Source organism: Ambystoma mexicanum, chromosome 13 (genome assembly GCF_040938575.1).
Source record: "Ambystoma mexicanum isolate Mex_15411 chromosome 13, UKY_AmexF1_1, whole genome shotgun sequence".
Taxonomy (NCBI): Eukaryota; Metazoa; Chordata; class Amphibia; order Caudata; family Ambystomatidae; genus Ambystoma; species Ambystoma mexicanum.
This window is the reverse complement of record NC_090938.1, coordinates 765,266,722-765,338,810: the sequence shown is the minus strand read 5'-3', so window position 1 is coordinate 765,338,810 and position 72,089 is coordinate 765,266,722. Positions and strand designations below refer to the sequence as shown.

Genomic DNA, 72,089 nt, shown 5'->3' with positions numbered 1-72,089 from the left:
GTTGCAGAAGAAAAACAGGTAGAAAGGCGATGTTAGAAAAACTTGAGGGAGCCAAGTTAGTTTAGAAAACATTGTTAAAATATGCCATAGAAGGAGCAGTATTGATGAGTGGAGAGGATTGGGAATGCAGCAAGCAGTGGGTACATCGCAGGCGAATAAAACAGCGCCGAATGGACCAAGAAGGGAATGGGTCTGTGCCACAAGGCAAAGGAATGGGAAATAGAGAAAGAGGCCTTTCGCAGAAAAGCCAAGATAGTTTTCAGTTTTTAGAAATATGCAGAATGATAATCAGAATGCACAAGGATCATTTAACCAAGGATATATACAAAATGGCCAATTCTCAAGAGGGGTGAACAGTTTATCTTTTGGTATATAGCTCAGGGAAGGGTTTGCCCAGGATCAGACATTGTATCAGACATGAGCACTGAGAATGCAACTGGAACAGCAGCCTAAAGCAAGTGTAAAATGAATTCACTACAGGGGCAATAGCAGCGAGCCCCCATGCAGATTCAGCAATATAGAAACATAAGACAGGTATTGACACCCAGGATAGGAGGGTCGACTGTTGTAGGAGGAAATCCTTTTACAGGAACAGGGGTATACGTGCACCCACAATAAGGCAGCTCACAGGACGACTTGATGTGTTCAGAATTATCAGTGACACTAGGCCCCAAGAGGAGCCGAGGATTAATTTGACAGTAGGAGGCAAAATCTTTGCTCTATTGGTAGACACTGGGACTGCACATCCATGAATGAAGGAGGAAAGGTGCTCAATGGTGGGAATAGCCGTGAGTTTAGTTTAGTTTATTATTTGTATGGCGCGCCATGCCCTGGAGCATCAGGGCGCAAACAGACAAGGATATGCTCAACTTGGTTACAGTTACATAAGAATAATACGAGGGGGCAGAAATATGCTGAGCTTGGTTACAGATATGCTCAGCTAGTTGCACGTACATGAAATAAGCAGATAGTATAGGCATCGACAGTGTTACAGTAAGCAATTATGTACAAGGAGCGATCAAGGAACAGGGGAGCGGGGAGCAATCTCCTGCGTAGTCAAGGTCGCGAAATATGAATTATATACAGTTATGTACAGTATGGCATATAGGGTCACGCGAGTTAACTTAGTTGGCTGTCCTTGGCTCTTAACCACCTAGTAAGGTTCAGTCTAAAGTTTGCGAAGGGCTGGGGTTCTCTGATGTCATGAGGGAGGGAGTTCCATAACTGCGCAGCCTTAACCGGGAAGCTATTTCCTCCTATGGTGGAAAGTTTGAAGCGCGGAACTTGGAGGCAATTGGCGTTGGCTGATCTAGTAGGTCTGGAAGAGGTTCTTTTGCGTAATCTGTCCATGAGGTAGGGTGGAGCTTTGTTGTTAAGGCATTTGTGGGTGAGGGAGGCGATTTTGAGATGAATTTTGTCTGCGGTGGAGAGCCATTTGTATTCTCTTCTTATAGAGGATATATGCTTGTTTCTATTCATTTTGAGTGCTGCTCTCAAAGCATTATTCTGAAGGACTTGAATTTTGTGGATGGTCTGTTTATTTGCCCCAATGTAGAGTCCATTACAATAGTCTAATTTGGAAAGTATCAAGGCTCTGGCAAGTGTAATGCAACTATCTGTGGAGAGGAATTGTTTGCTCGCTCTGATAAGTTTGCATGTGTATGCAGTGGCAGAAGCTAAGGAGTTAACTTGTTTGGTAAAGTTCAAGGTGGCGTCTAGGTAGAATCCAAGGGTTTTCACTTCGTTAGCTACTTTTATGTTGTTCCCGTCGATAATGAAGTTGTCATAATCGGGGCTAAGTTTGGATATGTAGGAGGTGGTGCCTAGGATGATAAGCTCAGTTTTATCATCGTTCAGGCATAAGCCGTGTGTGGCTTTCCATGCCTGAACGATGCTATATATTCTGTTCACTAGGGCCAGGTCCTTGGCGTAGTCTCCCGAGAGTGGGAGGAGGATCTGGGTATCGTCTGCGTAGTTGGTGTAGGCGATACCCAGATGATCCATTTCATCGAAGAGGGGCTTCGTGAAGACATTGTAGAGGGTGGGTGACACACAAGACCCTTGTGGTACATCGCAAGTTATGGGAATAGGATCTGCTGAGGCTGATGGAGCGAAGACTCTCATGGTCCGGTTACTTAGGAATTACTTAATCCAGATTATGGCTTCTTTAGAGAAGTGGGCTGCAGAGTCCAGGTGACTACAGAGGACTGTGTGGTCCACTAAGTCGAATGCTGCTGATAGGTCCAGAAGGAGAAGTAGGGCAGCTTGGCCATTATCTCTGCATTCGTCTATTTGGGCCTTAAGGTCTATTAGCGCTGTCTCGGTCCCATGTTGTGGGCGGAATCCTGATTGACGGGTACCAAGTAAGTGGTTAGACTCTAGGAAGTTTTGTATTTGCATGTAAGCCACTTTATCTAGAATTTTTAGAAGAAAGGGCACAGTCGTGATGGGCCTGAAATTGGTAGGAATGGCAGGATCAAGGGTTTGTTTCTATAGTAATGGCAGTACCCAAGATTCTTTTAAGTTGTTTGGGACTGAGCCTGAGGTAAAGGATGAGTTGATTAGTTTAGTTATAAATGGTGCTAATTCTCTTGCAGCATCCTTGATGAGTTGTGCTGGGCATTGGTCGCCTTTGCAATTGGACGGTTTAAGTCCCAGGATGACCTTTTCTACCTCTATGGTCGATACCTTAGAAAAGCAGAATCGGGCTTCAATATTAGGCTGTGGAGGTGGCGCTGCGCTCTGAGGGATGTGGGGCGTTAGCGATGCCTTCTTGATGGCAATTTTGGTTTGTAGATTTGCTACTTTATTTGTTAGAGCATGTTGTATGCTCGAGCACCATTTTTTATCCTTAGTGCAGTTTTCTTGGGGTACAACGGGCGTTTCCAGTTCTTTCAGAATGCTGAACAGTTCTTTGACACTGGATTTTGAATTAGATATTCTAGTATTGTAGGTTTCTTGTTTGGCTAATAGTATTTCTTTCTTGTATTGGGAGGAGGCTTTGGAGAGGTTGAGCTTGTTATTGACTGATGGGGAGAGTCTCCATATAGTTTCAAGTTTTCTTTTAGCCAGCCTGAGATTTTTTAAATGGGGAGTGAACCATGAATTGAGGTGTTTTTTAGGTTTGCCATTTCTAAGCTTGAGCGGGGCTATGTGATCAAGGGCTGAGGTCATGGCTACATTGTAATGTTCAACTAACAGATTTGGGTCCATACTGTCTGGTAGTGAATTCAATTTAGGTGTTATAACAGGCATCAGATTTTCCGCTGTCATTAGTTTTTTGTTTCTCGTGGGCAGGGGTGGGGCAGGTGAGGACAGGGCAGTAGCCCGGCTAGTTGTCACTGTGAATAATATCAGGTGGTGGTCAGTCCAGATCTGTGGTATAGAGTCCGTAATATTTACTTCGCAATTATGTTCTGCTATCCAATCAAGGATACGACCTTTGTTATGGGTAGGTAATTCCACTTTTTGGGAGAATCCTAGCTCTTTCAAGGTCAGAGCAATCGCTGTAGATTGGGTATCCTTGTTGTCATTGTAACCTAGTTTAAAGTCGCCTAGCACTATTGTTTGGGATGTATTTTTTAGGTTATTGAACAGGGCTGTTGAGATGTCCTCGGCAAATGTTCCGATGGGACCTGGGGGTCTATAGATGAGGATGATGTTTAGGGTTTGGGAGTTGGCGATGGCTATTTTGACCGTGAGGCATTCACAGGATGGTATAGTGGTAGTGGTGATGATCCTCATGTCCAGGCTAGTTTTAGCTATGATTGCTAGACCTCCACCTCGGGAGGTGAGTCTGTCCGCTCGCAGAATTGTATAGTTATCTGGGACTGCTAGTGATAGGGCAGGGCCTGCCGCATCATGTAGCCAGGATTCTGAGATGGCCAGGAAGTCTAGGTTGTCTGTAAGAATGATATCTGATATCTCTGTAGCGTGTGCGACTAGCGACCTGGTGTTTATAAGCGCACCTTTGAGATAAGGATTATGGTCGGTGTAGTGGCTACCTTTGGTTGTCCGTTTGGTGTCGTTTATTCTAGGTCTGTTGGGCTTGGACTGTTTCTTGGTGGGTTCTGCAATACCCTTCAAGGGTAACTGTGTTTTGTTTAGAAGTTTAAGTAGTTTGACTTTCTTGGCTGGTGGCTCATGTAGTTTGGACAGGCGAGCGCGTAGTCTCAGGTTTCTGTCTGCAATATTGCATGACCTATGTAAGATGGTGTTCTCTGGATAAAGGGTCATCTTAGGTCCAGTATTGGGTTGTTGTATGTTGAGCATGAAAGGGTGGGTAAGAGGGGTGGAATATGACGTGGCGCAGGACCTAGGAATGTGAGCTTTGGTGCTCAGAGTAAGTGATTGTACTCCTAGTGTGGTGAAGAAGGCGATATACAAGGGTAGCCAGGGTGGCCTGTAGGCAGGACTCAAGGTGTACATGCTAGGTGGCTGAGTAGAGGCCAGTTGGGTTCAGTGGTGGTTAGAGAGTGGCTAAGACTCTGTAGGCTAGATGCAGGTATCAGGCTAGGTACAAATTCAATAGCAGTTTGAAGTGGCCAAAGACAGGCAGGCTAGATGCAAGTATCAGGCTAGGTACACATTCAATAGCAGTTTGAAGTGGCCAAAGACGGGCAGGCTAGATGCAAGTATCAGGCTAGGTACAAATTCAATAGCAGTTTGAAGTAGCCAAAGACAGGGAGGCTAGATGCAGGTGTCAGGCTAGGTACGAATTCAATAGCAGTTTGAGGTGATCAAAGTCAGGCAGGCTAGATGCAGGTAACAGGCTAGGTACGAATTCAATAGCAGTTTGAGGTGATGTAGTGATACACGAAATTGCAACCTTGCCAATCAGGGCTTTAGATGACAGCATTAGCCGCTGAAAGCCAATAGTGTATTCAAGGTATGTGCTAAAAATGCTGACAGTAGTCTGTTGTAGCACTTCCATTATGCAGTAGTGAGCTACAAGGAATATGCAGGCCTAGTATGAAATAGGTCACATTATGCATTGTTGATAGACAGGCAGGGAGAGGGCCCCTAGCTCTGTAGCTAATAGGTATTTTTGGAGTGTTTGGAACATCATGGCACCTATATAGCGCTTAGATAGCCAGTCTTAAGCGCTATAAACACTAAGCTATGAGTGCATGCCTTTTAGAGCTTGCAGATGGGGTTAATACATCCCTGCTTCCCTTAGAATATTCAGCCTCACTAACGGTAGCCCTGGCTCCAAGCTAATCTTCCTTTTCTCTGGGAAGGCACTGATAAGACATTCCAGTGTTCGCAGATGGGGCCAGGGAGGGGCTCAGACGGAGCAGTGGAAATTAACAGAGCTGGGTTTTTTCCATGAGCCAGCCTATACTTTGCACAGGGAAAGTTCTGGAACTATGCGTCATGGTGACTGACAGCACGAGATTATAAAATATCCATGCACACATGACTCGGTGGGAGATCGTCCTGTGGACTTGATTCGTGTACAGTCAAGTGCCCGGAATTGGCTCTGACGGTGTCCTTCAGCATTGTTTTTCTATGAAAAGCCAAGGTCTCCCAGTGCTGATTAAAGGGTCGTAAGACTGTGTTTCTCTAGGTTTCTCTATATTTCTCTATGTTTATCTAAATTCCATGTTTCACTATATTTTGCATTGCTCTAAATTTTATGCTTTGTAATATTCTTTAACTTGAATCCCAAATGTATATGAAATTCACTGCTTAGAATAAATATGCTAAAACTTAATGAAGGTGTCATTTTGTCACTAGCATGAGATCACTGCTCAGCACAATAGAACCTGTATTTTGGGCTGAATTGGGTATTTTTGCTCTCAAAGGGCTGGCCCCGAGGAAGATTTTGCCCATATCAAGACAGGTGATCAAAGACAGGCAGGCTAGATGCAAGTATCAGGCTAGGTACAAATTCAATAGCAGTTTGAAGTGGCCAAAGACAGGGAGGCTAGATGCAGGTGTCAGGCTAGGTACAAATTCAATAGCAGTTTGAAGTGGCCAAAGACAGGCAGGCTAGATGCAGGTAACAGGCTAGGTACAACAACAATAGCAGTATAACATGGCCCAAAAAAACCTCAGTTGGGCGCAGTGTCAGATCGCATGACATAGATGGCTTAGGGCCAATTAATGGGTTCAATGTGAGCAGCAATGACCAAAGGCAGGCTCATATTGACAGACATTACATTAATAATCAATGGTATACCGTCTGGTAGTCAGAAGTAAAGTGGCATGTATTGGGAAATATTAACGGATAGTTCGTGCTCTTGAGAAGTAGCTGGGAGATATGGTCACTGCGAGTGGCTGTGTGATGATGCAAAGTGTAGGGCGTAGGTAGACTGTACCTTAGTTTTTTGACTTGGCATCAGGTCCGGTTGTGCAGGGGTTCGTGCAAGAGGCAAGATCAGGCAAGGACAGGCAAAGACAGGAAGTTGCCTTTGTTCCTGCTTGCCTTCATTCCGGATGCCGGCTCACGCCTCCCGGCTCCGGATTGGCTGGATAAAGATGAAATAGGCCAATCAGGGGGTTAGTGGGCAGGCAGGCTGGAGGTGCAGAACAAAGTAAAGGCCATCAGGGAACTAGGTTGCCATCTTGGAATGGCCGCGACGTGCATTACACAGGTGCATGCAATGTGGAATTGCCTTTTAAGGCAGTGAGTGATCAGGGTTTTTGGAGCTATGGGTTGAGTTCCTTTTTATTGATGAATTATCAGTTGCTATGGGAGAGTGTGACATGACTGAACCTGTGTTATTTGTGACAGGCATCAGTCAATATTTTGGGAAAGGATTGGATGACAAACCTTAACATGATGATTTTATTTTATTAATCAAGAAATAGTGTGTTCCACTCTTGGAATACACCATTTAAAACGCAGATGAATTTATATTTGCATTAAACAGGGCAAGTGGATCTGTGAGATGTACCAGTTGAGTTGGAGGGTTTTCTATTTGTGAGAAGAACAGTCTATTAACATGGCTATCTGGCCTAAGTTGAGAAAATGGTGAGAATACCTGTGTGAATGAGGGACAGGCAGCCAGGAGTGGAACTTAAGTAAAACATTTATTCAGGATACAGGAATAAAAAAAAACAGAAAGTTCAAGAATGCTTCTTCTTTTTCTTGGAATATGGATGTGGCTTCTCGACCTTGCAGCTAGTCCTCGTAAGCCCACAGTGTCTCAGGCACAGCTCTCTCTCTCTCGAAGTCCTAGAAGAGAATGGCAAAAAGACACCCAGTCCATCATTTGTTTTTACCTTATATAGGGGTTGGGGACTAGGTAACCAATCAGCACGGATTTGGCTTGGTTCTCTATAAATATCCCCATAAACCCTGCCCCCTTTCTCTTGGTTTGAAGGAGGGTTGCCTGCCCGGCCCACCAAGTCCGGGTCCCCACGAGGAACCCCCGTCTTGAAGAGGTCTGGCAACCTCAAGGTCTCTGTGACGCTTTCTGAAGGTGAGTGTTGGCGGTGAATACGGAAGCGAGTTTCTGCCTTCCATGTCACTGGGTACGGTCTCGACCTTGTGGTGAAAGGAACCGCGTGGAAAGCCGGCTTTTGCCTGTGAAGGCATTCGGCTAGCCACGATCCATGCTGCACTCGGAGCGGCACCCCACCTCGGTAAGCGGGGTCAACCGTAGTCCTTTCGTCTACGTCTTTCTTAATGCTGTCTTTCGAGGTCTCAAGACTGTTAACTATCTGGACTGTGTTCTCCTGACCTCGTAAATGGGCTGGTTGGTACCCCCTCTCAGGTGGTCTTCCTTCGACCGGGTGCTCTCTCTCCTGTGGTCCCTCCTCTCGCCTCTTCCCTTTCATGTCGTCCATATCCCTCCGATCACATACTCCCCCCGAGGAATCGAGCCGCTCGGGCCGATCAAGGCCCCTGGAGATATAGTCCGGAACCACCTGGAAGGATGCGGCCTTGTGTAACGTTTTAAAGTTATATTCTTGTAGAGTGAGGAACCATCTTAGCACACGCTGATTCGAATCTTTCTGTATGGCCAACCATTGTAAAGGCGCATGGTCAGTAAATACAGTAAATGTTTGACCCAGGAGATAGTATCTCAGAGATTCGATTGCCCACTTGATTGCTAAACACTCTTTTTCTACCGTTGAGTACGGCTCTTCGTGGGGAAGCAGTTTACGGCTGATAAAGGCGATTGGATACAGATCCTCTTCTGTTCCTTGTGAGAGCACCGCTCCTAAACCAGAACCAGACGCATCAGTCTGGAGGAAGAATTCTTTATTGAAGTCCAGACAGCATAGGACAGGTAGGGCTGAGATTGAATTCTTCAGATGGTTAAATGCCCTGACTGCGTCAGGATCGGAACAGACGTCCTTCTTATAGGTGCTTTTCAAGGCCTCTGTAAGAGGAGCTGCCACTGAGGAAAACATGGGTATAAATCTTCTGTAGTAACCCACAAACCCCAAATAAGCCCGTATTTGTTTGCGATTGCCAAGCATGGGTAATTTCTGAATGGCTTCCACTTTGTCAAGTTGGGGCCAGATCTTTCCCATGCCTACTAAATGACCTAGGTAACGTGTCTGTTGGGCCCCGATGGTTGTTTTCCTTGGGTTGATTTTCAGTCCGGCCCTCTCCAGTTCATTTATAACTCTTCCAAGATGTTCAAGATGTTCCTTCCAGCTCTTGCTGAACACTATAATATCGTCTAAGTAGGCTGAGGTGTATTCCTTGTGTGACATCAGTACTTGGTTCATCAATGCTTGGAACGTAGCAGGAGCCCCATGGAGACCAAATGGTAAAACTGTGAACTGGTACAACCCTGACGGGGTAGAGAAAGCAGTTTTAATCTTATCTTCTTCCCGTAAGGGTATCTGCCAGTATCCCTTAGTAAGGTCTATGGTGGTTAGGTACTGGGCGGCTCAAAGTCGTTCTAGTAACTCGTCTATCCGAGGCATGGGATAAGCCTGATAGGTTGAGATCTCATTAAGTTTCCGATAGTCCATACAAAATCGAGTTGTGCCATCAGGTTTGGGCACCAGGACTATCGGGGAAGACCAATGACTTGTCGATCTTTCGATTATTCCCAGTTTCAGCATTTCTTCGACTTCAGCTTGTACCAGTGCTCTTTTAGCCTCAGGAGGTCGGTAGGGTCCTAACCGGACGAACTGGTTCGGTAGGGTCTCAATTCGGTGTTCTACTAGTGGAGTTCTGCCTGGAAAGAATGAAAAGACCTCTCTTAGAGGAGTAAGGACTTCTAGGAGTTCCGTTTTTTCTTTTGCCGACAGGTTCGATCCCCATTGCACTGCCTGCAGGGCGGATACCTCAGAACTACTGTCTGCTGTATCTGGACATATTACATTCATTCCGCTTGGAGCTGTGCTTGGTTCTTTCCAAGCTTTCAGTAGGTTGATGTGATAGTTCTTGGTTTTCTCTTTTCGGTCTGGTTGTTCTATCAAGTAGTTGACCGGCCCGAGTACATCCAATACAGTATAGGGACCCCCACATTGGGCCAGCATTTTATTGTAAGACGTGGGCAATAGTACTAGTACTTTGTCGCCTTTCTGGAAGGACCTTACTCGGGTGTTGCGGTTGTAATATTTTTCTTGTGTCTGTTGTGGCCGGCTCAGGTTCTCCCTAGCCAGCTCTCTCATGTGTGTTAGAGTATCCCGAAGATTAATCACATAATCTGTGAGTGGGGTTTCTTCCTCTTGGTTTTCCCATTCGTTGCATGCTAGATCAAGTACTGTTCGGGGTTTGTGACCAAACAATAACTCGAAAGGGGAGAACCCGGTGGACGATTGTGGGGTATCACTTAACACCATGAGTACCCAGGGTAATACCCAGTCCCAGTTAGTGCCCATGGGCTCAATTGCCTTTTTTAACATTTGTTTGATAGTCTTGTTATAACGTTCTACAAACCCATCCGTCTGTGGATGATAGACGGTGGTACGGATCTGTTTTATGTTCAGCTGTTGGCAGACCCTTCGCATTACCCCGGATATGAAATTCCACCCCTGGTCAGTCAGTATCTCGTCTGGGAGTCCCACTCGACAAAAGAAAGGGACTAACAAATTACAGACCTGTGTGGCACTTGTTCCCTTCATGGGGAAAGCCTCGGGGTATTGTGTTGCGTAGTCTACGATGACTAAGAGGTACTGATATCCGTGGCTGTTGGGTTCTAATGGTCCCACTATGTCCATTCCTATCCGGGAAAATGGCTCTTTTATCAAAGGTAACGGTTGTAGCGGGGCCTTCGGTGGTAACTGGGGATTGGTTTTCTGGCAAACCTCACATTCCTCACAATCCTTGGTCACATCCCGGAACACCCCGGGCCAATAAAACCTTTTCAGCACCTTGTCTTGCGTTTTTTCCCTCGCCAAATGTCCTCCTGTGGTAGCGTCATGTGCTAGCTTCAGAACGGTGGGTCTGAAGCTTTGGGGTACCAACAGTTGTTCCAGTTCCCGATCAGCCCTGTCCTTGGTTATCTGATATATCAATCCTTTCGATGATTTAAACCAAGGATATTCTGTTCCCTTCTCTGGGTATTCAATGGCCTGGTTCCAAGCAGTTTTTAGGGTAGGATCTAAGGCCAGTTCACCTTGAAATGTAGGTTGTTTGTAATCGGGTAACCAATCTATGACCCCCGCAAACTTCTTTTCTTTTTTCCATTTCATCTTTTCCCGTCTTATTTCGCTTCGGCTTTTCTTGGGGGGTTTTGGGATGGGAGGCCTTATGTCCATCCGGGAAAAAGGAGCTGTTTGCAACCACTCTGTGTCCCTTAAACATTCGGGGAAAGAGGAGAGATCAGTTCCCAGGAGAACCGGGGTTGGCAGGTGGGGCATGATGGCAACCTTCATTCTGGACTCCACCCCTTTTACTTCTATGTTAACTACCTTAGAAGGATAGGAAACAGTGTCGCCATGCACGCATTTTATAGGTATTGGAATATCCAGCCCGACCTTCTCCCCACTTACTTCCGGTCTGACTGCGGTCTGTTCGCTTCCGCTGTCCAGCAGAGCCTTCTGGGTAGTTCCGTCCACCCGGACATCTAGCAAATACGGTTCACAACTCCTCCGGTATTCCCTTCCTTGAACGAATCCGATTTCCATGGGCTCCGCTGGTTTAGGTTTCTTTGGACAAAACCTCGCTATATGGCCCCATTCACCACAATCAAAGCATTGGGGTTGTCTGGACACGGTAGGCCATGTTATGTTTTTGGCTTCCCCTCGTGCCGGCCTTTGATCAACTGTTCCTTGTGGTTTCATCGCTGCGGTTCTGGGAAAGAGGTCAACTATGGATGCTCTGACTGAACCTGCTTTCTGAAAGGCTGAACCGATATCGATAGCTTCGGTCAGTGTGGGCCGGTGGTGTTGCCTCACCCATCTCTGCATCGCTGAGGGGAGTGCCTCTGTGAACTGTTCTAGCTTAATTTTGTCCACCATCTCCTGAATGCTGCTGCTGGATGGCTTCAGCCATTTTTCTGTCAAGTCGTGGATTCGATAATACAGCTGACGAGGTGTCTCCCCCGTCTTTAGTTTAGCATCCCACAGGCGGATCCGGTATGACTCATCATCCATTCCCATACGTTCAAGTATGGCTCTCTTGATGTCTGAGTATGCAGTGTCCCCCGCTGGGTTGGCCGCTTGGTATGCTCCTTGCATGCTGCCAGTCAGTAAGGGTGCAATGAAGTGACCCCACTTCTCCATGGGCCATTGTGCATTGCGTGCCACTCTTTCGAAATTGGTGAAGAAGTAACAAGGGACTTCACCGGGTTGGTATTTTTGTAACACAACTGTAGGAGCCATCAGATTGCCTCTACTGGTTACCACAGCCTCTGTCATTTTCTTTAGTGCATCTTGGTTTGCTGCATGCACCTGAAGGGTTTGTTGGATGGTTTGCCGGTCAGTCTGCGCCTGATGTGACTGGACCTGTATGATCTGTTGAAGTTGCTGCTGTCCTTCTGCCAGGGTTTTAATGATTCCTTCCATGACGTGCTGTGACATCCCACCGCTGCCACCACTTTTGTGAATGAGGGACAGGCAGCCAGGAGTGGAACTTAAGTAAAACCTTTATTCAGGATACAGGAATTAAAAAAAAACAGAAAGTTCAAGAATGCTTCTTCTTTTTCTTGGAATATGGATGTGGCTTCTCGACCTTGCAGCTAGTCCTCGTAAGCCCACAGCGTCTCAGGCACAGCTCTCTCTCTCTCTCGAAGTCCTAGAAGAGAATGGCAAAAAGACACCCAGTCCCTCATTTGTTTTTACCTTATATAGGGGTTGGGGCCTAGGTAACCAATCAGCACGGATTTGGCTTGGTTCTCTATAAATATCCCCATAAACCCGCCCCCTTTCTCTTGGTTTGAAGGAGGGTTGCCTGCCCGGCCCGCCAAGTTCGGGTCCCCGCCAGGAACCCCCGTCCTGAAGAGGTCTGGCAACCTCAAGGTCTCTGTGACGCTTTCTGAAGGTGAGTGTTGGCGGTGAATACGGAAGCGAGTTTCTGCCTTCCATGTCACTGGGTACGGTCTCGACCTTGTGGTGAAAGGAACCGCGTGGAAAGCCGGCTTCTGCCTGTGAAGGCGTTCGGCTAGCCACGGTCCATGCTGCACTCGGAGCGGAACCCCGCCTCGGTAAGCGGGGTCAACCGTAGTCCTTTCGTCTACGTCTTTCTTAATGCTGTATTTCGAGGTCTCAAGACTGTTAACTATCTGGACTGTGTTCTCCCAACCTCGTAAATGGGCTGGTTGGTACCCCCTCTCAGGTGGTCTTCCTTCGACCGGGTGCTCTCTCTCCTGTGGTCCCTCCTCTCGCCTCTTCCCTTTCATGTCGTCCATATCCCTCCGATCACAACCTGATTAATTTTTGTTTGGAGCACAGATATCTAAGGACAAAGAGGGGGGATATACTATCCCTATGGAATTAAAAGCTGCCATAGTGCGAAAGAAAAAGGCAATGCTCAAGGGAATGAACAACGAGAGTAGACAATGGAGGACAGTGAAAGTTCTCAAAGAAGGGTCTAGGTTGATTGACGTCACTGATGGCGACATATTTAGACAGAACTCAAAAGATGATGTAGTCGAGAGAGGGGCGCCCGCTACCTTTGCAAAGCTGTGTTTTTTAGGATCACCACATGCTGGATAAAAATAGAGAGAAGTGGAAATCCTACAGCAAATGATAAAAATGCAGCAGCGCTCAGTATATTTTCAGGAAGACTTGGAGAGAGTACCAAGTGTCCTGTGAACCATAGGCCCTTATGATATGGGTCTATTAAAGGAAAAAGGGGAAAAAAATAAAACCTATACACATGAATGGGATTATAAATATTAGACATGGGAGGGTTTGTGTTGTAATTAGACTAATTATTGTAAGATCATCATAAATAGATAGGGATACAAGCACAGAAGTAAGAAGTTCAAAATTAAGAGAGTGATGACAATTTAGGGAAGTGAAATACATAAATAAATAAATAAATAATGAATGAATGAATGGATATTAATGCAGCGAAAAGTACAATGGATGGGGCTGGTTATAATGGAGTAGTGTAGTGTATTTTTATAAAAATGAAATATGATTAGTGAAAGGCCAAAGGGGTATGGATGGCCAAAATGTATCTGATAATATGAGATGATTTTTAATAGAACTTTATCAAAGAACATATGTGAGTAGAGGAATGTCTACATGGCCTTAGCATAGTATAGCAAAGTAATGAGAAGAAACATGATATTGTGACAAAGGTAGGTATTAATGAACAAGTAGAAAATGAAGAGGTGAGTACCAAGTTCACACAGCAAGTGTGTGGAATGAATTATTGAACGTTTTGGGAGTAAGAGGACCCATGTGAGTACAGAGGAAAGGCAATAAGGGATACCGTCTTTCAAATAAATAGCATTTTCCCAAGATAGGTGCAAACAGGTGTGAGCATAGAATAGCATATATATGTATATATATAAGTATGGCCATATCTAAATGACAAGAAGGAAAAAGGCTTTGGATAGAAGGTGGAGTAACCTTTTTTGTAAATTTGGAAATAAAGAAATGCCAAAGGGTATGTTTGGCAAATGTATATAAATATTTAGGATAGGCAAAACAATGTATTTCTCATATGTCACACTTGCATACATTTAATAGGAACAGTACTGTATTCCAAATAACAGGGGTAGGCAAGACTAGTGTAGGTGGAGTGGCACGCGGCAAGCGTCGAAATATGTCAATTATGTCTCAACAGAATAAAGGCACCACAAAGAAAGAAGAAGACCGCTGTTCCACACTAGCGGAAAGTACAGAGAAAATGTTCAGCATGGTAGAAATACCTAAAAAGAAAGACAGGTCTGATTACTACATAAATGATAGATCTTTTTTTATGTGCACCAACGTACCTTTGGGGACAGAAAAGGTAAGCCTACATTTCACTGGGCTGAGAGTGTCAGGAAATGACCACAGTAAATATTTTTTTGATTGAAAAGAAGGAGCAATGGTCTACGCTACGAAAATACATGACCACTTGACAGTACCAACATGACTTTGCCTCGATTTCAGTTTTCTACAGAGAGCAAGAACCCATACCAGCGTTGTCTTCTTCCGCTACGGATGCACCAAGAGGACAGAAGAGGAACGATTAAAGAAGGACACATTCCTTTTTGAAACACTTTTATTTTTAAATGTCTGAATTTGTTATGTTGTCTGTTTGTCGTTTGTTATTTTTTGACTTTCTGGTTTGAGAATGTCGACATAGAGGAAAAGTTTCCTATAAGCACGCTATGCAGTTTTTGAACAGAAAAGCCCATGAAAAATAGGGCAATGCCAGACAAAGGCAGGTGTATATATTGTATAACCTCAGATCATAGCCAAATCCCGGTGTCAGCCAGTATATATTTAGTATATAATGACAAACAAAATGTGCAAAAAGAGAGTGAGGAGTGTATTCTAGTGTATTAGATAAAGAGTAAATGCAGTGGATATTGTTTAGGAGGCAGGGATGTTTGAAAGAAACACACAAGTAGTTTTTTAAGGGTTGGGTTTGAGGAGGAAGTACTGACGATAAAGATGCACTTATTTTTCGAAAGAAACTCATTCAGTTTTATATTACAGATGGACGGGAGAGACCTGCACATCAGTAGAGTGGCGGCAACCGATAATGCAAGCATAGAGAAAGAAAATTGAGGGACCCAGCCAGCTGCCCGTTGCAGTTATTTCTTTTCCAAATGTTTTCCTACAAAGCTTCCCCATCCTTGTGTTCCCCCAAAACCATGGAATGCCCCCCCATTGACTATCTGACATCAAATAAACAGACTAAGAGTCCAAGTACTCTGCAATGCAAAAAACAATGGACTACTGGCCTATGCGTTTAAAGGGCCTTGAGAATTTGCTGCAAAGTAGCTTAAAAAGATGAATGCAAAATGGACTTACCACGAAGACAGTCCATGCATGAAGAATAAACTGAAATAAGAGGAATCGGGTGGAAGATGTGTCAATGAAAGAAAAATGAAAGGAAAATAAACATTGAAATATGTATGAAGAGAAGGCGGGGAGCAAGGAAATGTCGTGGGGGGTGAGGAAGGAAAAATTGTGCAGTAAAATCACACATGAGCAATTTAAGAAATGCGTTGGTGGGTTCCCACAATGAATGATTTTCTCGATTCTTGTGGTGGCCAAAATCGCCTGCTGTATATAATATATTCATATTTAATTGGGTAATGGGGATGGGACCCAGGTAGGTGCAATCAGAGGTATTCTTTAAGGATACATACATAAGATTCAGAAAGGAAGATACACATATGTTTTTAGACTAGGAGAATGCAATATGATTAAAATGATTGTTGATTCTGTAGAAATGTTTTTATGATACCTCCCATGTTGAGACAAATCATCTCACTGAGGGGGGTGACTGCGACAGGGATGCATAGGTACACTGAATATGGGTGAGGGTGGACATTGGGTGTAGTGGTTGTGTATTGAATAGTTGTCTAAATGCAGAAAAGAGGGGGGAATGTCGAGCAGGTCCTAGACCCCTCCCCCAATCAAAATGAATACAGGTAGCATGCCAGGGTGACCAATGGTTCCAGTATTGCAAAAATCTGAATTATAGCGCTTTTTGAAGACAAAAAGTACATATAGGGCGAAATATATTTTTAGGGACAGAATAACCCAGGAGATGGAGGGTGTCTCCGGTATTACATGTACATCAAAATGTAGTCTGAAAACTGAATAGAAAATGAGTTATGTATAAAAGTAGATTGGTTCACTGTTTGGTAGCTAAGATGGATGCCGAATACAAAATGGCTTCAGTTCCAGGTGTCAAAGGGCTGATTCATCTCTGATCTAGAATATTCTTTGGCAGACGGCTGGGTAGTGTATATTTAGAAATTCTTGGTAGGAAAAGCACAGTATAGCCTGCCAAGTGAGGTTGGCAGGTCTCGACAATCAGATATGGGGCTGCTTTTGGCAAGCATCTAAGGATTTATAATGAGGTCCGGCTGAGTCTCAGGCAAACGTATCAGATCATGTGTCAGTCAAACCGTAATGTTACATCAGCCTCCGAAGTGTATAAAAGTAAGATGATTTCAGCAGCTCAGTGCTGCTGCTTCTGATGTCTTTGAATCTGTATCAAAGATGATTTTAGAACAGCCCAGACGTCCGTCTCCCTACTTATCCTGTCTCCACTGCCTGAGTCTACAGATGTCAAATGCCCACATAGGGCAGACAGACCTCTTGTTCAATGCTATGTATTTCTGCTGCCTTGACAATACTGGACCGGTCTTGTACTATTTATTATGTATGAATGCCATGATCCCCCGGGGTCTGGGCATTGTCAGAAATGTCAAAATTAAAATTAAATAAATAAATATATTACTTAACGCCATATGGCACAACGTCACACACAACACATAACATTGGACACCAGCATAGTACAGAGTAACCCATCACAGCACAGGGCAGCATACCATGCCATTATATGATCTACATAACACAATGCACAATTACACACCCACACACAAGGCAGCATGGCATAACATACCATTATATGATCTACATAACACAATGCACAATTACACACCCACACACAGGACAGCATAGCATACCATACCATTATGTGATCTACATAACACAATGCACAGTTACACACCCACAAACAAGGCATCATGGCATAACATACCAGTATGTGATCTACATAACACAATGCACATTTACACACCCACACACAGGGCAGCATAGCATAAAATACACACCACATAACATGAGCTAGAATCACAATGTGGGGTACAACACAGCATAGCATAGTAAATGCGTAACGGGTGCCCTTTTAATCTAAAAACTACTGGACACAGAATTGTGATGAAGATGTTGTGAGGTTTATTTGAGTCATGTGACAACCGTACTATACATTACAAAGTGATTTAACATAACCAACGTAGATCACAATTGTCTGCAGTCTTGCGAACTACAGGGGGCGTTGAAGAAGGTGGGGCCCCCTCTAAGCAGAGACACAGTCATTCGTGCCAGGGTAATACAAGAAGCTGTCCCCTTGGGTTTGTCTCCTTACCCCGGCTCTCGTGCATTCTCAGTGGAGGTGAGTGGGCCCCAGCAGGGCAGACTGCGGATCACTGGACATGGGTCTGCCTGAAGGCAGGCTGCACATCCTTGGATATTTACAGACAACCCTTCACAATCAGTTCCCCAGCAGAAGTGTGGGGTGGTCGGCTAGTGATGGCAGTAGCTACCGCCCGGTATCCTGGATTCCCAGCCGAAGTCTGAAATTTGGCATATCAATGGACTTTCTGCTTGCTTGATGGCATATCTATTGGCACCAATGTTTGGTCTACCTTCCATCCAATTTTCACGCACCAGTGGGACTTGGCATATCGGTTTCAAATATACCTGTACCCAAGAGTAACAGAGCCTTTGGGATTCCCGTCCGACAGACCTAGGGAAGGGGAAGAGGGTGCCTGCCAGCTGGCATGAGAAACATGTGCCCCTAAAAGATGGGCATTGAGTAATTTAATAGCGCTATTGGCTACGGCAAACCATTTGTGGAAATCCCTGCCATCCCATCATAAATAAAGGTTTGACATGCAAATTCGTGCCCAATAATGGCAAGCAGATATGGCATTGGAAACTTGATCTCTGTGGACCTGGGATCGAATCAGGGCAATGCCATACTACCCCTTTGTCCAATCAGCTGTGGCACCCTGTCAGTAAGGACTTGACACAAAGGCTTCATGCACCCATGCCGTAACCTTTGCCAGGGGCTTATCCGATAAATGTGCATGCCGGGGAGGTGGGGTTTATAACAACAAAAGCAAAGTAACATGATGTGGGACAGCTCCAATCTAATTTTGATTTTCAATCATAATAAGAGCTAAGGTTGGGGAGGGTGTGGAGATCCACCTACAAGAGTGAGAGAACCACTTGTAGGCTTGTCGGTCATCTTGGGGGAAGGACAGCTATCTTGGATCAGCAGTGATCAGAGTGGCCTGGCCCTGTTGAAAACTGGAATGGGTCTATTGATGACGTTCCCAAAGTTCACTGGGATTCAGCTACTTGGCGGCAGGGGAAGAAGAGGGTGGAAAATGAGTTTTGGTATTTCCAATCTCATGGCGAACTGAAGAGTTGATTCACACTCGATGCAACAGAAACGAAAATGCTGGTCCACCTTTGCCATTGGTGGGTTTCCAGTGGAATTTGACAGGTATATCATTTATGAGACAGCAAACAGCCAATGCCACCCCCAGGTGCACGGTTCGAACCCAGAGTATAATTGTGAGCACTTGCCACAGCTTCTGTGAGTCCTGGAAGATCTGGGTCCTACACATTCCTTGATCCATGGCATTGGGACTTGAGAGCTACACCTTGAAAGAGTTGGTGTCCATTATACGGCGCCCCCGTAGGCCCTAGAGATGTTTGGTGAACCAGACCACTGCCATGGCAGGTGCCAGCGGGAGAGCAAGTTGGGCGGAGGAGGCGGAGTTGCAGAGGTTGTTGGTGCAGCAGGCCGTGGTGTAGTTGAATTTGAAGATGTTGTCTTTAACATTGCTCACATCGGTGCAGTTGTCACGGCATTCTAGCGTCTTAAACAGATGAATGCTTCCTGAGACAAACAAAAGAGAAAATAAACCGGATTCATGTTTGCTGTTAAGGAAAGTCCCTTTGAATCAGTGCATGCTAATGTCGAGAGGAAACTGAGGCCGGGACATGTTGTGGTATAGCACATTGTACAGCCATGAGGCAGCAGTATCGGGAGAGCTTTGGTTGGTGTCAAGGAGTGTGGAGCCTATGAGGCTGCAGAGGGGTGGAGCTCTGCTTGATATCAGTCAGTGAGGGCCCCTAGAGGCTGCAGTGGTGGGAGTGCCCAGCTTGTTGTCACTCACTGTGAGGCACATGAGGCTGTTGCAATGTGAGGGGTTATCTTGCTCTTTGTGAGTACGGCCCCCGAGACTCAGAGGTGGGTCAGCTCTGTGTGAGGGAGGAGGTTCGGAGGAATTTGTTACTGGTGGGAGCTCAGCATGGTGTCAGTAATTGGGAGGCCTGTGACCCTGAGGGACCGGGGAAAGACCGGCATGGTGTCAGTGAGTGTGGGCTCAAGAGGTTGCAGCACCAGCTGAGCTCAGAATAGCGCAGGTGAGTGTTGCCAGATAAGATCTGACGATCTAGTAATGTGCAGAGGGTACAAATCATGACCCCCAGAGCACCTGGTGCGCTGCAATACCCTGCATAGCATGGATAACGGGGTATCCCATAGCACACTCTAGAGTGGGTGTGACCTTCAATTTGTCCCAGCAACATGTGTAGATCTGAGCTCTCCCAGCACCCTCCAACCCTACCAGTTTCTTTTTGCGGGTCCAGGTGGTGTCTTGAAGTCTGCACCCTTCACAAACCCATGCTATGCTCTCATGATAATCATTTGCATACATCAATCCCTCTCCCCGGCGTACTTGAGGTCAAGGTGGCAGTGACACTCATACAGTAGAGTTTGAGGAACTGTAAACATTACAGTTACTCAAGCATGCAACACACCCACAGGAAAGTAAAGGGAGCACTTCGTGGCATAGCCCCCAGTGGCACTTACCTGAGGTAACGGTGGTGGTTGCGCACTTTGAAGAGCAGGCTACCGTGCCCCAGTCTTTAAAACAGAAGGACAGCGCCTTGAAGGCGCAGGTGTTGCAGCTGAGTCCTCTAACTGGAAATAAAAAGGAGAGAGCCATGAAGATGTGAGTGCCCACCAACACACCACGCCCTCAACTCCCCACATCTCCGAGTGACTTGTCCCCAATGGGCCAGCAGATTATTATAACTGTTCTTTTATAACGCGCTTAATACCGGAGACCAGTTTCTAAGCGCGAGACTGTGATTCAAACCTGTGTTGCTATATGTTGTCTTGCTTCCAAGACAAACATGTTGCCCCTGAGCTATCCTCCCGGCCTACATTGATCTATGCTTAGATGAGTAGGAACATTATGTTTCTATGAAGCCATACATACCAAATCTGTTTAAAACACTTTATGTACAGTGCCCACTGAGCCGGGGCCATGCGGGGATGACCCCAGACAGCTTCCATTTGTAAGAGGGGACTGGGCCGATTGATCCAGGACACTGTTCACTCCCCGGGCTTCCCTTTTACAAGTCTGGTGCTTTACTCCTATCCGATTACAGTTAACCAAGGCTGCAACTCCCAGAATGCAATAATTCGTCTGTTAAACTGAAGCACAGCACTTGAAAAGATGTGTCATGGTGGCATGCAGTGATCAGGCCACCCCCTGCATTACCCCTGATCTTGAGGATGGGGGAGTCCTTCCTACAATTGGAAAACTATCCAGTGTTAATGAGTCCTTCAAGATGGCTGCCTGGTGTTCTCCTGTCGCAAGTACTCTGACTCTATGACAAGGAACCATCCCTCTGTGTTCTAAATCAGCGCCCCCTAGCGAGTCCCAGGGAACCTCCAATCGACGTTTGAGTATTTCTCCATCCGGGGTGGATATTCTAAAACCACAGAAAAAACGTAAGCAGTCGGAAGGGAAACCTGAATGCCACCAACCATCCATCCCCTTGCATAGCACCAGCTGCTGGGCAATTGGGGAATTCTGAGACACTGGTATGTGGGACAAGGGCAATAGTAACGTCAATGAGGCACCCGACGGCAGATATTGGGCAAGGGGGAAATCTAACATACCCCCGATTCATGGAACTGCGCAAAGTGTATTTTTGCAGTGCAAAGTGAACTTTCCACTGACTTTTCCTTGCAAAAATACACTTTGCACAGTTCCATGAATCAGGGTTTGTGTACGCAGTGCAAAGTCACTTTTCGGCAGTGCAAACAATGCCATGCTCCCTGCAGTTTGGGGACAGGGTTTGGTGGGAAATGCCCCTTCTTTGGGGCACAGGGGTTTGGTGGGATATGCTCCTTCTTTGGGGGACAGGGGTTTGGTGGGACATGCCCCTTCTTTGGGGGACAGGGGTTTGGTGGGACATACTCCTTTGTGGGACAGGGGTTTGGTGGGACATGCCCCTTCTTTGGGGGACAGGGGTTTGGTGGGACATGCCCCTTCTTTGGGGGACAGGGGTTTGGTGGGACATGCCCCTTCTTTGGGGGACAGGGGTTTGATGCGACATGCCCCTTCTTTGGGGGACAGGGGTTTGGTGGGACATGCCCCTTCTTTGGGGGACAGGGGTTTGATGCGACATGCCCCTTCTTTGGGGGACAGGGGTTTGGTGGGACATGCCCCTTCTTTGGGGGACAGGGGTTTGGTGGGACATGCCCCTTCTTTGGGGGACAGGGGTTTGATGCGACATGCCCCTTCTTTGGGGGACAGGGGTTTGGTGGGACATGCTCCTTCTTTGGGGGACAGGGGTTTGGTGGGACATGCCCCTTCTTCGGGGGACAGGGGTTTGGTGGGACATGCTCCTTCTTCAGGTGACAGGGGTTTGGTGGGACATGCCACTTCTTCGGGGACAGGGGTTTGGTGGGACATGCCCCTTCTTTGGGGGACAGGGGTTTGGTGGGACATGCCCCTTCTTTGGGGGACAGGGGTTTGGTGGGACATGCCCCTTCTTTGGGGGACAGGGGTTTGGTGGGACATGCCCCTTCTTCGGGGGACAGGGGTTTGGTGGGACATGCCCCTTCTTCGGGGGACAGGGGTTTGGTGGGACATGCCCCTTCTTCGAGGGACAGGGGTTTGGTGGGACATGCCCCTTCTTCGGGGGACAGGGGTTTGGTGGGACATGCCCCTTCTTCGGGGGACAGGGGTTTGATGTGACATGCCCCTTCTTCGGGGGACAGGGGTTTGGTGGGACATGCCCCTTCTTCGGGGGACAAGGGTTTGGTGGGACATGCCCCTTCTTCGGGGGACAGGGGTTTGGTGGGACATGCCCCTTCTTCGGGGGACAGGGGTTTGATGCGACATGCCCCTTCTTTGGGGGACAGGGGTTTGGTGGGACATGCCCCTTCTTTGGGGGACAGGGGTTTGGTGGGACATGCCCCTTCTTTGGGGGACAGGGGTTTGATGCGACATGCCCCTTCTTTGGGGGACAGGGGTTTGGTGGGACATGCCCCTTCTTTGGGGGACAGGGGTTTGGTGGGACATGCTCCTTCTTTGGGGGACAGGGGTTTAGTGGGACATGCCCCTTCTTTGGGGGACAGGGGTTTGGTGGGACATGCCACTTCTTTGGGGGACAAGGGTCCCTTCTTTGGGGGACAGGGGTTTGATGCGACATGCCCCTTCTTTGGGGGACAGGTGTTTGGTGGGACATGCCCCTTCTTTGGGGGACAGGGGTTTGGTGGGACATGCCCCTTCTTTGGGGGACAAGGGTCCCTTCTTTGGGGGACAGGGGTTTGATGCGACATGCCCCTTCTTTGGGGGACAGGGGTTTGGTGGGACATGCCCCTTCTTTGGGGGACAGGGGTTTGGTGGGACATGCTCCTTCTTTGGGGGACAGGGGTTTGGTGGGACATGCTCCTTCTTTGGGGGACAGGGGTTTGGTGGGACATGCCCCTTCTTTGGGGGACAGGGGTTTAATGCGACATGCCCCTTCTTTGGGGGACAGGGGTTTGGTGGGACATGCCCCTTCTTTGGGGGACAGGGGTTTGGTGGGACATGCCCCTTCTTTGGGGGACAGGGGTTTGATTCGACATGCCCCTTCTTTGGGGGACAAGGGTTTGGTGGGACATGCCCCTTCTTTGGGGGACAGGGGTTTGGTGGGACATGCCCCTTCTTTGGGGGACAGGGGTTTGGTGGGACATGCCCCTTCTTTGGGGGACAGGGGTTTGGTGGGACATGCTCCTTCTTTGGGGGACAGGGGTTTGGTGGGACATGCCCCTTCTTTGGGGGACAAGGGTTTGATGCGACATGCCCCTTCTTTGGGGGACAGGGGTTTGGTGGGACATGCTCCTTCTTTGGGGGCAGGGGTTTGGTGGGACATGCCCCTTCTTTGGGGGACAGGGGTTTGGTGGGACATGCCCCTTCTTTGGGGACAGCGGTTTGGTGGGACATGCTCCTTCTTTGGGGGACAGGGGTTTGGTGGGACATGCCCCTTCTTTGTCTATAGCACTGCACCGTGTATGGAGGATATTTGTAAATGCGATGTTCCTTCAGAATGATGCATAGATTGAAGATTTGTATAGGACTGACTTATAATTATTTCATTGGAATTGTTTGTTTCTATTGCTTTCTTTTCTTCTGCTGTTTGATAGGTGTGAAAAGCTTTTGCTGAACATGCCCAAATCAACAACAAAAAAATTATAATTGTATTTTACTACTAATCTGCTAAAACCTGAGATGGCATCTATGTTCTCAGTCCTTCGAGTGGGATTTGAAATCCAGGGGGGGCTCTAACGCCTTGTGAGGCAATATTGAGTGGCGGGGCCTAAAGCGGTTCTGGCTCACACACAAATCCCATATAGCTAATATACTACTAAAGAGGTGAGGCCTATGCACTTAAAGGAATGTCCTAGCAGACCCTTTCATACGAACAATGAAAGGAAATAAATTCTACTAAATTTAAATATATATATATATATATATATATATATATATATATATATATATATATATATATATATATATATATCACGTATGATGGATATGACGCCTCTGGGCTTTGGCGAGTTAGAAATAGATAAATAAATAAAAAATATGCTACAAAAATGTTGACCAAAATGAACCTAGTCAAGTATGAAAGAACAAATCAAACCAGAGTAGGCCAGCCTGCCTTCCAGCCTCACAGTTCCTTTGCAAGAAATCCCCGATTCTTACCGGCTAATTATAATCAATGTAATGGACATTCTTTGATACAATCGTTTGTAACAATCAAACAATGCACTCTCTTATAATTGTCCTTATGTATTTGAAAACAAACGAACTCCTAAGGTCTTTAACTGATATTGTGATTTTAAACATTGCTTATAGTGGCATCTACTGGCGAAGAGCAGTATTGCCACCAATCGTATTTATTACCATTACCCCCTCCCCCTATTTTGGCAGATTGCATGAGGAATTTGATGACAAAAACAAGTGATTCTGATGGCCCAGAAACCCTCATTTATTAAGCAATATTCCCCGAGCGGCAGGGGCATTACTGAGTCAGGTAACGCCCCGGGGCCCATAGTTATAGGCCCTTGCTTCGCTCAGGCCTTAACAAAGGCCCTGGGGCATTACCTGACTCGGTAATGCCCCCGCCGCGAGGGGCATATTGCTATTAATAACCCGGCCTGCAAGATCTGCATGACCGGGGCACTAAAAGCTGTTTTTTCTGTCCCGAAATGAAACAACCAAGAAAATGGCCACCAGGAAAGGGAAAACGGAGTCCGTTTCCCTTTCCATGGTGGCCATCGGGAACAGACGCGCTGGGAACAGAAGTGTTCCCAGCGTGTCTGCTCCCGAAAGACGGTAAAGAAGAAGGTAAAGGTAAGTAGAGGTGGAGGTGGGGGTGGGGGAGGGAAAAGAAATAAATAAAAAAGGCGCACCAGAATCCCCAGCAGGGAACGATGGTAGCCTCCAGTCGTGTGGAGGCGCAGAGCGGGGATGGCCCCACTTCGAGCCTCCACATGGCTGCCACGCCGCCCGCTGTGGACAAAGGAGGCAAATGGTAAGTGGGGTGTGGAGGGCAGGGAGGTGAGAGGAAAGGGGGGAAAAAAAAAACCTTACCTGAGTTCCCGGCTGGGGGCGAGGGCAGCTTCTCAGCCCTCAGCCGTGGGGAGGCTCGGTGAGGGGATGGCCCCACTTCAAGCCTCCTCATTGGCCGAGGTGCTACCACGCCCCTTGCTGTGGCCAAGGCAGATGGAATCCCGGATGAGAATTGAGGGATTCTCAGCCTGGTAACGACCCGGCGAGAGCCAATCAGAATGTGTGTTGCATTCTACTTGACTCTCGCCGAGTACTAATAGTTATAATGAAGATATCTTATGCATGTTAGATCAGCTTGCCCCTTTAAAAGCCAAAACTGTCAGAGACTCGCCAAACCATCAGAAATGGTTCTCTCCACCCTTAGCAGACCTCAAAGCTAGTAAAAGGCAGGCAGAGCAAGTATGGCGGAAAGGAAATTCTTTGGAAAATCTGACAGCTTAGAAACTCAAATGTGGACCCCTTGCTCACTGTTCTCAGAGAGGCACAGCTCCACCTCACTGATGAGGTTCAACCAGACAGAAACGCGTGTCTGGGGTTGCCGTTGGTACTCTTGTTCAGAGAAGAATTTCCTAGCATTTTGGTGCTGGACTGCCCATGTGGGCAGGACAAAGACTGATATGTTTGGGATATTTCTGCTCTGTGAAAGATAGTGAGCTAAAGACTCTGGGTAAGGATCTCATAACCAGGACGAATGTCTGGCAGAGGTCCTACCAGGATCCTCCTTGTTATTAGCTCAGAAACTCAAAGACAGAGATTATAAAACGAAGATTGTAGAGGCAAAGAAAAGTTTCTACCAGTATCAAATCAATCTCGCCGGGGATCAAAGGAGCTTTTCTGACTCTTTGAGTCTTGGGAAAAACCTGCTGTCACTAGTCCCTCTGTTAAACCTACAACTGATGATTGCAATAGAGCGCAGAAAGCTTTTGCTGATAAACTGGAAAAGGCCCAAAATAAAATCATGGAGGAGTCCATGTTAAAACCCTCTCTCTCCTCAGCTTCCACATACAATCAAAATACAGAAAAAGAGGACTTTGTCAGCCCCCAAAAGGGTTCTATTTGCACTGAACCTGATCCCTTAATCCAGCCGGATTCAGATATTGCCTTCAGGTTCAAAGAGTCGTCCTTTGTGGAGATCCATGACAGCCACAAAACCATGCGTCCCACAAACTGCCCTAGAGAACTGCTCCCTTCCAAATACATATTAGAACACAGGGACGTGTGGGTCCCTTTCCTCCGTATCTTCAATCTTGTCATATTCCACAGTCTATTAGGAATGTTGCGGTCACCCCGTTGTTAAAAATGGTGGGTTGAGACCTGAATGATGCAGCCACTCTTAGGCCCATCACTAACACCTTGTTTTTCCTTAAACTAATTGACAAGGTTGCTACAGTACAGCTTCAATCTTACGTTATGTATCCTACATAAGAAACAGTCTGGCTTCCGTAGCTATCACGGCACTGAGAGCGCACTGCTTGACCTACAGACCAACATGCGCTCCAAACTGGAAGACAGCAAGTCAGGGCTGCTGATGCTACTGGACTTATCAGCAGCCTTTGACTTTTTGACTTGCTGGACCACCAAGTCCTTTTGGACCGGATGGCCACAGTTGAAGTTCTTTCTTCAGAGGCAAATAGCTGGCTTAGGTCTTTTCTTGAGGGTCGTCACTCGCGGGTTCACTGGGGCGAAAGTGTGTCCGAAGTTGGAATTATTACTTGTGGGGTGCCACAGGGTGCCTGTGTCTCCCCCCTGTTGTTTAACATTTATTTGCTTATTTATTTGTTTATTTGTACTGCGCCGAAAGCTCGCAGTCATCAGGGCGCAAACAAGGAGACAAAGATAAGGCAGAAAAACAGTGTTCACGAGACACTTATATCCTCCCACTGTGTAAAGACCTGGAGTCGTTGGACCTATTTTTCTGTAACTATGCTGATGACTTTCAACTTGTCTTGGAGATCAGTGGGGATAATGAGAAGGAGAAATCGATGTTGGACTCAGTGTACCAGACCTTCAAGTGTTGGATGTCAAGGAATTGGCTTTGTCTGAATGCGTCCAAGACCGAGCTCATGTTGTTCGGACCTCGGCAAATCAGAGATAGCCTAGATCAAGTGTACGCTAGCTTTGTAATTGATCGTAGCCAGATCATGGTAGTGCATAAAGTCAAGAGGTTGGGCACCTACCTGGAAGAAATCTTGGGTAGCGAGGCCCATGTAGCAGCCATTACTAAAAGCACTAATTACCACCTAACGGTGCTACGGCAAGTGGCTCCACTGGTCTCCGTAGAAAACCGTACTAAACTTGTTAGAGCAGTAATCCTCACCCGGGTTGATTACTGCAACGCCCTGATGGGGGGCGCCAACAGAGCTGATATCCAAGGACAAGAAAATATTCAGAACGCCGCCATTTGCATCAAATTCCAGATGAAGCGCTTTGAACCAACATCCGCAAGATTGGAGACTGCCAGGGATGAGCACTGGCTAGCCTTGGTCCACTTAAAACCCTGTATGTTCTATGCCCACCCGCCCACCACAGAGCACAGGCTGAAAGCGGAAAAACCAGGTCTTCATGAAAAACCGCTTTTTTGACTGTATAACAAATGTCACGTGGGCTCGTGCACCAGGCAACCTAAGGGGGGCACCAGGCAACCTAAGTGGGGACATGGGGGCACAATTGGAGCTCTTCCAAATCCCCCATGGGCTTTCACAACACGGACACTCACAGGCAGCGCTCGTGGTCGAACCCCCGACACATACTCCCGTCCACTAGAGCGCGCCCACCACCACTGCTCACTCAAACAGCGTTTCCCTCCCCCATTGTGGGCACAAGTTCAGCGCCTGGGGGTCTTAAGCCACCTTCTGTTAACACTTCTAAACAGGATGATTTGCGGGCAGTCACTGCGCCTGCGCCCCGCCCAGCTCTGCTCTCAGAAATTGGCTCTGGTGAGCAAGTCATGAGCTGCCAGCGCGGGGTCCGGGTACACAGAGCGGCCCTCATCCCGGATCACACGAGGACACCTCCGGCACCGAGCGCCTCCCACAAGTCACCTCAGACAGCGGCGCTGACACTCAGGTTACACAGCAGGCAGAGGTGCTAGACAACCGAGCTATCACTCGGGCTACACAGGTCCTAGACAACAGAGCTATCACTCGGGCCACACAGGTCCTAGATACAGAGTTATCACTCAGGCCACACAGGTCCTAGACAACAGAGCTATCACTCGGGCCACACAGGCCCGAGACAACCGAGCTATCACTCAGGCCACACAGGTCCAAGATACAGAGCTATCACAGACCCCCTTCGCCGTGGAGTGGGCAGGAGCCCCCCACCACCGTCCTGGACATCGATACAGACGACTCGACTGGGCCGAAAGCATCGGATCACACGGCAGCGGTGATCCATTCATAGGATCCAAAGCAGATCCCTGTTGCCCCTGCATCTAACCAATCTGCCCCCCCAGGGCACCCCACCTCATCAAAGGAGCCCCGGCAGCCTCTACATCCCCAGGTCCGCTCGCGCCGACTTTTTGAAATACAAAATGTCGGGCGCGACGCGGCCTGAAAGCGAGGCTGAGCGTCCCACGTTGCTGAGCAACCCTGCGTAGGCTGCTCTTAAGCCTAAACATCCGCCGGCAGGCGGAAGCCGGCGGCCACCTCAAGGCCACCATAAGGCTGCTTGCCCTGTTTGCCCCTGTTCGCCACGGAAGCATACTGTTGGACCCCGATTACCATCATAAAGGTCGCGCTGTACAATTGCCTCATATGGGGAACTCTTCTTCTTTTTCAATTGCATGCTCTGTACGTGGATGATCAACAGTATACTGGAGCGCAAACCACGTGAGTACAATCACTGGCTGCTCATTTGCTATGCTATGCTAGTTGCAGTAGTGCCTTTCCTGCTACCCTGACAGATCTCGAATCTAGCTGACACCATATCTGACACCTGTGTTCACTCAGCTTCTTTGTAAGATCCATGGTATCCTTGCATGAGCTGCCTACTTGCCCAAGCGCCCTCGTTTGAAACTGACTTCACAATCTCGCTAGTACGCCACCACTCGTGGGCATGCGAACTGCATTTCTGTTATCGTGATACTTCCTGTGTTGTGCCTTATGGTCGCCAATAGACCACATTTAACCTATGCTGAACCCTGTGTTGTGCCCTATGGTCGCCAATAGACCCCATTTAACCTATATTGTGCCCTATGGTCGCCATTAGACCACATTTAACCTATGCTGAACCCTGTGTTGTGCCTATGGTCGCCATTAGACCACATTTAACCTATGCTGAACCCTGTGCTGTGCCTTATGGTCGCCAATAGACCACATTTAACCTATATTGTGCCCTGTGTTGTGCCTTATGGTCGCCAATAGACCACATTTAACCTATGCTGAACCCTGTGTTGTGCCTTATGGTCGCCAATAGACCACATTTAACCTATATTGTGCCCTGTGTTGTGCCTTATGGTCGCCAATAGACCACATTTAACCTATATTGTGCCCTGTGTTGTGCCCTATGGTCGCCATTAGACAGCTCTCTCCTAGAACTGGAAGGATGCCACACCTAGCATTAGCCCTCTGCATCATGGCTACATTCACACAATCGGTCCTCAGCAGTCACATCCACATTACTCAGTCACCAATACCTACTTCAAACTTAAGCCAACTCACTACTAACGATATGCAACTTAAGCCCCCCACATTCTGCAAGGCCCAAGAAACAATACTATATGCCTCCCTTCCTTGTACCACTCCTAATAGAAATAACAGACTCCGCGCAAGACTAACCAAATTACATGAACCATTGAGAAGAACCCTTCCGGCCTCCAACCTCAAAACCAATTACAAACCTAGCTCACGAATGCCTAGCCATCCCAAACGGCCTACTCAAACATTTACCTCGAATGAGAACACCCTCCAGCTTAATAACCTCCATCCCAAAGCTTGCACTACCACTGACAAACCCATCCGAGTCAACAAAACTCCCGAGGACCCCCCTCTCAAGGGAGCGCTCCTTAATGCTAGATCACTAGTCGCTCACGCTACGGATATTGCCGACTTAATCACAGAAGGGAACCTGGATTTTCTCGCAATCACGGAAACGTGGCTCCATACTGCAGCAGGACCTACCCTCATGTTAGCTGTCCTAGACGACTACACCATTCTCAGACAAGACCGTGATAATACACGAGGAGGCGGCATCGCTATCATCTCTAAAACGGCTCTTGGTCTCAGACTAGCCCCCACCCAATCTCTACAATCATGCGAATCCCTCACCGCCAAAATGCAGATTAATGAGTCACAATCCATTACCATACACCTCATATACAGACCACCTGGCCCTCTTGGTACCTTCGAGGAAGACTTGCATAATATAATCATGAACAACCTGAAACCCTCCACCCAACTACTTATATTAGGCGATTTCAACTTAGGATTCAACGACCAAACAGACAAAAATGCCACAGAAATAGCCAATACGATCAAAGCACTAGGACTTACTCAAAAAGTCTCTACACCCACCCACATAAAAGGGAGAATACTGGACTGGGTAGCCGACCTCAACTGCTCTGCCACTATCACATCCATCCTGCCTTTAGCATGGACAGATCATTCTTTGATCTCCTTTCTCTTATCCACTGTCAGACCCACTCCACTGGTCCGACCACGAGCGCCACCATGCCTAACCAGAAGTAATAAAAGTATTACGGTAGAAAAAATCATCCCCGCCATACTGCCTACTCTCAATACACTGTCTGATAATCTCGACCCCAGCGGCCTAGTTCAGGAATTCAACAATATTATGCTTACCACTCTGGATAAAATTGCTCCTATCAAACTCAGACCGAGCAAACCCATAGCCCACCTAAACAAATGGTTCACCCCACAACTCAAAGACCTTCGCACCCTAAAGAACAAAAGTGAAACAAACTGGAGACGATGCCCATCTAGCGAGAATAAAGCCAAATTAACTGTACTCTCCTCACTCTACAAAAAGGAAATCTGCCAAGCAAAACGTAACTCATATGACCAACGCATTGCTAGCTCAAACTCAAGCATGAAGGAACTCTTCTGCATACTCAAAGAACTAGAGTCCCCTATTGCTACCCCGGACGTCTGCACCAAGGACAAATCCTGGTGTACTGACATACAACAAGCCTTAGAGCATAAAATCGATACACTTCAGAACAAAATCCAATTAAAAAAGAAGGCTCTAAACTTACAGCACCTGCCTAACATTCTCCAGCCCAATGAGCCACCACCGGCACACAATGCCACATTCCACTTCTCAAAAATGTCCATCCTAGAGGTAGAAAAAATCATCCTATCTTTAAAACCCTCAAACTGTAAAGGGGACATCTGCCCTGCACAGCTAATAAAAGACGCTGCTAGAGAACTCTCCCCATTTATAACCAAACTGATAAATGCCTCTTTTGCTACAGGTACTATACCTGCCAACCTCAAGCAATCCTGGGTGCTACCACTCCTCAAGAAACAGACACTTGATCCCCTCATTCCCACTAACTATCGACCTATTACCACGGTCCCATTTTTACTAAAAATACTGGATAAAGCCGCCTACACTCAAATACAGAAGCATTTAGAACTGCACAAACTCCTGGGCAACAGACAATCCGGCTTCCGTCCAATGCACGGAACTGAGACTGCCTTAATCGACCTTAAGTCCCAGATAGACGAACTGAGAGACAAAGGAAGGACGGTACTCCTGCTCCTACTCGACCTTTCCGCTGCTTTCGACCTGGTCAACCACAAGGTCTTATGTCGGCACCTTGACTCTGCAGCTCACTTCTCCACGGACGCTATCAAGTGGATCGAGTCCTTCCTGAGTGAGAGGACCATGAGAGTCTTCTCCTCCTCAGCATCTGCCGAGCCTACACCCATCCTATGCGGCGTTCCGCAAGGATCCTGTGTCTCGCCCACCCTATATAACATCTTCACTAAGCCATTGTTCGACGATCTGGACCAGCTGGGTGTCACCTACACTAACTATGCAGATGATACTCAGATTCTCCTACCACTTTCTGGGGATTACAGCGCGGACACGGGCCTAGTGAACAAAATTTACCTTATCATCCAAGCATGGATGGCCACACACGGCCTATGCTTGAACGATGATAAGACTGAACTAATAATATTGGGTTCGCAGGCCAATATTAAAAAACTAGGTCAAGATTACTCTTCCTTCAATATTGACGGCAATACTATTAAAGTCTCCAAGGAAGTAAAAACCCTGGGATTCTACTTGGACTCCACACTGTCCTTTGACAAACAGGTCAAATCCCTTACCTCGTCTACGGCTTACACATGCAAACTTCTTAGAGCTGGTAAACCATTCCTCTCTGACTATAGCTGTCTGATCCTGGCTAGAGCTCTTATACTCTCTAGAATCGACTATTGCAATGCCCTTTACATTGGGGCTAACAAATCCACCACTAATAAGCTCCAAACGCTACAGAATAATGCCTTAAGAGCAGCCCTTGGCATAAATAAGAAAACCCACATCTCTGCCTTGAGACATCAACACAAATGGCTCTCCACATCCAATAAAATACTTCTAAAAACACTCTCTCTGACACACAAAGCTTTGAACAACGCGGCCCCCAGTTACCTCATAGACAAACTTCAGAGAAGAACTTCTCTCAGACCCACTAGAATGGGGAACACTAACTGCCTAAATATCCCCAAATACAAACTGACTACCATCGGGGGCAACAGCTTCACTGTTAAGGCAGCCAGAAGCTGGAACTCACTGCCCCAGGAGTTAAGAGCTGACCAACCATATCCACTCTTCAGGAAAAACTTAATAAAGCATATCACTGCCACCAATCCTTAGTTACCCTTCACCCTTCCCTGAGGACACTATCCTGCAATCAAGAAACAGTATACCTTGCTATACTCTCTCTTTATGTAAATACTGCTGCCCATGCATGTGTACTCATATAAGTTTTATATCCTAGTGCACGCACCTTTGATCCAGCCCTATTGTTCATATTGTATATATCCTGTAATCATACTATACTGCCACAGCCCTATTGTTCATATTGTATATTTCCCGCATTCATGCAAACTAGCCACAGTCCTATTGTTCATATTGTATATATCCTGTCTGTAACCTGTGTAATCATGTAAGCCTTGCATTTCCTTGTCATTGCGCCCTTTTACTTACGAGTCTGGTGCGCTTAACAAATGAATAAACAAACAAACAAACAAACAACAAACACTCAGGCCACACAGGTCCAAGATACAGAGCTATCACTCGGACCACACAGGTCCTAGATACAGAGCTATCCCTCTGGCCACACAGGCCCTAGACAACAGAGCTATCACTCGGGCTACACAGGTCCTAGACAACAGAGCTATAACTCAGGCTACACAGGTCCTAGACAACAGAGCTATCACTCGGGCCACACAGGCCCAAGACAACCGAGCTATCACTCAGGCCACACAGGTCCAAGATACAGAGCTATCACTCAGGCCACACAGGTCCAAGATACAGAGCTATCACTCAGGCCACACAGGTCCTAGACAACAGAGCTATCACTCCGGCTACACAGGTCCTAGACAACAGAGCTATCACTCAGGCTACACAGGTCCTAGACAACAGAGCTATCACTCGGGCCACACAGGTCCTGGATACAGAGCTATCACTCAGGCCACACAGGTCCCAGACAACAGAGCTATCACTCGGGCCACACAGGCCCTAAACAACAGAGCTATCACTCGGGCTACACAGGTCCTAGACAACAGAGCTATCACTCGGGCCACACAGGTCCTAGATACAGAGTTATCACTCGGGCCACACAGGTCCTAGACAACAGAGCTATCACTCAGGCCACACAGGCCCTAGACAACCGAGCTATCACTCGGGCCACACAGGTCCTAGACAACCGAGCTATCACTCGGGCCACACAGGTCCTAGACAACAGAGCTATCACTCGGGCTACACAGGTCCTAGACAACAGAGCTATCACTCGGGCCACACAGGTCCTAGATACAGAGTTATCACTCGGGCCACACAGGTCCTAGACAACAGAGCTATCACTCAGGCCACACAGGCCCTAGACAACCGAGCTATCACTCGGGCCACACAGGTCCTAGACAACCGAGCTATCACTCGGGCCACACAGGTCCTAGACAACAGAGCTATCACTCGGGCCACACAGGTCCTAGATACAGAGTTATCACTCAGGCCACACAGGTCCTAGACAACAGAGCTATCACTCGGGCCACACAGGCCCTAAACAACAGAGCTATCACTCAGGCCACACAGGTCCTAGACAACCGAGCTATCACTCGGGCCACACAGGTCCTAGACAACAGAGCTATCACTCGGGCCACACAGGTCCTAGATACAGAGTTATCACTCAGGCCACACAGGTCCTAGACAACAGAGCTATCACTCGGGCCACACAGGATCGAGACAACCGAGCTATCACTCAGGCCACACAGGTCCAAGATACAGAGCTATCACTCGGGCTACACAGGTCCTAGACAACAGAGCTATCACTCGGGCCACACAGGTCCTAGATACAGAGTTATCACTCAGGCTACACAGGTCCTAGACAACAGAGCTATCACTCGGGCCACACAGGCCCGAGACAACCGAGCTATCACTCAGGCCACACAGGTCCAAGATACAGAGCTATCACTCAGGCTACACAGGTCCTAGACAACAGAGCTATCACTCGGACCACACAGGTCCTAGATACAGAGCTATCCCTCGGGCCACACAGGCCCTAGACAACAGAGCTATCACTCGGGCCACACAGGTCCTAGATACAGAGTTATCACTCAGGCCACACAGGTCCTAGACAACAGAGCTATCACTCAGGCTACACAGGTCCTAGACAACAGAGCTATAACTCGGGCCACACAGGTCCTAGATACAGAGCTATCACTCAGGCCACACAGGTCCCAGACAAAAGAGCTATCACTCGGGCCACACAGGCCCTAAACAACAGAGCTATCACTCAGGCCACACAGGTCCTAGACAACAGAGCTATCACTCGGGCCACACAGGCCACACAGGCCCTAGACAACAGAGCTATCACTCGGGCCACACAGGCCCTAGACAACAGAGCTATCACTCTGGCCACACAGGTCCTAGACAACAGAGCTAACACTCTGGCCACACAGGTCCTAGATAGCAGAGCTATCATTCGGGCCACACAGGCCCTAGACAACAGAGCTTTCACTCGGGCCACACAGGCCCTAGACAACAGAGCTCTCACTCGGGCCACACAGGCCCTAGATACAGAGCTATCACTCGGGCCACACATGTCCTAGATAAACGACTATCACTCGGGCCACACAGGCCCGAGACAACAGAGCTATCACTCGGCCACACAGGCCCTAGACAACAGAGCTATCACTCGGGCCACACAGGTCCTAGATAACAGACTATCACTCGGGCCACACAGGCCGGAGACAACAGAGCTATCACTCAGGCCACACAGGCCCCGGACAACAGAGCTATCACTCGGGCCACACAGGCCCTAGATAACAGAGCTATCACTGGGGCCACACAGGCCCACACAGGCCCTAGACAACAGAGCTATCACTCGGGCCACACAGGTCCTAGACAACTGAGCTATCACTCGGGCCACACAGGCCCTAGACAACAGAGCTATCACTCGGGCCACACAGGTCCTAGACAGCAGAGCTATCACTCTGGCCACACAGTCCCTAGACAGCAGAGCTATCACTCTGGCCACACAGGCCCGAGATAACAGACTATCACTCGGGCCACACAGGCCCGAGACAACAGAGCTATCACTCGGGCTATACAGGTCCTACACAACAGAGCTATCACTCGGCCACACAGGTCCTAGAAACAGAGCTATCACTCGGGACACACAGGCCCGAGATAAGAGACTATCACTCAGGCCACACAGGCCCGAGACAACCGAGCTATCACTCGGGCTACACAGGTCCTACACAACAGACTATCACTCGGGCCACACAGGCCCGAGACAACAGAGCTATCACTCGGGCTACACAGGTCCTACACAGCAGAGCTATCACTCGGCCACACAGGTCCTAGAAACAGAGCTATCACTCGGGACACACAGGCCCGAGATAAAAGACTATCACTCGGGCCATACAGGCCCGAGACAACCGAGCTATCACTCGGGCTACACAGGTCCTACACAACAGAGCTATCACTCGGCCAAACAGGACCTAGACAGCAGAGCTATTACTCGGGACACACAGGCCGTAGATAACAGAGCTATCACTCGGGCCACACAGGGCCACACAGGCCCTAGACAACAGAGCTATCACTCGGGCCACACAGGTCCTAGACAACTGAGCTATCACTCGGGCCACACAGGCCCTAGACAACAGAGCTATCACTCGGGCCACACAGGTCCTAGACAGCAGAGCTATCACTCTGGCCACACAGGCCCTAGACAGCAGAGCTATCACTCTGGCCACACAGGCCCGAGATAACAGACTATCACTCGGGCCACACAGGCCCGAGACAACAGAGCTATCACTCGGCCACACAGGTCCTAGAAACAGAGCTATCACTCGGGACACACAGGCCCGAGATAACACACTATCACTCGTGCCACACAGGCCTGAGACAACCGAGCTATCACTCGGGCTACACAGGTCCTACACAACAGAGCTATCACTCGGCCAAACAGGTCCTAGACAGCAGAGCTATCACTCGGGCCACACAGGTCCTAGATAACAGACTATCACTCGGGCCACACAGGCCCGAGACAACAGAGCTATCACTCGGGCTACACAGGTCCTACACAACAGAGCTACCACTCGGCCAGACAGGTCCTAGAAACAGAGCTATCACTCGGGACACACAAGCCCGAGATAACAGACTATCACTCGGGCCACACAGGCCCGAGACAACCGAGCTATCACTCGGGCTACACAGGTCCTACACAACAGAGCTATCACTCAGCCAAACAGGTCCTAGACAGCAGAGCTATCACTCGGGCACACAGGTCCTAGATAACAGACTACCACTCGGGCCACACAGGCCCGAGACAACAGAGCTATCACTCGGGCCACACAGGCCCTAAACAACAGAGCTATCACTCAGGCCACACAGGTCCTAGATAACAGAGCTAGCCACACAGGTCCTAGATACAGAGCTATCACTCGGGCCACACAGGCCCTAAACAACAGAGCTATCACTCGGGCCACACAGGCCCTACACAACAGAGCTATCACTCGGGCCACACAGGCCCTACACAACAGAGCTATCACTCAGGCCACACAGGTCCTAGACAACAGAGCTATCACTCGGGCCACACAGGCCCTAAACAACAGAGTTATCACTCGGGCCACACAGGTCCTAGATGCAGAGCTATCACTCAGGCCACACAGGCCCTAAACAACAGATCTATCGCTCGGGCCACACAGGTCCTAGATACAGAGCTATCACTCAGGCCACACAGGTCCTAGACAACAGAGCTATCACTTGGGCCACACAGGTCCTAGATAACAGAGCTATCACTCGGGACACACAGGCCCTAAACAACAGAGCTATCACTCGGGCCACACAGGTCCCAGATGCAGAGCTATCACTCGGGCCACACAGGCCCTAAACAACAGAGCTATCACTCGGGCCACACAGGCCCTACACAACAGAGCTATCACTCGGGCCACACAGGCCCTACACAACAGAGCTATCACTCAGGCCACACAGGTCCTAGACAACAGAGCTATCACTCGGGCCACACAGGCCCTAAACAACAGAGCTATCACTTGGGCCACACAGGTCCTAGATACAGAGCTATCACTCAGGCCACACAGGTCCTAGACAACAGAGCTATCACTCGGGCCACGCAGGTCCTAGATACAGAGCTATCACTCAGGCCACACAGGTCCTAGACAACAGAGCTATCACTCGGGCCACACAGGTCCTAGATAACAGAGCTATCACTCGGGCCACACAGGCCCTAAACAACAGAGCTATCACTCGGGCCACACAGGGCCTAGATACAGAGCTATCACTCGGGCCACACAGGTCCTAGATAACAGACTATCACTCGGGCCACACAGGCCCGAGACAACAGAGCTATCACTCGGGCCACGCAGGCCCTAAACAACAGAGCTATCACTCGGGCCACACAGGCCCTAGACAGCAGAGCTACCACTCGGCCCACACAGGCCCTAGACAGCAGAGCTATCACTCAGGCCACACAGGCCCTAGATAACAGAGCTATCACTCGGGCCACACAGGCCCTAGACAGCAGAGCTATCACTCGGGCCACACAGGTCCTCGAAACAGACTATCACTCGGGCCACACAGTCCCGAGACAACAGAGCTATCACTCGGGCCACACAGGCCCACACAGGCCCTAGACAACAGAGCTATCACTCGGGTTAGTTACACAGCCCTGACAGACAACACTGCTGACCCCAGTTGACACAGCCGTCACAAGCATTAGAAAGCAGAGGTATCAGTTGGTTCGCCCATCTCCTTCAAAGTCAGGTGTTAGACAGCAGAGCTTTCCCTCAGATCGTGTAGATTACAGGGGGATAATTCCTCATACGGCAGAGCCATCTCCCAAGTTACAGGGATCATACAGCTCCAAACAGCAGAGCTTTCCCTCGGTTTCAGAGATCTCAGAGGTCGGTGTCTCAGTGGGTAGAGCTGTCCCTCCGGGGAGACAGCCCTGGTATCCCTCTGCAGGTGACCTACACTAAAGAACCATCAGAATCCCAGTAATACAGCTCAGCGAGTTAAGCGCGCATTGCTGAGGTCAGTGTGCAGCCTCGAGTCACAGGTTCGAATTCCAGCCCGCCCGACTCCGCCTTTTATCCTTCAGAGGTTGTTAGCTTGAATAACCAGGAGCCAGGCATAGTAGCCCATTGTGTTACAGTGCCCAGAAAGCAGAGGAGTACAGCGCTATACACATAAAGTGTGCATATTATGAAGTGACCATTTGCCCTGCATGGTGAGGAATAGTATGCAGCGCCCTGAAGGTGGCCTCTATCAGCACTTCACACGGGGATAGTTTGCGGCGCCCTGAAGCTGGCCCCCATCGGCACTTTACATGGGGATAATTTGCGGTGCCCTGAAGCTGGCCCCCATCGGCACTTTACATGAGGATAGTTTGCGGCGCCCTGAAGCTGGCCTCCATCAGCACTTTACATGGGGATAGTTTGCGGGGCGCCCTGAAGATGGCCTCTATCAGCACTTCACATGGGGATAGTTTGCGGCGCTCTGAAGCTTGCCTCTATCAGCACTTTACATGGGGATAGTTTGCAGTGCCCTGAAGCTGACCCTAGTTTGCGGCGCCCTGAAGCTGGCCCCCATCGGCACTTTACATGGGGATAGTTTGCGGCGCCCTGAAGCTGGCCCCCATCGGCGCTTTACATGGGGATAGTTTGTGGCGCCCTGAAGCTGGCCCCCATCGGCGCTTTACATGGGGATAGTTTGCGGCGCCCTGAAGCTGGCCCCCATCGGCACTTCACATGGGGATAGTTTGCGGCGCCCTGAAGCTGGCCTCCATCGGCACTTCACATGGGGATAGTTTGCGGCGCCCTGAAGCTGGCCCCCATCGGCGCTTTACATGGGGATAGTTTGCGGCGCCCTGAAGCTGACCCCCATCGGCACTTTACATGAGGATAGTTTGCGGCGCCCTGAAGATGGCCTCTATCAGCACTTCACATGGGGATAGTTTGCGGCGCTCGGCACTTTACATGGGGATAGTTTGCGGCGCCCTGAAGCTGGCCCCCATCGGCGCTTTACATGGGGATAGTTTGTGGCGCCCTGAAGCTGGCCCCCATCGGCGCTTTACATGGGGATAGTTTGCGGCGCCCTGAAGCTGGCCCCCATCGGCACTTCACATGGGGATAGTTTGCGGCGCCCTGAAGCTGGCCTCCATCGGCACTTCACATGGGGATAGTTTGCGGCGCCCTGAAGCTGGCCCCCATCGGCGCTTTACATGGGGATAGTTTGCGGCGCCCTGAAGCTGACCCCCATCGGCACTTTACATGAGGATAGTTTGCGGCGCCCTGAAGATGGCCTCTATCAGCACTTCACATGGGGATAGTTTGCGGCGCTCTGAAGCTTGCCTCCATCGGCACTTTACATGGGGATAGTTTGCGGCGCCCTGAAGCTGACCCCCATCAGCACTTTACATGGGGATAGTTTGCGGCGCCCTGAAGCTGACCCCCATCGGCACTTACATGGGGATAGTTTGCGGCGCCCTGAAGCTGACCCCCATCGGCACTTTACATGGGGATAGTTTGCAGTGCCCTGAAGCTGGCCCCCATCGGCACTTTACATGGGGATAGTTTGCGGCGCCCTGAAGCTGGCCCCCATCAGCACTTTACATGGGGATAGTTTGCGGCACCCTGAAGCTGGCCCCCATCGGCACTTTACATGGGGATAGTTTGCGGCGCCCTGAAGCTGGCCTCCATCTGCACTTTACATGGGGATAGTTTGCGGCACCCTGAAGCTGGCCCCCATCGGCACTTTACATGGGGATAGTTGGCGGCGCCCTGAAGCTGGCCCCCATCGGCGCTTTACATGGGGATAGTTTGCGGCACCCTGAAGCTGGCCCCCATCGGCACTTTACATGGGGATAGTTGGCAGCGCCCTGAAGCTGGCCCCCATCAGCACTTTACATGGGGATAGTTTGCGGCGCCCTGAAGCTGGCCCCCATCGGCACTTTACATGGGGATAGTTTGCGGCGCCCTGAAGCTGCCCCCCATCGGCGCTTTACATGGGGATAGTTTGCGGCGCTCTGAAGCTGGCCCCCATCGGCACTTTACATGGGGATAGTTTGCGGCGCCCTGAAGCTGGCCCCCATCGGCACTTTACATGGGGATAGTTTGCGGCGCCCTGAAGCTGGCCCCCATCGGCGCTTTACATGGGGATAGTTTGCGGCGCCCTGAAGCTGGCCCCCATCGGCGCTTTACATGGGGATAGTTTGCGGCGCCCTGAAGCTGACCCCCATCGGCACTTTACATGGGGATAGTTTGCAGTGCCCTGAAGCTGGCCCCCATCGGCACTTTACATGGGGATAGTTTGCGGCGCCCTGAAGCTGGCCCCCATCGGCACTTTACATGGGGATAGTTTGCGGCACCCTGAAGCTGGCCCCCATCGGCACTTTACATGGGGATAGTTTGCGGCGCCCTGAAGCTGGCCTCCATCTGCACTTTACATGGGGATAGTTTGCGGCACCCTGAAGCTGGCCCCCATCGGCACTTTACATGGGGATAGTTTGCGGCACCCTGAAGCTGGCCCCCATCGGCACTTTACATGGGGATAGTTGGCGGCGCCCTGAAGCTGGCCCCCATCGGCGCTTTACATGGGGATAGTTTGCGGCACCCTGAAGCTGGCCCCCATCGGCACTTTACATGGGGATAGTTGGCAGCGCCCTGAAGCTGGCCCCCATCAGCACTTCACATGGGGATAGTTTGCTGTGCCCTGAAGCTGGCCCCCATCGGCACTTTACATGGGGATAGTTGGCGGCGCCCTGAAGCTGGCCCCCATCGGCGCTTTACATGGAGATAGTTTGCGGCGCTCTGAAGCTGGCCCCCATCGGCACTTTACATGGGGATAGTTTGCGGCGCCCTGAAGCTGGCCCCCATCGGCGCTTTACATGGGGATAGTTTGCGGCGCCCTGAAGCTGGCCCCCATCGGCACTTTACATGGGGATAGTTTGCGGCGCTCTGAAGCTTGCCTCCATCTGCACTTTACATGGGGATAGTTTGCGGCCCCCTGAAGCTGGCCCCCATCGGCACTTCACATGGGGATAGTTTGCGGCGCTCTGAAGCTTGCCTCTATCAGCACTTTACATGGGGATAGTTTGCAGTGCCCTGAAGCTGACCCCCATCGGCACTTTACATGGGGATATTTTGCGGCGCCCTGAAGCTGGCCTCCATCGGCACTTCACATGGGGATAGTTTGCGGCGCCCTGAAGCTGGCCCCCATCGGCACTTTACATGGGGATAGTTTGCGGCGCCCTGAAGCTGGCCTATACCGGCACTTTACATGGGGATAGTTTGCGGCGCCCTGAAGCTGGCCCCCATTGGCACTTTACATGGGGATAGTTTGCGGCGCCCTGAAGCTGGCCCCCATCGGCACTTTACATGGGGATAGTTTGCGGCGCCCTGAAGCTGGCCCGCATTGGCACTTTACATGGGGATAGTTTGCGGCGCCCTGAAGCTGGCCCCCATCGGCACTTCACATGGGGATAGTTTGCGGCGCCCTGAAGCTGGCCCCCATCGGCGCTTTACATGGGGATAGTTTGCGGCGCCCTGAAGCTGGCCCCCATCGGCACTTTACATGGGGATAGTTTGCAGTGCCCTGAAGCTGGCCCCCATCGGCACTTTACATGGGGATAGTTTGCTGTGCCCTGAAGCTGGCCCCCATCGGCACTTTACATGGGGATAGTTTGCAGTGCCCTGAAGCTGGCCCGCATTGGCACTTTACATGGGGATAGTTTGCGGCGCCCTGAAGCTGGCCCCGATCAGCGCTTTACATGGGGATAGTTTGCGGTGCCCTGAAGCTGGCCCCCATCGGCACTTTACATGGGGATAGTTTGCGGCGCCCTGAAGCTGGCCTCCATCGGCGCTTTTCAAGGATGTAGTTTGCGGCGCCCTGAAGCTGCCCCCCATCAGCACTTTACATGGGGATAATTTGTGGCGCCCTGAAGCTGGCCCCCATCAGCACTTTACATGGGGATAATTTGTGGCGCCCTGAAGCCGGCCCCCATCGGCGCTTTACATGGGGATAGTTTGCGGCGCCCTGAAGATGGCCCCCATCGGCACTTTACATGGGGATAGTTTGCGGCGCCCTGAAGATGGCCCCCATCGGCACTTTACATGGGGATAGTTTGCGGCGCCCTGAAGATGGCCCCCATCGGCACTTTACATGGGGATAGTTTGCGGCGCCCTGAAGCTGGCCTCCATCGGCACTTTACATGCGAATAGTTTGCTGTGCCCTGAAGCTGGCCCCCATCGGCACTTTACATGGGGATAGTTTGCGGCGCCCTGAAGATGGCCCCCATCGGCACTTTACATGGGGATAGTTTGCGGCGCCCTGAAGATGGCCCCCATCGGCACTTTACATGCGAATAGTTTGCTGTGCCCTGAAGCTGGCCCCCATCGGCGCTTTACATGCGAATAGTTTGCTGTGCCCTGAAGCTGGCCCCCATCGGCGCTTTACATGGGGATAGTTTGCGGCACCCTGAAGCTGGCCCGCATTGGCACTTTACATGGGGATAGTTTGCAGCGCCCTGAAGCTGGCCCCCATCGGCACTTTACATGGGGATAGTTTGCGGCGCCCTGAAGCTGGCCCCCATCGGCACTTTACATGGGGATAGTTTGCGGCGCCCTGAAGCTGGCCCCCATCGGCACTTTACATGGGGATAGTTTGCGGCGCCCTGAAGCTGGCCCCCATCGGCACTTTACATGAGGATAGTTTGCGGCGCCCTGAAGATGGCCTCTATCAGCACTTCACATGGGGATAGTTTGCGGCGCTCTGAAGCTTGCCTCCATCTGCACTTTACATGGGGATAGTTTGCGGCGCCCTGAAGCTGGCCTATACCGGCACTTTACATGGGGATAGTTTGCGGCGCCCTGAAGCTGGCCTCCATCTGCACTTTACATGGGGATAGTTTGCGGCGCCCTGAAGCTGGCCTCCATCTGCACTTTACATGGGGATAGTTTGCGGCGCCCTGAAGCTGGCCCCCATCGGCACTTTACATGGGGATAGTTTGCGGCGCCCTGAAGCTGGCCTCCATCTGCACTTTACATGGGGATAGTTTGCGGCGCCCTGAAGCTGGCCCCCATCGGCACTTTACATGGGGATAGTTTGCGGCGCCCTGAAGCTGGCCTCCATCTGCACTTTACATGGGGATAGTTTGCGGCGCTCTGAAGCTGGCCCCCATCGGCACTTTACATGGGGATAGTTTGCGGCGCCCTGAAGCTGGCCTCCATCGGCACTTTACATAGGGATAGTTTGCGGCGCCCTGAAGCTGGCCTCCATCGGCGCTTTTCATGGATGTAGTTTGCAGCGCCCTGAAGCTGGCCCCCATCGGCACTTTACATGGGGATAGTTTGCGGCGCTCTGAAGCTTGCCTCCATCTGCACTTTACATGAGGATAGTTTGCGGCACCCTGAAGCTGGCCCCCATCGGCACTTTACATGGGGATAGTTTGCGGCGCCCTGAAGCTGGCCTCCATCGGCGCTTTTCATGGATGTAGTTGGCAGCGCCCTGAAGCTGGCCCCCATCAGCACTTTACATGGGGATAGTTGGCAGCGCCCTGAAGCTGGCCTCTATCAGCACTTTACATGGGGATAGTTGGCAGCGCCCTGAAGCTGGCCTCTATCAGCACTTCACATGGGGATAGTTTGCGGCGCCCTGAAGCTGGCCCCCATCGGCACTTCACATGGGGATAGTTTGCGGTGCCCTGAAGCTGACCCCCATCGGCACTTTACATGGGGATAGTTTGCGGCGCCCTGAAGCTGGCCCCCATCGGCGCTTTACATGGGGATAGTTTGCGGCGCCCCTGAAGCTGGCCCCCATCGGCACTTTACATGGGGATAGTTTGCGGCGCCCTGAAGCTGGCCCCCATCGGCGCTTTACATGGAGATAGTTTGCGGCACCCTGAAGCTGGCCTCCATCTGCACTTTACATGGGGATAGTTTGCGGCGCCCTGAAGCTGGCCCCCATCAGCACTTTACATGGGGATAGTTTGCGGCGCCCTGAAGCTGGCCTCCATCTGCACTTTACATGGGGATAGTTTGCGGCGCCCTGAAGCTGGCCCCCATCGGCACTTTACATGGGGATAGTTTGCGGCGCCCTGAAGCTGGCCCCCATCGGCACTTTACATGGGGATAGTTTGCGGCGCCCTGAAGCTGGCCCCCATCGGCACTTTACATGGGGATAGTTTGCGGCGCCCTGAAGCTGGCCCCCATCGGCACTTTACATGGGGATAGTTGGCGGCGCCCTGAAGCTGGCCCCCATCGGCGCTTTACATGGGGATAGTTTGCGGCACCCTGAAGCTGGCCCCCATCGGCACTTTACATGGGGATAGTTGGCAGCGCCCTGAAGCTGGCCCCCATCAGCACTTTACATGGGGATAGTTTGCGGCGCCCTGAAGCTGGCCCCCATCGGCGCTTTACATGGAGATAGTTTGCGGCGCCCTGAAGCTGGCCTCCATCGGCACTTTACATGGGGATAGTTTGCAGTGCCCTGAAGCTGGCCCCCATCGGCACTTTACATGGGGATAGTTTGCTGTGCCCTGAAGCTGGCCTCCATCTGCACTTTACATGGGGATAGTTGGCAGCGCCCTGAAGCTGGCCCCCATCGGCACTTTACATGGGGATAGTTTGCGGCGCCCTGAAGCTGGCCCCCATCGGCGCTTTACATGGAGATAGTTTGCGGCGCCCTGAAGCTGGCCTCCATCGGCACTTTACATGGGGATAGTTTGCAGTGCCCTGAAGCTGGCCCCCATCGGCACTTTACATGGGGATAGTTTGCTGTGCCCTGAAGCTGGCCTCCATCTGCACTTTACATGGGGATAGTTTGCGGCACCCTGAAGCTGGCCCCCATCGGCACTTTACATGGGGATAGTTGGCGGCGCTCTGAAGCTGGCCTCCATCTGCACTTTACATGGGGATAGTTTGCGGCACCCTGAAGCTGGCCCCCATCGGCACTTTACATGGGGATAGTTGGCGGCGCCCTGAAGCTGGCCCCCATCGGCGCTTTACATGGAGATAGTTTGCGGCGCCCTGAAGCTGACCCCCATCGGCGCTTTACATGGGGATAGTTTGCGGCGCCCTGAAGCTGGCCCCCATCGGCGCTTTACATGGGGATAGTTGGCGGCGCCCTGAAGCTGGCCCCCATCGGCACTTTACATGGGGATAGTTTGCGGCGCCCTGAAGCTGGCCCCCATCGGCGCTTTACATGGGGATAGTTTGCGGCGCCCTGAAGCTGGCTCCCATCGGCGCTTTACATGGGGATAGTTTGCGGCGCTCTGAAGCTGGCCTCTATCGGCGCTTTTCATGGATGTAGTTTGCGGCGCCCTGAAGCTGCCCCCCATCGGCGCTTTACATTTAAAAGAAACAATATGTGCATTTACAAGGCCCATACAGATGTTTTGCCACGCCCGCTAGTGCAGTGGCAAAGATTTCATCGGCATCAGACGAAGGATTTGCAGAATTAGGCTGGTGAGCTGGGGTTTACACCAATATCTAGCGAGCACACAACCCACTGAGCTAACTGATGCGCGTTTACAGGAAGAGAGCACAGCGCCACGCAGCATAGCAAGTGGGCCATTTTCTTGTCAAATGTAAATTTCATGGAGGAGATCACGCCCGTTTGCACTCGAGTCTGTGCAACTTTTCAATTTTCAAGCACGTGGTGAAAAATCTATGATTGAAATATTAGCCAAATCGCCATTCCTCTTAGCTTTTGCAGAAAGGTGTAAATGTGGAAAGGTGTAAATGCCGCCCGCAATTTACACCTGATGCCTATGGAGTCTGTTTGCATTTACCAGGCGGTCATTTCAGGTATATTTCATAGGAAACCATTGCATTACCGCAAACATGACAGCACACGCGGGTGGTCAGGCGGGTGTATTTGTAAAGTAGAGCGGGTACAGTCTGTCCTGCTTCTCAACCGCCCCAGGCAAATTGCAGAAAATCCTGCAAATCGAAAATAATAGCCGTAAAAGTCTACCACCATTTCTCAAATCTGCTTGACCCTCATAATGACACCCAATTATTTACTTGTTTTTTTATTTTTATTTTTTTTAGCAAAAGCCCCATCTCTCGACACAGTTTTGATAAATTGATCACAAAGTACGTATTATCATGGTAGTCATTTTGCGGGTCAATAAAAAATGGTGGTAAAAGTGGAATTCATTTTTTCCCCACCATTTTGGCCAATTGGCAGGATTTTCTACAAGTTGGGGCGCGGGCAGACTTTACACGTCCGCCCGCTGTTCCCGCCCTGCCGATGAATGCGGCCGCATTACCGCCATCACGTGACTTTCAGGCTGGCGGTATTTCTGAGGATTGCTTTGGAATCGGGCTGTAAGTACCACCTGTTAGCAGGAGGCCGCCCACAGACATTCACTGCGGGACTCAGTTACACTTTCCCACATAGTGGACAAGAAAAATGTGAGTGAAGGCGATTGTGTCTCTGCTTTTTCACGTACACATTTAAGGGCGATCTTTTGGACGTAAGCGCACATGTAGTGGTCCCTTTCATGCAATTTACTTTTCAGACGAAAATGAGCGCATGAATTTGCGTGACGTTTCATAAACGCTCTGCGCTTCTCTCTAAATGCTTATGGGCGCCTAGACGCGAGCCAGTGAGCACACACTCAGTCAGCACTGAGGACACCCATTCCGGGAAAAAGGCACAGGCTCGCCCTCGAAAATACACATTTAGGTCTGAATTGCGCGGGCCGGAGCGTGACATTGCGGGACGCTGCCCTCTCCTCCTCAACACCTCGGCCATCACGCCGCCCCTCCCGTCACCTGACTCGCTAGAGGCCGTCCACCCTTACTCCACCCCGCCACCCTGGCCAGCTGTACCCCTCCTCTGTGCCCCTCTGTATCCTACTCTGCGCTGAATTCCTGTTGTGTTGTTACCTCTGTAAAGCGCTCCGTTATGCATCTGCACGGTTGTTACCTCTGTAAAGCGCTTAGTTGTTACCTCTGTAAAGCGCTCCGTTATGCATCTGCACTCTTGTTACCTCTGTAAAGCGCTTAGTTGTTACCTCTGTAAAGCGCTCCGTTATGCCTCTGCACTCTTGTTACCTCTGTAAAGCGCTTAGTTGTTACCTCTGTAAAGCGCTCCGTTATGCATCTGCACTCTTGTTACCTCTGTAAAGCGCTTAGTTGTTACCTCTGTAAAGCGCTCCGTTATGCATCTGCACTCTTGTTACCTCTGTAAAGCGCTTAGTTGTTACCTCTGTAAAGCGCTCCGTTATGCATCTGCACTCTTGTTACCTCTGTAAAGCGCTTAGTTGTTACCTCTGTAAAGCGCTCTGTTATGCATCTGTACTGTTGTATTATACCTCTGTAAAGCGCTTAGTTGTTACCTCTGTAAAGCACTCCATTATGCCTCTGCACTCTTGTTACCTCTGTAAAGCGCTTAGTTGTTACCTCTGTAAAGCGCTCCGTTATGCATCTGCACTCTTGTTACCTCTGTAAAGCGCTTAGTTGTTACCTCTGTAAAGCGCTCCGTTATGCATCTGCACTCTTTGTTACCTCTGTAAAGTGCTTAGTTGTTACCTCTGTAAAGCATCTGTACTGTTGTATTATACCTCTGTAAAGCGCTCTGTTATGCATCCGTACTGATGTATACCTCTGTAAAGTGCTCCATTATGCACTTGTACTGTTATAAACCTCTGTAAAGTGCTCCGTTATGCACTTGTACTGTTGTATAATATCTCTGTAAAGCGCTCCATTATACATTTGTACTGTTGTAAACCTCTGTAAAGCGCTCTGTTATGCATATGTACTGTACTGTTATGAACCTTGTAAAGTGGTCCATTATGCATTTGTACTGTACTGTTGTGTACCTCTGTAAAAAGCTCTGTTATGCATCTGTACTGTTGTTAGCTCTGTAAAGCGCTCCGTTGTGCATCTGTACTGTTGTGTACCTCTGTAAAGCGCTCTGTTGTGCATATGTACTGTACTGTTATGAATCTTGTAAAGTGGTCCATTATGCATTTGTACTGTACTGTTGTGTACCTCTGTAAAGCGCTACGTTATGCATCTGTACTGTTATGTACCTCTGTAAAGCGCTCTGTTATGCATCTGTGCTGTTGTGTACCTCTGTAAAGCGCTCTGTTATGCATCTGTACTGTTGTTAGCTCTGTAAAGCGCTCCGTTATGCATCTGCACTCTTATTACCTCTGTAAAGCGCTTAGTTGTTACCTCTGTAAAGCGCTCCGTTATGCATCTGCACTCTTGCTACCTCTGTAAAGCGCTTAGTTGTTACCTCTGTAAAGCGCTCCGTTATGCATCTGCACTCTTTGTTACCTCTGTAAAGTGCTTAGTTGTTACCTCTGTAAAGCATCTGTACTGTTGTATTATACCTCTGTAAAGCGCTCCATTATACATTTGTACTGTACTGTTGTATACCTCTGTAAAAAGCTCTGTTATGCATCTGTACTGTTGTTAGCTCTGTAAAGCGCTCCGTTGTGCATCTGCACTCTTGTTACCTCTGTAAAGCGCTTAGTTGTTACCTCTGTAAAGCGCTCCGTTATGCATCTGCACTCTTGTTACCTCTGTAAAGCGCTTAGTTGTTACCTCTGTAAAGCGCTCCATTATGCATCTGCACTCTTTGTTACGTCTGTAAAGCGCTTAGTTGTTACCTTTGTAAAGCATCTGTACTGTTGTATTATACCTCTGTAAAGCGCTCCATTATACATGTGTACTGTACTGTTGTATACCTCTGTAAAAAGCTCTGTTATGCATCTGTACTGTTGTTAGCTCTGTAAAGCGCTCCGTTGTGCATCTGTACTGTTGTGTACCTCTGTAAAGCGCTCCGTTATGCATCTGTGCTGTTGTGTACCTCTGTAAAGCGCTCTGTTATGCATCTGTACTGTTGTTAGTTCTGTAAAGCGCTCCGTTATGCATCTGCACTCTTGTTACCTCTGTAAAGCGCTTAGTTGTTACCTCTGTAAAGCGCTCCGTTATGCATCTGCACTCTTGTTACCTCTGTAAAGCGCTTAGTTGTTACCTCTGTAAAGCGCTCCGTTGTGCATCTGCACTCTTTGTTACCTCTGTAAAGCGCTTAGTTGTTACCTCTGTAAAGCATCTGTACTGTTGTATTATACCTCTGTAAAGCGCTCCATTATACATTTGTACTGTACTGTTGTATACATCTGTAAAAAGCTCTGTTATGCATCTGTACTGTTGTTAGCTCTGTAAAGCGCTCCGTTGTGCATCTGTACTCTTGTTACCTCTGTAAAGCGCTTAGTTGTTACCTCTGTAAAGTGCTCCGTTATGCATCTGCACTCTTGTTACCTCTGTAAAGCGCTTAGTTGTTACCTCTGTAAAGCACGCCGTTATGCATCTGCACTCTTTGTTACCTCTGTAAAGCGCTTAGTTGTTACCTCTGTAAAGCATCTGTACTGTTGTATTATACCTCTGTAAAGCGCTCCATTATACATTTGTACTGTACTGTTGTATACCTCTGTAAAAAGCTCTGTTATGCATCTGTACTGTTGTTAGCTCTGTAAAGCGCTCCGTTGTGCATCTGTACTGTTGTGTACCTCTGTAAAGCGCTCCGTTATGCATCTGTGCTGTTGTGTACCTCTGTAAAGCGCTCTGTTATGCATCTGTACTGTTGTTAGCTCTGTAAAGCGCTCCGTTATGCATCTGCACTCTTGTTACCTGTGTAAAGCGCTTAGTTGTTACCTCTGTAAAGCGCTCCGTTATGCATCTGCACTCTTGTTACCTCTGTAAAGCTCTTAGTTGTTACCTCTGTAAAGCGCTCCGTTATGCATCTGCACTCTTTGTTACCTCTGTAAAACGCTTAGTTGTTACCTCTGTAAAGCATCTGTACTGTTGTATTATACCTCTGTAAAGCGCTCCATTATACATTTGTACTGTACTGTTGTATACCTCTGTAAAAAGCTCTGTTATGCATCTGTACTGTTGTTAGCTCTGTAAAGCGCTCCGTTGTGCATCTGCACTCTTGTTACCTCTGTAAAGCGCTTAGTTGTTACCTCTGTAAAGCGCTCAGTTATGCATCTGCACTCTTGTTACCTCTGTAAAGCGCTTAGTTGTTACCTCTGTAAAGCGCTCCGTTATGCATCTGCACTCTTGTTACCTCTGTAAAGCGCTTAGTTGTTACCTCTGTAAAGCGCTCCGTTATGCATCTGCACTCTTGTTACCTCTGTAAAGCGCTTAGTTGTTACCTCTGTAAAGCGCTCCGTTATGCATCTGCACTCTTGTTACCTCTGTAAAGCGCTTAGTTGTTACCTCTGTAAAGCGCTCTGTTATGCATCTGTACTGTTGTATTATACCTCTGTAAAGCGCTTAGTTGTTACCTCTGTAAAGCACTCCATTATGCCTCTGCACTCTTGTTACCTCTGTAAAGCGCTTAGTTGTTACCTCTGTAAAGCGCTCCGTTATGCATCTGCACTCTTGTTACCTCTGTAAAGCGCTTAGTTGTTACCTCTGTAAAGCGCTCCGTTATGCATCTGCACTCTTGTTACCTCTGTAAAGCGCTTAGTTGTTACCTCTGTAAAGCGCTCTGTTATGCATCTGTACTGTTGTATTATACCTCTGTAAAGCGCTCTGTTATGCATCCGTACTGATGTATACCTCTGTAAAGTGCTCCATTATGCACTTGTACTGTTATAAACCTCTGTAAAGTGCTCCGTTATGCACTTGTACTGTTGTATTATACCTCTGTAAAGCGCTCCATTATACATTTGTACTGTACAGTTGCATACCTCTGTAAAGCGCTCCGTTATGCACTTGTACTGTTGTAAACCTCTGTAAAGCGCTCTGTTATGCATATGTACTGTACTGTTATGAACCTTGTAAAGTGGTCCATTATGCATTTGTACTGTACTGTTGTGTACCTCTGTAAAAAGCTCTGTTATGCATCTGTACTCTTGTTAGCTCTGTAAAGCACTCCGTTGTGCATCTGTACTGTTGTGTACCTCTGTAAAGCGCTCTGCTATGCATATGTACTGTACTGTTATGAACCTTGTAAAGTGGTCCATTATGCATTTGTACTGTACTGTTGTGTACCTCTGTAAAGCGCTCCGTTATGCATCTGTACTGTTATGTACCTCGGTAAAGCGCTCTGTTATGCATCTTTGCTGTTGTGTACCTCTGTAAAGCGCTCTGTTATGCATCTGTACTGTTGTTAGCTCTGTAAAGCGCTCCGTTATGCATCTGCACTCTTGTTACCTCTGTAAAGCGCTTAGTTGTTACCTCTGTAAAGCGCTCCGTTATGCATCTGCACTCTTGTTACCTCTGTAAAGCGCTTAGTTGTTACCTCTGTAAAGCGCTCCGTTATGCATCTGCACTCTTTGTTACCTCTGTAAAGCGCTTAGTTGTTACCTCTGTAAAGCATCTGTTCTGTTGTATTATACCTCTGTAAAGCGCTCCAATATACATTTGTACTGTACTGTTGTATACCTCTGTAAAAAGCTCTGTTATGCATCTGTACTGTTGTTAGCTCTGTAAAGCGCTCCGTTGTGCATCTGTACTGTTGTGTACCTCTGTAAAGCGCCCCGTTATGCATCTGTACTGTTGTTAGCTCTGTAAAGCACTCCGTTGTGCATCTGTACTGTTGTGTACCTCTGTAAAGCGCTCTGTTATGCATATGTACTGTACTGTTATGAACCTTGTAAAGTGGTCCATTATGCATTTGTACTGTACTGTTGTGTACCTCTGTAAAGCGCTCCGTTATGCATCTGTACTGTTATGTACCTCTGTAAAGCGCTCTGTTATGCATCTGTGCTGTTGTGTACCTCTGTAAAGCGCTCTGTTATGCATCTGTACTGTTGTTAGCTCTGTAAAGCGCTCCGTTATGCATCTGCACTCTTGTTACCTCTGTAAAGCGCTTAGTTGTTACCTCTGTAAAGCGCTCCGTTATGCATCTGCACTCTTGTTACCTCTGTAAAGCGCTTAGTTGTTACCTCTGTAAAGCGCTCCGTTATGCATCTGCACTCTTTGTTACCTCTGTAAAGCGCTTAGTTGTTACCTCTGTAAAGCATCTGTTCTGTTGTATTATACCTCTGTAAAGCGCTCCAATATACATTTGTACTGTACTGTTGTATACCTCTGTAAAAAGCTCTGTTATGCATCTGTACTGTTGTTAGCTCTGTAAAGTGCTCCGTTGTGCATCTGCACTCTTGTAACCTCTGTAAAGCGCTTAGTTGTTACCTCTGTAAAGCGCTCCGTTATGCATCTGCACTCTTGTTACCTCTGTAAAGCGCTTAGTTGTTACCTCTGTAAAGCGCTCCGTTATGCATCTGCACTCTTTGTTACGTCTGTAAAGCGCTTAGTTGTTACCTCTGTAAAGCATCTGTACTGTTGTATTATACCTCTGTAAAGCGCTCCATTATACATGTGTACTGTACTGTTGTATACCTCTGTAAAAAGCTCTGTTATGCATCTGTACTGTTGTTAGCTCTGTAAAGCGCTCCGTTGTGCATCTGTACTGTTGTGTACCTCTGTAAAGCGCCCCGTTATGCATCTGTGCTGTTGTGTACCTCTGTAAAGCGCTCTGTTATGAATCTGTACTGTTGTTAGCTCTGTAAAGCGCTCCGTTATGCATCTGCACTCTTGTTACCTCTGTAAAGTGCTTAGTTGTTACCTCTGTAAAGCGCTCCGTTATGCATCTGCACTCTTGTTACCTCTGTAAAGCGCTTAGTTGTTACCTCTGTAAAGCGCTCCGTTATGCATCTGCACTCTTTGTTACCTCTGTAAAGCGCTTAGTTGTTACCTCTGTAAAGCATCTGTACTGTTGTATTATACCTCTGTAAAACGCTCCATTATACATTTGTACTGTACTGTTGTATACCTCTGTAAAAAGCTCTGTTATGCATCTGTACTGTTGTTAGCTCTGTAAAGCGCTCCGTTGTGCATCTGTACTCTTGTTACCTCTGTAAAGGGCTTAGTTGTTACCTCTGTAAAGCGCTCCGTTATGCATCTGCACTCTTGTTACCTCTGTAAAGCGCTTAGTTGTTACCTCTGTAAAGCGCTCCGTTATGCATCTGCACTCTTTGTTACCTCTGTAAAGCGCTTAGTTGTTACCTCTGTAAAGCATCTGTACTGTTGTATTATACCTCTGTAAAGCGCTCCATTATACATTTGTACTGTACTGTTGTATACCTCTGTAAAAAGCTCTGTTATGCATCTGTACTGTTGTTAGCTCTGTAAAGCGCTCCGTTGTGCATCTGTACTGTTGTGTACCTCTGTAAAGCGCTCCGTTATGCATCTGTGCTGTTGTGTACCTCTGTAAAGTGCTCTGTTATGCATCTGTACTGTTGTTAGCTCTGTAAAGCGCTCCGTTATGCATCTGCACTCTTGTTACCTCTGTAAAGCGCTTAGTTGTTACCTCTGTAAAGCGCTCCGTTATGCATCTGCACTCTTGTTACCTCTGTAAAGCTCTTAGTTGTTACCTCTGTAAAGCGCTCCGTTATGCATCTGCACTCTTTGTTACCTCTGTAAAGCGCTTAGTTGTTACCTCTGTAAAGCATCTGTACTGTTGTATTATACCTCTGTAAAGCGCTCCATTATACATTTGTACTGTACTGTTGTATACCTCTGTAAAAAGCTCTGTTATGCATCTGTACTGTTGTTAGCTCTGTAAAGCGCTCCGTTATGCATCTGCACTCTTGTTACCTCTGTAAAGCGCTTAGTTGTTACCTCTGTAAAGCGCTCCGTTATGCATCTGCACTCTTGTTACCTCTGTAAAGCGCTTAGTTGTTACCTCTGTAAAGCGCTCCGTTATGCATCTGCACTCTTTGTTTCCTCTGTAAAGTGCTTAGTTGTTACCTCTGTAAAGCATCTGTACTGTTGTATTATACCTCTGTAAAGCGCTCCATTATACATTTGTACTGTACTGTTGTATACCTCTGTAAAAAGCTCTGTTATGCATCTGTACTGTTGTTAGCTCTGTAAAGCGCTCCGTTGTGCATCTGCACTCTTGTTACCTCTGTAAAGCGCTTAGTTGTTACCTCTGTAAAGCGCTCCTTTATGCATCTGCACTCTTGTTACCTCTGTAAAGCGCTTAGTTGTTACCTCTGTAAAGCGCTCCGTTATGCATCTGCACTCTTTGTTACGTCTGTAAAGCGCTTAGTTGTTACCTTTGTAAAGCATCTGTACTGTTGTATTATACCTCTGTAAAGCGCTCCATTATACATGTGTACTGTACTGTTGTATACCTCTGTAAAAAGCTCTGTTATGCATCTGTACTGTTGTTAGCTCTGTAAAGCGCTCCGTTGTGCATCTGTACTGTTGTGTACCTCTGTAAAGCGCTCCGTTATGCATCTGTGCTGTTGTGTACCTCTGTAAAGCGCTCTGTTATGCATCTGTACTGTTGTTAGCTCTGTAAAGCGCTCCGTTATGCATCTGCACTCTTGTTACCTCTGTAAAGCGCTTAGTTGTTACCTCTGTAAAGCGCTCCGTTATGCATCTGCACTCTTGTTACCTCTGTAAAGCGCTTAGTTGTTACCTCTGTAAAGCGCTCCGTTGTGCATCTGCACTCTTTGTTACCTCTGTAAAGCGCTTAGTTGTTACCTCTGTAAAGCATCTGTACTGTTGTATTATACCTCTGTAAAGCGCTCCATTATACATTTGTACTGTACTGTTGTATACCTCTGTAAAAAGCTCTGTTATGCATCTGTACTGTTGTTAGCTCTGTAAAGCGCTCCGTTGTGCATCTGTACTCTTGTTACCTCTGTAAAGCGCTTAGTTGTTACCTCTGTAAAGTGCTCCGTTATGCATCTGCACTCTTGTTACCTCTGTAAAGCGCTTAGTTGTTACCTCTGTAAAGTGCGCCGTTATGCATCTGCACTCTTTGTTACCTCTGTAAAGCGCTTAGTTGTTACCTCTGTAAAGCATCTGTACTGTTGTATTATACCTCTGTAAAGCGCTCCATTATACATTTGTACTGTACTGTTGTATACCTCTGTAAAAAGCTCTGTTATGCATCTGTACTGTTGTTAGCTCTGTAAAGCGCTCCGTTGTGCATCTGTACTGTTGTGTACCTCTGTAAAGCGCTCCGTTATGCATCTGTGCTGTTGTGTACCTCTGTAAAGCGCTCTGTTATGCATCTGTACTGTTGTTAGCTCTGTAAAGCGCTCCGTTATGCATCTGCACTCTTGTTACCTGTGTAAAGCGCTTAGTTGTTACCTCTGTAAAGCGCTCCGTTATGCATCTGCACTCTTGTTACCTCTGTAAAGCTCTTAGTTGTTACCTCTGTAAAGCGCTCCGTTATGCATCTGCACTCTTTGTTACCTCTGTAAAGCGCTTAGTTGTTACCTCTGTAAAGCATCTGTACTGTTGTATTATACCTCTGTAAAGCGCTCCATTATACATTTGTACTGTACTGTTGTATACCTCTGTAAAAAGCTCTGTTATGCATCTGTACTGTTGTTAGCTCTGTAAAGCGCTCCGTTGTGCATCTGCACTCTTGTTACCTCTGTAAAGCGCTTAGTTGTTACCTCTGTAAAGCGCTCCGTTATGCATCTGCACTCTTGTTACCTCTGTAAAGCGCTTAGTTGTTACCTCTGTAAAGCGCTCCGTTATGCATCTGCACTCTTGTTACCTCTGTAAAGCGCTTAGTTGTTACCTCTGTAAAGCGCTCCGTTATGCATCTGCACTCTTGTTACCTCTGTAAAGCGCTTAGTTGTTACCTCTGTAAAGCGCTCCGTTATGCATCTGCACTCTTGTTACCTCTGTAAAGCGCTTAGTTGTTACCTCTGTAAAGCGCTCTGTTATGCATCTGTACTGTTGTATTATACCTCTGTAAAGCGCTTAGTTGTTACCTCTGTAAAGCACTCCATTATGCCTCTGCACTCTTGTTACCTCTGTAAAGCGCTTAGTTGTTACCTCTGTAAAGCGCTCCGTTATGCATCTGCACTCTTGTTACCTCTGTAAAGCGCTTAGTTGTTACCTCTGTAAAGCGCTCTGTTATGCATCTGTACTGTTGTATTATACCTCTGTAAAGCGCTCTGTTATGCATCCGTACTGATGTATACCTCTGTAAAGTGCTCCATTATGCACTTGTACTGTTATAAACCTCTGTAAAGTGCTCCGTTATGCACTTGTACTGTTGTATTATACCTCTGTAAAGCGCTCCATTATACATTTGTACTGTACAGTTGCATACCTCTGTAAAGCGCTCCGTTATGCACTTGTACTGTTGTAAACCTCTGTAAAGCGCTCTGTTATGCATATGTACTGTACTGTTATGAACCTTGTAAAGTGGTCCATTATGCATTTGTACTGTACTGTTGTGTACCTCTGTAAAAAGCTCTGTTATGCATCTGTACTGTTGTTAGCTCTGTAAAGCACTCCGTTGTGCATCTGTACTGTTGTGTACCTCTGTAAAGCGCTCTGTTATGCATATGTACTGTACTGTTATGAACCTTGTAAAGTGGTCCATTATGCATTTGTACTGTACTGTTGTGTACCTCTGTAAAGCGCTCCGTTATGCATCTGTACTGTTATGTACCTCTGTAAAGCGCTCTGTTATGCATCTGTGCTGTTGTGTACCTCTGTAAAGCGCTCTGTTATGCATCTGTACTGTTGTTAGCTCTGTAAAGCGCTCCGTTATGCATCTGCACTCTTGTTACCTCTGTAAAGCGCTTAGTTGTTACCTCTGTAAAGCGCTCCGTTATGCATCTGCACTCTTGTTACCTCTGTAAAGCGCTTAGTTGTTACCTCTGTAAAGCGCTCCGTTATGCATCTGCACTCTTTGTTACCTCTGTAAAGCGCTTAGTTGTTACCTCTGTAAAGCATCTGTTCTGTTGTATTATACCTCTGTAAAGCGCTCCAATATACATTTGTACTGTACTGTTGTATACCTCTGTAAAAAGCTCTGTTATGCATCTGTACTGTTGTTAGCTCTGTAAAGCGCTCCGTTGTGCATCTGCACTCTTGTTACCTCTGTAAAGCGCTTAGTTGTTACCTCTGTAAAGCGCTCCGTTATGCATCTGCACTCTTGTTACCTCTGTAAAGCGCTTAGTTGTTACCTCTGTAAAGCGCTCCGTTATGCATCTGCACTCTTTGTTACGTCTGTAAAGCGCTTAGTTGTTACCTCTGTAAAGCATCTGTACTGTTGTATTATACCTCTGTAAAGCGCTCCATTATACATGTGTACTGTACTGTTGTATACCTCTGTAAAAAGCTCTGTTATGCATCTGTACTGTTGTTAGCTCTGTAAAGCGCTCCGTTGTGCATCTGTACTGTTGTGTACCTCTGTAAAGCGCCCCGTTATGCATCTGTGCTGTTGTGTACCTCTGTAAAGCGCTCTGTTATGAATCTGTACTGTTGTTAGCTCTGTAAAGCGCTCCGTTATGCATCTGCACTCTTGTTACCTCTGTAAAGTGCTTAGTTGTTACCTCTGTAAAGCGCTCCGTTATGCATCTGCACTCTTGTTACCTCTGTAAAGCGCTTAGTTGTTACCTCTGTAAAGCGCTCCGTTATGCATCTGCACTCTTTGTTACCTCTGTAAAGCGCTTAGTTGTTACCTCTGTAAAGCATCTGTACTGTTGTATTATACCTCTGTAAAACGCTCCATTATACATTTGTACTGTACTGTTGTATACCTCTGTAAAAAGCTCTGTTATGCATCTGTACTGTTGTTAGCTCTGTAAAGCGCTCCGTTGTGCATCTGTACTCTTGTTACCTCTGTAAAGCGCTTAGTTGTTACCTCTGTAAAGCGCTCCGTTATGCATCTGCACTCTTGTTACCTCTGTAAAGCGCTTAGTTGTTACCTCTGTAAAGCGCTCCGTTATGCATCTGCACTCTTTGTTACCTCTGTAAAGCGCTTAGTTGTTACCTCTGTAAAGCATCTGTACTGTTGTATTATACCTCTGTAAAGCGCTCCATTATACATTTGTACTGTACTGTTGTATACCTCTGTAAAAAGCTCTGTTATGCATCTGTACTGTTGTTAGCTCTGTAAAGCGCTCCGTTGTGCATCTGTACTCTTGTTACCTCTGTAAAGCGCTTAGTTGTTACCTCTGTAAAGCGCTCCGTTATGCATCTGCACTCTTGTTACCTCTGTAAAGCGCTTAGTTGTTACCTCTGTAAAGCGCTCCGTTATGCATCTGCACTCTTTGTTACCTCTGTAAAGCGCTTAGTTGTTACCTCTGTAAAGCATCTGTACTGTTGTATTATACCTCTGTAAAGCGCTCCATTATACATTTGTACTGTACTGTTGTATACCTCTGTAAAAAGCTCTGTTATGCATCTGTACTGTTGTTAGCTCTGTAAAGCGCTCCGTTGTGCATCTGTACTGTTGTGTACCTCTGTAAAGCGCTCCGTTATGCATCTGTGCTGTTGTGTACCTCTGTAAAGCGCTCTGTTATGCATCTGTACTGTTGTTAGCTCTGTAAAGCGCTCCGTTATGCATCTGCACTCTTGTTACCTCTGTAAAGCGCTTAGTTGTTACCTCTGTAAAGCGCTCCGTTATGCATCTGCACTCTTGTTACCTCTGTAAAGCTCTTAGTTGTTACCTCTGTAAAGCGCTCCGTTATGCATCTGCACTCTTTGTTACCTCTGTAAAGCGCTTAGTTGTTACCTCTGTAAAGCATCTGTACTGTTGTATTATACCTCTGTAAAGCGCTCCATTATACATTTGTACTGTACTGTTGTATACCTCTGTAAAAAGCTCTGTTATGCATCTGTACTGTTGTTAGCTCTGTAAAGCGCTCCGTTGTGCATCTGCACTCTTGTTACCTCTGTAAAGCGCTTAGTTGTTACCTCTGTAAAGTGCTCCGTTATGCATCTGCACTCTTGTTACCTCTGTAAAACGCTTAGTTGTTACCTCTGTAAAGCGCTCCGTTATGCATCTGCACTCTTTGTTACCTCTGTAAAGCGCTTAGTTGTTACCTCTGTAAAGCATCTGTACTGTTGTATTATACCTCTGTAAAGCGCTCCATTATACATTTGTACTGTACTGTTGTATACCTCTGTAAAAAGCTCTGTTATGCATCTGTACTGTTGTTAGCTCTGTAAAGCGCTCCGTTATGCATCTGTGCTGTTGTGTACCACTGTAAAGCGCTCTGTTATGCATCTGTACTGTTGTATACCTCTATATGCACTCGCTCCCCTCAGAGAACGCTCTCTCGCTCACCTCTAATATAACATAAAAGGTGGCTTGCTTGCGTCTGAGACACCACACTGCCTATCGGAAGCGCTCATGCTCGCCACTCAGAAGATGCTCTTATTTATTTTCTAAGAAGAGTTACTCGCTCAAGGCTGTGAAAGATTAGTTGGTGTCCCCCAACAGGGTGCTTCCAAATTTTAGAGTCAGTGCCTTTGAGATTAAGGCCCTTATTCACAGAAGCGTTTTATAATGGTGCAATCCCATTGGAAAACAGTGGTGCAATCCCATTGGAAAACGGTCTGTGAATCAAGCCCTAGGAGAGTATGACAGTCTAAGATTCTCACTCTGAGATGGGCCTAAGGGTCAGAACCCTATAGACGGGAGTGGGATGGTCCAAATTGCTCAGATTAGGAGAATCTCGTAGACTGGGTGAGGCACAGTCAATGTCCCCCAGATTAGGAGGGTATCAAATTCAGAAACCCAGAACCTGGGAGAGTCACAGTCAATGCCCCCCCGCAACTCCCCAGGAACTAGGACGGTCTCAGTGTAGAAAGCTATAGATCAGGAGAGTCACACTCAGGGTCTCCCCAGTCGAGGAGTGTCTCAGATAGAGAACTCAATAGAGGAGGGTGGGGTCCCAGAGTCAGACCCCCATGGAGTACCAGAGTGATAGTTAAAGCTCCCATCTTTGGAGGGTTTTAGAGGCCATGGCCTTCGGCTAGGGGGAATTGGAACTTTTTAGAGCAGGAGTGTCTCTGAGGGATAGGTCCTTTCCCCAGGACGATGTCCAAGAGTGATGCCCTCAAACTAAGACCCTGAGAGCCCCCAGGACTGGCAATGGGCCGGTGCCACAGCACCTCATGGTAGGAGGCTCTAGAGAAGGGCTGTCCAACAACAGGCCTTGAGGGCCAGATCCACGCCGGGTTTTCAGGATACCCCTCACTAATATTCATGAGATACATTTGCATACAATGATTCTAAATATATGTACATCTTTCCTCATGAATATTAATGAGGGATAAAGAAAACCCGCCAGGACTCCAGCCCTCGAGGCCAAGAAAGAGGGTCACAGTCAGAGCTCCTCAGAATAAGAGTATCTCAAATTAGGGACCCCAACACCACGGGGGACGCCAGAACCCCCCAGGTTAAGAGGGTGTCACTGTGGGCAAAACCCAGAGACTTGCCCCACCAACTCCCTAGTGGGCACAGTGACTAAGGATTACACGTCCACCCCTCCTGTCAGAGTCAGACACCCACCACCTCAAGACCCTCACACTTGTGAGTCTGTTTGTCTTTTCTTATTTTAATTGGTTATTTATAACTTACTTAATACCCAGAGGTTTCTGAGGGTGGACCAGGGATCGAGCACGTTGCCACTGAGCTATCCTCCAGAGACCTAGCTCTCCTACTGCCGCTGCACCCTTTGATTCCACCACAGACCGCACTCTGGGTGCAGGCACACCGCTATGCAGACTGGCCTCAGCGCCGCGAGGCCAGTACAGTGGTGATGGGCGCTCTATAAAAGCGTATCACCATTAAAATGAAGAACTCGGCAGAACTCCACATTCTAACGCATTTGACCGACTGGGGGAGCTGCCCCAATTGCAACTTCATCTCTTTGGGAGGGGCAAAGGGTTTTCCCACCCATGCAATGGCCTGCCCTGGGGGGATATCCCTTCACCTGATGTCAGATATCCCACTCTAGGTCCGTGCGGACCGATACCCTGCCCAAACCCTCAGGGCCGCTAAAAAATGTTAACATGAAAATAAATGTTTTGGACATGACAATAAACCAGTGCCCCTGGTGTCATTGCGTAAAAACACAGCAAAAGTAATTGGGGCAACTCAGTGGGTTCAGCGCTGGAAGTGTCTTCAAGGTCATTAGGTGCTACTCTTTGGGCACTCACGCTGGCAGCCTAGAAGCCTACCCTCCCTACACCTCAGTGGTGTGAGCTGGCCTTACTGTGGCACAAAGCGCTATAAATACAGAAAATCATTTACTTTACATCTAGACCAAACATGACATGTTTGCTTTATTCATTCTGTCCATCCCACACCCTTGCTTTTTGTTACCAGCAGCATTCCCCTCTCGTACGTGTTACTCCTGGATTACGCCACCTTCTGAGTTAGTTTAGCAGCCCCACCCCCTCCCATACGTCCTACTCCTGGATTACGCCACCTTCTGAGTTGGTTTAGCAGCCCCACCCCCACCCAATCGTTTTACTCCTCGATAACGCCCTCTTCTGAGTTGGTTTAGCAGCCCCGCCCCACCCATACGTTTTACTCCTGGATTATGCCACCTTCTGAGTTGGTTTAGCAGCCCCACCCCCATCCAATCGTTTTACTCCTCGATTATGCCCCCTTCTGAGTTGGTTTAGCAGCCCCGCCCCACCCATACGTTTTACTCCTGGATTATGCCACCTTCTGAGTTGGTTTAGCAGCCCCACCCCCATCCAATCGTTTTACTCCTCGATTATGCCCCCTTCTGAGTTGGTTTAGCAGCCCCACCCCACCCATACGTTTTACTCCTGGATAACGCCACATTCTGAGTTGGTTTAGCAGCCCTGCCCCACCCATACATTTTACTCCTGGATTACGCCACCTTCTGAGTTGGTTTAGCAGCCCCGTCCCCTGCCATACGTCCTACTCCTGGATTACGCTACGTTTTCAGTTGGTTTAGCAGCCCGCCCCCTGCCATACCTCTCACTCCTGGATTACGCCACCTTCTAAATTGGTTTAGCAGCCTCCTCCCCTCCCATACGTCATACTCCAGGTTTACGCCACCTTTGTCCTACTCCTGGATTATGATATTTTCTGAGTTGGTTTAGCAGCCCGCCCCCTCCCATATATTTTACTCCTGGATTACGCCACCTTCTAAATTGGATTAGCAGCCCCCACCCCTTCCATATGTCATACTCCGGAATTACGCCACCTTTGTCCTACTCCTGCATTACGCTATCTTCTGAGTTGGATTAGCAGCCCGCACCCCCGATACGTTTTACTCCTGGATTACGACACCTTCTGAGTTGGTTTAGCAGCCCCGCCCCCTCCCATACATCATACTCCTGGATTACGCCACCTTCATTTTACTCCTGGAACGACACCTTCGTTTTACTCCTGGATTACGCCACCTTCTGCGTTGCTTTAGCAGCCCCAGAATTATTATTCAGGAATGTACCCTCTGGTACCATAAATATAGACAGCAGGTATTCTGAGCCTACACATCTACCAGGAATGCGCGCGCGTGCTCCCGAGCCCCTCATGCCCACAGCACTACTTGGGCTCTAGTTTACAATACTCCAGAACTGCCCTGGGATCCCAGTGCGTATATTAGCTCAACACATACTCGTCGGTGTCACCTCTCCCCAGAAAGGGTCCATTTACAATGGACGCACAGGCACCCATGCTAACACAAGCATTTAGTCCTGCCCAGCGCCCTCCTGGTGTCCGCAGACTCCTCTCCCGCTGTCCCTCCCTCTTACTCCACCCTTGCTCGTGCTCTTCTTCCCAGCAGAGTTAAGGTCTGGCGAGCCCGGGCCAGGGCCGAAACTAAGCGCATAGTGTGCTATGTAAATGTTCATATATACACACACACACACACAAACTATGTCCTTCAGGCATGTCGTGCTTTATCACACCATTATATGCATACCTGCCTAACCTCCGGAATTTTTCCGGAGACTCCGGAATTTTAAGCATTTCTCCGGGTCTCCGGAAAAGTCCCGTGAATCTCAGGAATTTTGAGATTCTTTCCGGGTCCCGTCATATTCTCCACCTGATTGGCTGCCGCCGGTAGCCAATCGGATGGAGAATTGGGCGGGACCCGGAAACGGTGCTCAATGCGACCCCCGATCCCTGTAATAATAGTGCTTGCAATCCTATAATTGGATTGAAAACAGTATTATTACGGCGGCGGTGCCACGTTCATTTTGCTTACCAAAATCATTCATTTAATGCTATAGTAAGCAAAATGAAGGCGGCGCTGCAGCAGGAATAATGCTGCTTTCAATCCAGTGACATGGATTGAAAGCAGCATTATTTCGGCGGCGGCGGCGCCTTCAGTTTGCTTACTATAGCATTGAATGAATTATTTTCCATGCTATAGTAAGCAAACTGAAGCCTACAACAACCGAGTTTACCTGTTGGACGTGTGGGCGGAGCCAGGTGCAAATGGGCGGAGTCTTGTGTGGCTGTGGGCGGCGGGGCATACATCTCAGGAATTTTGATTTTCAAATGTAGGCAGGTATGATTATATGGGACCCGGGCCCACTATCATCTCCTCTCGAATCCTGTTTTTGGGTGAATGTTCCCCAGTCGTCCCCAGGTGTTTGGGCGACTTACCTGCAGAAAGGCAGCAGAGGGCGAGGAAGGCGCCCAAAATGAGTTTGTTCATGGTGTCGAGGGTTTGGTTGTGTCGTCTACAGGGATGGTTTCAGCAAAGCAGAAGGGATCCCAGGAGATGGCGCGGACAGCGGAGGAGTGGGGGGAGCAGCGGCGGCCGGCTCTTTATACCCCCAGGCGGGCACTGGGCGCAGGGTAGCCCAGCCCGGCCTCCGAAGGGTGGGGGCTGGAGGGGCACTGACACAGCCCTAGGCGTCCAAAAAGCACACTTGGAGAGGTTTCGAGCTCTCGACGATCCTTTCTAGTCAAGTGGGTGCCTCCTGCCCGGTGGGCTGTGGGTAATCCGGGCCTCCCGACATCAGAGGCACCTGGGCTCTCCAGGGGGGAGGCTGCCCCACCCAGAGCCGGGCAGCTGGGGTGATGCCCGAGGCCTTCAGTGTCCCGCAGCCTCTCAGGGCGCCCCCCCCCCCTCATTGTCCCGGAGCATCCCAGGGCGCCCCCCCCTCCACTCCCTCCCCTCCCCATAAGAGCACATTCGGCACACATGTCCCAGAGGCAACTAACATAAAAGAAGGACTAACTCTCTTAAAAGTAACTGTCAAGGCACTACACCCCAGTAGCGTTTGGAGAAGAGGGTTTAATGTCACCGTTAAAGTAACCACACATTGTTTTAATGAATCACAAACGAACACTATCTTAAATTGTAAAATGCAGCATTTCTCCTGTGCGAGAGTGTGCATTCCTGCCTGCCAGCTAAGAAGACCTACTCCCAAAAACCGGCCTCTCTGCAGTTTCCAATGGGAACATGATCTTGAGAAAGGGGGACAGTGCTCCAAATTCTGGTCACCCTACGCAGAGGTATAGCGCACACTTCTGAAGTTCACATGGCCTCGTGGCGCTCATCGTCACGACCTGAAGTGTTGGCTGATGCACTGGACTCGTATGTGGGTGGGTAGGTCAGTGGGGGAGTAAGGTGAGGGGCAGTGGAAGATTTCAGGCAAATTAAGGGCCTGTGTGCCCCAGGTGGGAGGGTTATGGAGGCGGAGCTTCGAGTGGGCGGAGTTGCACAATGAGCCACGTTGTGGTTTTTTACAGTTTTCTGGCTATAGCTGGAAACAGCTGGACCCCCTCAGCAGGTTTTGCTGTCAATATTGGTAACATTGAGACGATGTAACCCCAAGCTGTCCGTGCCAGGCCTGACGCCCAAATGAAGGGCCTGTGTAAGCAAGGGGCCCTTAACATGGGTGGCAGTGCCGTTAACTGCCTGGTTGTCCCGCTTCCGAGGGTTATATACCTATTAGCACCCACGTAGCTCATATGTGGGGCCTAAGAGTGTGTTTACATTTTTTTTACAAAAAATCTTACCTTGTTGTCCATAGCTGTGCTGCATTTCAGAAGTCCCTTTTCCCTGTTGATGACTATGACGTCCTCAATATGGAAAAGGGGCTTCTCAAAATACAGCACAAGTGCGGCCTTAGTCTGCAAGGTAAGGTTTAATTTGTCTTATTTTTAAATTGAGGCACACCCTTAGGACCCGCGTGTGAGGTACTAGGGTGCTAAGGGGTGAAAGCGGAGCGCGGGAAGGGAAGGAGGCGCTGACCAAGCAGCACGCGGGCTGCTCAGTACGCGGGCTTGTACCAGTGAATACAGCCGCCGTCCGAATTTACTGACTTGCTAGCGTCCCCTTCCAGAAGCTAATGTTGGAAATGATAGGTTTCAAGGCAATGGGCAATGGGACATTACAGCAGGTGATATCACAGGGTCATGCCTACTGCATGCAGGTCCATTTTGTGCATGTCCCCGGCTTTCTTACCCCACACACTTGAAATGTCTTTGAACATCACAGATTTAAAGGACTGCACCTTTTAATGTAGAAACATACCACGTGATACCTAATTTCCTTTTTTTTAAAGTGCTACTTGTGTCTCTTGAAAGACCCCTTGACTCCAACCCACCGGCTCCATATCTCCTCCAGCTCCGCAGGGCCCCGCTGCCGGGCAGTGAATGGAAGTGGAGAGGGAGTAAGGGCAGGATAGGACACTGATGGGATAGGAGCGCGAAGAAGGGCAGAAGAGAGAGGGAGAGATTGAGAGTGAGGGAAGGCAGGAGATGAGGCGATTGAAGGGATCCAGGTGAGGGTGAAAGGGTGAATGGGCACAGAGAATGAACGAGGGCAGGAGAATGGGGCAATAGTTAATGAGGCACGAGAGTGAGGGGACATGCAGGGTGAATAGGAGGAACGGACGGGGAAATAGCAGAGGGTTCAGGAGTGTAAGGAGAGTGGGGAAGAGTGGAGGCCTAAAGAATGAGGGCGGAAGCAAAGAGTGAGGGAGGGCAGGAGAAAAGGAGAGAAAGAAGGCAAGTGAGTGAGGAATGGGGAGTGGAGGGGCAGAGATGTACGGGCTAATGCTGCAAATTAAGAACAAAGGAAGGCCGGGGAGGGTGCGAATAGCAGCAGAATGAGGAAGAGGGCGCGGTCTTTATACAAAAAGGAAGCTTTGGCAGAAATGGAGAGAGAGAAAAGCAAGAGGATTAAGGAACCGAGGCAAGCAGAGGGGATGACCAGTGAGCACACAGCGCAGGAGAGGGCAGGCAGAGAAAAGGGAATGAGTAGGACAGTCGCGAGGAAAGAGTCAGTAAGGACGAAAGAAGGGGCCAAGCAGGGTGCTGCATGTGAGAAAAGGGAAGCGGGAGGGGAAGCAGCGGAAGGGGAACATATTTGCGATGAGAGGTGGGCAGGCGCTTGCCCCGGCTGCCCATCGCACGCAGTCAAAGCTGCCCCATTGCGCATGGCATACCTTCTGCGCACATAAAAAGCATGTAGCGCCTTGATGCTTTCGGGCCATAGTTTGCGCTTTATAAATCCTAAATAAAATAGATAAATAAAAATGCACTAGATTAATGAACAGGAAGACAAGGAAAATGCTGCCGCCTAGCGGAGATTGTGCTGAAATGGGCCATAAAGATCCCCAAGGGTGACGGAAATCATCTCTGTGTGACTTCTCCGTGCTTACCTTGGACCAAGGTTAAGGCAACGCAGGCGCAGTTGAAGTCCAATGTCGGGGAACAGAGGCAGGTGTGTCTGCAGTCGGCATTTTGCGGGACTGTCCCGGGTTCAGGGGCTGTGCCCCATGTATGGGACCCAGCCGGCTCAGGGCGGGAATACGTTCGGACTGTGCTCCTATGACGCAGGACCGGCTCTCCAATGTCCTCGCAGCTCACGCGTTTCCTGTGACAGCAGGTGGCAGCACAAGGAAGCAGAGAGCTTTCCCCACTGCGCCCCCAGTACCCACAGCTTCAGCTTTGTGCCAGCATAGCATTTCAATAAACAGATCAGAGGGTGGTGACCCAGATACGGGTGGTCTGGGTAAGGACTATGGTCCCTTAATAGGTGTGAATGGTGGGTGATAGTAAACGGGAGGGGAGTAGAACGCGGAATTGAATTACAATTACACTGCTTTGTGAAATAATGGCTAAAGCAGATGACCTTATGTTAGGTTTTCTTTCCCTGTGAATAGATTTTTTTTTAAAGCGCAGAGATTGTTTTTAGGTCTGCCATACCTCTGCAGGCTGCTGCTGCAATCTTACATTCAGGATGGCGAAAATAAAGCTGCCAATGCCTTTATGCTTGACCTGTTTTTAAAACAATGTATATAATGTCAGGTTGGTTTCTTATTTGATTTGTGTACTTTTGAAGACATTGCTAGACAACGAGTTGTTTAATTTTTGGAAACCCAAACTGTAAGAAATACTTAAACAAACTGTCACTGCGAAGACATGTGGTCAAGTGCTTATATCACAAATTATGTCCTAATACAGATTTCACCACTTAAACGAAAGGTGTGTTCCCGGGAAAATCAGTTCATCTCACTGTGCCTAATCGGCTGGAATTTGGAGCCCCTAGAAGGGATTCAGTTTGCAACTATTGTTATAAAAAAAAACAACACTCATGGTCTACTAAACTATTGAGTTGTTGCTTATTAATTATAGTGGCTATTCGTGTATTGCGCACCACATTATTCTCATGGCTGCGAGCATGCATTTTAATGTCTCTACCAATGGTGCTTTAGAGTATTAAAGACTGATGTCACTGCCTGTAATGTTGCTTTCTGTCATGTCATTCCCTATCACGCAAAGGAAGTGCTCTGCAAATGTTTTGCTGAACAGGGCCTTTAAAATCCCAGGACAGGCCCGGAAGTGAAAGCAAGCATGTGAGTGCCTTGTATGCCTGACAGTCCCGCAATGTTGGGATTTTGTTGTGCTCTGGATGTGTTCAAATGCCATTTGCAGTGACATCACCAGGGAAGTGGATTGGGGAGGGGCGCGTGTTGCATGCAATGCCATGCTGCACCTTAAGCTCCACAGCTGCCTCTGATGTGCCATTTTGTAAAGTTAGCCTCTCTGGGTAGGGGGGGCAAGGAGGGTTCCCCGAGTTCCCGGGAGTCCCCCAGAGTCCGACATTCCTCTGTTGATCACTCCCCTCATTAAGCCTACCACCAAATCCATCCTACTGGGCGACTTCAACCTGGGCTTCAGTGACCCTGCCGACACGAAAGCCTCAACACTTGCAAACTCTCCTGGAGAAAGGAACTTTACTCAGCTTCTTTCCACCCCCACTCAGGCCAAAGGGCGTGTCCTTGACTGGATCCCCACAACTAGCGCCTCTATTGATATTTCAGCCTGGTCGGCTCTCTCCCTGATTGAGTTTAGACTTTCTCCCTCCCACGCCACATCCTATACTGGTCCGCAACACCTGCAAGCTGACTGAAGAGACGCTTGCGCCTACTCTCCAAGTCCAGCTTATCCTGCCCCCACAAGCAACAACCCCCAGGTCCTATCCACCCTCTACCATCAAAGCCCCCACCACTCTATGAACCTGCACGCACCACTCAAAACCAAAATAGTCAAACCACCCAAACCAACCAACATCTGGTCTACAGATGAGCTTGTTGCGCTCCATAGATGTATAAGAGCCTTTAACATTTAAGGACGAAACATCCCACCCTTGCCAACTGCGAAAGCCTCTCCAATGCCAGTAACATTTACAAAAATGTGTTATTTGGATCTAGAGCCAACTCCTACAACCCCAGAATCTCCAATGAGAGTTCCAATGCCAAAGAAACCCCCCCCGCCTGCGCCCAGTCCACACCTGCACCCAGTCCCCGCCTGCACCCAGTCCCGGTCAGATAAAGCCTGGTGCTCCACCATCCAAACTGCACTTGCTAACAAAATGGACGCACTAAGAGATAAAACCTCTGCAAAAAAGCACAGCTCGCTGCAAACCCTGTCTGCTGGTGCCCTGATATGCTCAAGATTGCCTAAACACCCCTTGGCCCCACCCTTCAGCTTATCTCGAGTATCCCAAGAGAACAGACTTTAAACTGTCCTCACACTGAAATCTTCTAACTGCAAGGGTGCAGGGACGTCATTTCACCAAAAAGCCAGGGGTAGCGGAAGTGACATCACACAACCCTTGACCCCTGATGCCATCACAGGAAGTGATGTCATTTGACCCCACCCTGAAGTGATATCGCAGCAAGCGATGGAACACAACTTTTCACCCGTTGACAAAACAGGAAGTGGCATCACATAGTATTGTACACTATGAAAAATATGGTTACAAAATCACTATAATGTGATGTACATTTCATACAAGAATGGATCGCCATATGTATCGTTAAGATCAGTGTGTATAGGCTCATACTACCAAATTACTGTGAATGCAAACAGACGTCCATGACCAAATGATAATGATGTGTTATTATATAGCACTTACGCTTAGGCGTTTTATATAGAAAGAATATACACCCAATATCACTCAACCTGTGTTGGTACTCATTTATCGACCTCAGAAGGATGAAAGGCTGAGTTGAGGCGTTTAAGAACGGACTAAATCAATGACTCAGCCCCTGAAGTGTGCCTGAAATAAACCTTTAATGAGTCTAGCAATTATTGTATAGAATTCCAGAAATACACATTATTTGGTATATCTATTCTTTCTTATTTAGGGTCAGTGGTGAAAGTGTTAGACTTGTGGCACTCCTGTTTTTTTTTAGAGGTTGCAAGGGAGACCAGAGAGGCCGCAAGGGAGACCTCAGTGGTCGCAGAGGTTGGCGACCCCTAAATGACGTCCTTGCAAGGGTGATATTTCCCTCCCTCATTTTGCCCCACTCATATCATCAAGTTCTGCGCATCTACGTTGACTCCCATCATTGCCGATTTCATCAACGCCTCCTTCTGGACAAATTCAGTCCCAACCAGCCTCAAAGCAGCCTGTGTTACCCCTCTCCTCAAGAAATCTTGGCTTGGCCCGACCCTCCCCACTAACTACCACCCCATCACCACTGTCCACTTTCTCCTCAAAATAATGGACCGTTTGGCCTACTCCGGAGTCCAATCTTTCTTAGAACTCTACCACAGTCTAGGGGCAAGACAATCCGGCTTCCGTCCTAAACACTTCACAGAAACAGCCCTGATAGACCTTAAAATCCAATTAGACAGCATCTGTGGTTCGGGTAACCTGGCCCTTCTCCTCCTACTCGATCTCTTTGCAGCTTTCGACCTAGTGGATCATGACACGCTCTGCCAGCATCTCAGCTCGAACTTCCACTTCTCCACTTAAGCCACCACCTGGGTCAAATCCTTACTAAGTGAACAAACCTTGAGAGTCTTCATTGGAGACTCAGTGGCAGACCCCATTGCTGTCCCTCTTGGTGTCCCCCAAGGCTCCTGTTTCTCACTGACCCTCTATAATACCTACACTAAGCCATTATTTGAGGTTCCATGTGTTAATTCTGCCGCAAAAATACTGCGATGCAAAAATATCACCCTATTTATGCCGTGAAATTCACACATGGACCACCCCTGCAACCCCCGCTCCCACATAATATCCCCAACAGAAATATAGCCTATGGCGAACCAAACGGCCATATCTACCGCAATATTTATGTTGGGGATATTATGTTGTGATACCTTATTTGACCTTCGTGACTCCCTCTGTATTAGCTATAACCAACTTTGCAGATGATACCCAAATCCTCACCCCTATCACAAGCAACCACACTGTCGATACTGTCGCTGTAAATAGGGCTTACAGCATCATCCAAAACTGGATGGCCACCCGAAATCTAAGCCTCAACAATGACAAAACGGAGCTGCTAATTGTGGGCTCTACTTCCAACTCAAAAACGTAGACACTGCTTTCTCCTCCATTTCCATCGATGGCACTGACATACCTGTTCTGAAACATGTCAAAGCCTGGGCATCTGTTTGGGCGCGGATCTCTCCGTGTCTAAACATATCAATGCCCTGGCTTCAACCACGGCTTTCACCTCTAAGCTTATTTCCTTGAGTAGACAATTCCTTTCTCCAAACAATTGCCTGACATTCGCAAGAGCCATCATCAATAGAAAAGTGGACTACTGCAATGCTCTCCTCCTCTGCAAAAAACCTTGCCAAACTGCAACTTCCTCAAAACAAAGCCCTTCATGCCGCCTTCAGCGTACGATGGTCGGAACACATCTCAGCAACCAGGCAGGACGTCCACTGGCTCCCAATTAAAGCCTGCATCGAATAAAAAACTTTAATCATTGCACACCACTGTATCTACAAAAAGGCCCCCCTTTACCTCATCAACGTTATTGCCCAGAAACATCATGTGTGCCCGCTACGATCGTCCACAAGCATCACCTTGCTCACCCCTACATTAAAAGGTAAAAGAGCAGGTGGTGTGAGCTTCCGTGTCAAGGCACCCACCCTCTGGGACTCCCTACCACCCAACATTAGAAACAAACACTCCTAACCAACCTTCAGCAAACTTGTGAAAACCTGGCTGTTCTACAAATATGACTAACGTCTAATCAATTGTGGCTCTGTCTTTTTACCTCCTCTTGTCTTCTGTACAAATGCTGTATAAATAAGGGT

General features: G+C 48.5%; 1 protein-coding gene across 1 annotated transcript; it reads right to left on the bottom strand.

The window, feature by feature from the left end:
- Positions 1 to 17,260: 17,260 nt before the first annotated feature.
- Positions 17,261 to 64,477, bottom strand: LOC138521923 (ly-6/neurotoxin-like protein 1). Its single transcript, XM_069635100.1, has 3 exons — positions 64,167 to 64,477; positions 19,997 to 20,107; positions 17,261 to 19,018 (listed from the first exon to the last, which is right to left on the bottom strand). The coding sequence occupies exons 1-3, from the start codon at positions 64,216 to 64,218 to the stop codon at positions 18,822 to 18,824; spliced, it is 360 nt and encodes a 119-aa protein (XP_069491201.1). The 5' UTR covers positions 64,219 to 64,477; the 3' UTR covers positions 17,261 to 18,821.
- Positions 64,478 to 72,089: the final 7,612 nt, after the last annotated feature.

Excerpts from the sequence above, each read along its gene's own strand:
- LOC138521923 (XM_069635100.1), bottom strand. The coding sequence starts at position 64,218 with ATGAACAAACTCATTTTGGGCGCCTTCCTCGCCCTCTGCTGCCTTTCT. Across the intron at positions 20,108-64,166 it reads CCTCTGCTGCCTTTCTGCAG|TTAGAGGACTCAGCTGCAAC; the intron begins GTAAGTCGCCCA and ends TTTTATTTCCAG. Across the intron at positions 19,019-19,996 it reads AACCACCACCGTTACCTCAG|GAAGCATTCATCTGTTTAAG; the intron begins GTAAGTGCCACT and ends TGTTTGTCTCAG.